The sequence below is a fragment of the Emydura macquarii genome, unplaced genomic scaffold (assembly GCF_026122565.2).
Source record: "Emydura macquarii macquarii isolate MOO-44397 ecotype Brisbane River unplaced genomic scaffold, CSIRO-AGI_Emac_v2 contig_3295, whole genome shotgun sequence".
Lineage (NCBI taxonomy): Eukaryota > Metazoa > Chordata > Testudines > Chelidae > Emydura > Emydura macquarii.
This window is the reverse complement of record NW_027133432.1, coordinates 7,011,902-7,083,990: the sequence shown is the minus strand read 5'-3', so window position 1 is coordinate 7,083,990 and position 72,089 is coordinate 7,011,902. Positions and strand designations below refer to the sequence as shown.

Here is a 72,089-nt window from a genome sequence, read left to right as displayed (position 1 = left end):
ATAGTGATTCACTGTTTTCCTTCTACTGTAATTCACTGATGAGTATTTCTGTGAGAAATGACAAAACTAATTTCAGCAGACAATTGTGGTACTTACTAAAACTAGATGAATCAAGACAAGCATATTTTTTTTCTTTTGCCAAAATTCTTGCACTTCTCATTTCTGTGGAGGTGAAAAAATGTTCACATTTTATAGTGGAAAAATAATTGAATAGATTGTTTGAATTAATTTGATAATTGTATTTAATTAACTTTCCACATATTATTGTGAACCTGCTGTATTGCACCTTGCTAGTTCAGGGCCATACCTGTTTATCTGGCTTATGGGAGCAGTTCTGTTAATTTCAGTAGGATTATTGTACGAATCAGGTGAGCAGGATTTTGTCCTTTGAGGAGTCAAATTCTATACTCACGTACACCTTGGCAATCTTATTGAAGTTAATAAGGTTTTCTGGGTATAAATGAGGGCAGTATTGGGTCCCATATCTATTTATCTTGTAACCACGATCACGTGCAGATTGAAATGTGATGGGGCAAACTCATTGTTCCAATACAAGAGCCATAAATCCCTTGTCTAGAACAGCTATGGAATCATTGAGTGAAAACAGGCTTTTCTGAACACTTTCACCCCTCTCTTATCTGCTCTAATAAAAAATCCACCAAGTTCAAAGTGCTTAAAGAAACAACCTCTGGTCTCATCTATGTCCTGCTGCTCTGCAGAGGGCTTTAGCACATGTAACATTTCCTGTTACAGCTGAACTGAATAGAATGAACCTATTGCACTACAACCTTTAAAGTGGCTGATAGGAAAACAAGGAGCAGTAAATGGCAGGAACAAAGAATAATTTAAACATAAAAACATCCCCTCTTTCCACCACACACAAACACACACAATCTTTGCTTCCTTAAAGCTAAGTGTTGTAATAGTTTGAGTGCCTGCCCTCCGCCACATACTGGTGTGTTTTTTTCATGTAGTATCTTCCAAAGACTGAACATAGAAATCCAGAATTGTTGTCTCATCATTGCTCACAGGTAAGGGGTATATTTAATTATACAATATAAATTAAAACAGTTTATCATTGCCAAGCAAAGTATATTATACCACAGTGAAATCCTCCAGTAATAATCTCCTGAGGCCTACATATCTATATCTAATACATAGCCCTCATTTATAGTTACCAAGATAAACACACACTAGCAGTCGAGTTCCTTACAGTTACATTGTGTGTTAATTACCTTTTTTATCTGAAGGATTAACTGAATTCTACTCTACCAAATTAGCTGAGAAATCCTCTCTTGTGCTCTGCTATTGGCTGTCTGAGCCCAAAATCATTTCCCAGTGTGAAGCTGCTGCTGATTACTTTCTCCAATAGACCACAAGTCTTTCCTTTCCTGAGCATGTATCATCTGCTTAATTTAAATCTTAATTGCTCACCATGGATTCAAGTATAGAAGACATAAAGTTTTTGACATTTGTTTTTCTTTTTCCAGACAAATATGATGGCTCTACTTCAAGTAGTAGCAAGCAAACCACAGAGTCTCAGATCTACTGACACAAAGTGGAGCAATAGTGATTTTTGTCCCTACTTTTTTAATAAGGCTCAGAAAGTTGAAAAACATATTGTAAATGTATGTAACCTAGGTTTCATCATAGTGTAGCCTTACCTTAGACCTCAAGCTAGTTATCATCTATGGTATATCTAATACTTCCATCACAGTTCTATCTATAAGGCTATAAGGTTATATCTATATTGTATCAGAGACTTAAGGAATTTTTTTTTTATTTTACCCACCTGTCTCCATAGAGAGAGCTCCTAGCAATGAGTGGGATGGGATGAAAGGGATTTATTATTATTATTTATGAAGTTCCTGGGGACTGACTAAGAACAAGGCCCATTGTGCTAGGCACTGTACAAATAGAGTAGTAGAAACTTTACACCCTAAATACACAGGGTAGGGGAAAAGGGTGCAACACACCAAAGAGAAAACAGAACAATGGACTGAAGATTTCATGTTAGTTCCATGATTTTTATTTATTTCTTTGAGTGAGGTTCCCTTGGGAGGAGATAAACCAAACAGAAGAAAAAAAACAAAAAAACAAAAACAGACAAAAGAAAGGGAGAGGAGGCATTGAAAGGAGAGGGCAGGAAGGGAAGGAAGGAAGGGAGCATGCAAGGCACATGGGGTTCAGCCACAACTAAGGCCATGCCAGAGGGGGTTGGAGTGGAGGAGCACTCACCCAGAAAGATTGTGCAAAATCTAACTCATTTTAACACATTTAAAATCCAAATGTACTGTGACTGTATGAAGCAAATAACGATGCCAAAACTTTTCACCTCAGGTGTCTGCAATAATGTAGTTATATTTTGCTTTGTTCATATCATTAATGTTATTTCACGTCAAATCTTTCCTCTTTTTCAGTCAGAAGTGCCTACTACACTACACTCGTTGATGTGTAGATGATTTAAATTTTTGTTAAGATTAATGAAAGTACCTTTCCACTGTGCCAACAATGCAGGTCTGATTGAAAATGGAGCTTTCTGGATGGCTGGAAAAGTGGTAAATGTTCATTGCTGTCTACTGGGAGGGCAAAGAACCTGACAAACAAAAGGAGAACTGAAAGGAAGTGTGATACAGCAGAGCGACCCCACTTTGGCAATGAGAAAGTTAATAGGAGATCATCTGCAATATACACTCCTTGTGGGCAAGCCCTGAATAGAAGGGCAGGGTCCTACTAAAGGTTTTTTGGGCAACCTTTTTTTGAGTTATGGTTTCTTTTTCCTTATTTCTTTTGGACCTTATCATTCCCGAAGGGGTAAGACTGGTACGTTCCTTGCCTGGAGGGCTAAAGCACCACTACGTTGGACCTCGCAAGTGACATGACCTATCAGCAGAGAACTGCAGCAGGGTGAGTCATGTCCTGACTGGCCATGAAGGGGTGCCGCAGAGGCACACCTAGCCATAGAAAGCCACCACCGAATGGAAAACGTCTATCGACGTATTCCTTCCAGTACGCAGGGTTGTTGTAGCCATGTCAGTCCCAGGATATTAGAGAGACAAGGTGAGTGAGATATTATCTTTTGTTGGACTAAATTTTTCTGGTGTGTGAGAGAGAGAGAGAGAGAGAAGTTTTCGAGTTGCACAGAGCTCTTCCTCAGATCTCTCACCAGCAGAAGTTGGTCCAATATAAGATATTACCTCAGCCTTACCTTACTTCTAAGACACTTTTATATTTAAAACAATACATAGGGTATTTTCTTCTTCAGTGTTCACAAGTCATGTAGTGGCAAGGTGGAGCATCCTTGAGCTGCATATCTAACTTTTTTATCTGGTTATTACAAACAGAGGTCATGCTTTCTTAACTTCCCATAATTGAAAGGACATAGTTTATTCTGTGGCTTTTAGGAGTGTGCACGCAAGAGAGCTTTCATTTATAGTTCAGTGCTATTAAGTACTGCGATAAAGTCAGGCCGGAGGGCTATAAAAAGGTTCTTGAGGGCAGATATGTCAGCTCTAGGATGCTAAAGGCTCTTTTCCCTGCAAGCTGGGAAGAGGTTACTGCAGGTTAATTAGAAACATCTGAACCCAAAGGCTACTCCAGGCCACTAGAGGGCTGGGGTGGGAGTGGTGCCAGGAGAAAGACACAAGCTTGTGGCAGCAGGAGGAGAGACTTCCCCATAATAGGAGATCATACCCCTCCCCAGAAGGGGAGCTGCAGAAGAAAAGACCCAGACACCAGCTTGGGAGGAAAAGGCTGATACCGCTTTGACCCCAGGGTGACACGGTCTGGTCTACAGCTGCAGTGGAGGAGCCAGAGAAAAGGTACTCCCTGGGGTCTGGGCGAGATAGACTGACTGACTGATTGACTCACCTTCTCCTGGGGAGATGGAGGGGCATTCCACAGGCCCAAGCCAAGGCTCTCCCCGCACATGCTAATGGGGAGGTACTGAGGGGAGAAGCCAAGGACATGTTCAGGGTGGAGTAGTTATACCCCAGGCCTGTTCCGCCAGAGGAGATGGCCATCACCTGGTGACTGGGGTGCTTTGCCACAATACTCAGGGTACGTTAGCTGTGCATCTCCATCCTATGTACAAAGTACAGCTCTACTAAAGTCATTCTATTCTAGCAGTTCTAGCTGTTTGATATTTTTAATTCCATCACAGTACCTTGGCACCATACATAGCTTTAAATAAATTAAAAACCCATCAGGTGAAAGGACCATTGTGTTTGTGTTTTTAGGCATTTTATTTTGTCACAGTCCTCACTGCAGTAGCTAATACTAGATTTACAAAGGTATTTAGGTGCCTAAGGATTCAAACTGGGGCCAATTTGGATTTACATAAGCACTTAAGGAGATTAGGGTCCGAACTCCCAGTGACGTCAGTAGGACTGCTGATGGCAGCATGTGTTCTACCTGACTTGGGTAACCAGGAACTGGAGTGTGGTGCATGAACTTGCCCATTAGTCACATACAATTCCTAGTACAGCCTTATGCAATTATGCTGCCCTGCAGTTTGTGCTAAATAACGAGACCCCTATTTACATCATCTTCTTCCTACTCCCTAATGCAGAGGAGAGGAGAGGATTGAGCATAAGGGCTTTCTATCAAAACATCCTAATGCAACATTCTATAGAGCAGAGTGTTTCACTGGGTCTCTGGAGGCCTGGGTTCTGTTCCCAGCTCTACTAGTGGTCTGCTGGGTGATCTTGGGTCTCCATGCCTCAGTTTCCCCTCTGGAAAATGAGGATAAGGATATTAGCCCCCTTGATAAAGAGCTTTGAAATCTACTGATGAAAAGCACTAGGTATTATTATATTATCTTGGCTCCAAATTTCCCTAAATCCTATTGTAATCATTTTCCTTTCTGAAAAGCAGGGCTGGAACTTTTTGGAATGAAAATGATATAGGCAGAGGATACACTTGCATTCTTGTTTGTCTAGAACAGGGGTTCTCAAATTGTGCGTCACGACCCCTCAGGAGGTCACAAGGTTATTATGGGGTGGGGGAGTCACAAACTGTCAGTCATTGGGTGGAGCTGACTGCCTGAGCCCTTCTGAGCTGGGTGGCCAGAGAGCAGTGGCTACCGGCTGGGTGCCCAGCTCTGAAGACAACGCCGCCTCCAGCAGCTGTGCAGAAGTAAGGGTGGCCTGGTATGGGGGAGTCATAACATTTTGGGGGGGGGTCGTCACAGCCTGAAATATTTTCAAAGGGGGTCCTAGCAAAAAAAGTTTGAGAACCCCTGGTCTAGAATATCATATTGAATACCACATTCAAATTTATTAAACGAAATTCCAACTATTTGAGTCAACATACGGGAGTCACCAAGAGGGGATGCGCTCTGCTCCATTTTAATGACTTCATACTTCAATTCCTCTACTATATACAGCATTGAGCTATATACAGCAATGGAAGCTTCCTTTTGTTTTGCTCTCTGCAGAAAAAAAGGCTTAAAGTAACATTTTTGGGATCCAGAAATGACACTCACTTTTTAAAAATCTGATTTTTATTATTGGCTGGTATAACTGGACGTTGCTTATACCTCTTAATCTGAACTCCTCTCCTTCCAGACCAAATATATGAAATTGCTCAGGAACAGCTGCTACTCAGGCTCTTGGAATTTTATAACATGTTATCAAACCCTCTGAACACAGCTGGAAAACAGATGCTCATCAGAGGATGCATGCCGGCAGCATCCTATTTGGCTCTATGTGGTGAAGAGGTAAGATGATCATTTGTGAAAAGTTTGCTAAAGCTGTACAGATTATGCACTAGCAAATTTTCATATTCAGAAGCCTTACATTTAGTGTACATGTGCTCAATAAAAGAGGCTCCAGCAAACCCGGATATTCAAGCTTTATACTAAAGCTGTAAAAAGACAATAGTAGAGATGAACCCAGCTACCTGCAAGGGATTTGCCTTGAACTATTCATCTTCAGCAATAAATCTTTCAAACAAAGTTTTAGTGAATATGTAGCATCATTTTCTCACTCAAGATTCAATGAAGGGGATATTTAGATAAGCACGGAGGCTTCATTGGATTATACAGAATATTTCAGAACCTGAACAGAGATTGCTGGAGATCTTAATCTGGTTCAATGTTTTGTACTGCTACCCACACCGTATAATATTTTGCTACCATGTAAAATAGAGGGGCAATAGTAAAGTCTCCAGTCATCTTCTTGGAGTCTCTGGATTTTCTCCCTTTAGGGTGAAGGGATGAGGCTGCTGCTCCTGTTACAAGCTCAAGGAGCAGGCAGCTTTACTCTGCCCTTGGAGCTTCTCTCCTGCTCATACAGCACAGTGAAGCTGTGGAAACTGTGGAAAAATGGAAACTGTTGGCAGCTCTGGGAAAATTCCTGAGCAGCCTGCATTATCTCATGAGAGCTGTCCCATATCACGGCATTTGCAGCATTGCATCTCTTGACAAAATGGCTCATTTGCAGCCATGTAGACGCTTTAGTTTTGAAGCATTTTTACTCTGTATGGGTTGGTTTTTTTACTCTGGATAACACCTGTGAAAAATCCCAAACTGCAATAAATGTGTTTCAGTAGGTCTGTGAAAATTGCTTAGACATGATTTCTCTCCATTTTGGTTCATCACCTTAGAAAATATGGTTAAGCACATATCTTTCAAGACAGGGAGTTTGGATTTCTGGACCAAAGTAAGTACTATTTGATGATAACTGTTCAGTAGGCTACATAGATCATCCAGTTCCCAGCTGATAGATAACCAGATCATTGTCCTTCATAGTGGCAAGTCGTAGTAGTTCATGATGATAATGAAAAATTATTGGGCCAAGGAAAGAAAGTGAGAGTGGCTATTTAGCCTGGTGGGTAAGGCTCCCCTAGAACATGGAACACCCAAGTACAAGTCCCTGCTCCTATGCCTAGTTAGAAAAAAATGAAGCAGCTTCAACAAGACAGATTAAAAAAGACCTACGTCAGTCTATCCCAGTGGTTCCCAAACCTTTCTCTGCCAGGGCACACCTTGATACCTTTCATTATTTTGAGGCACACCACCATATAGTCTCCAAATGAACTCATGAATATTCACGATCCAATTCAGAACTCTTCAAGTAGTTTTTTTTTTTTTTCCAAAAAATTCCACGGCACACCTGCTCAGGCCTGATGCCACAGCGGAGTGCCGCAGCACGTCGGTTGGAAAACACTGGTCTAGCCCATATTCCAGTGGTTAGGGCGTTCTCAGGCAATGTAGGAAACTTAACTTCGCATCCCTTCTCCACACCCAACCTATCTAACCCACCTCTTGCTCTCAGCCTCCTTGCCCAGTCATTCCAAGTCCCCCCCCCATTCTTCCTACTTCCACTGGCCTTCAGTACCCCCTTATATATGTTCCCTCTATCCTTCCTTGGGTTCTTTATCCAATCTCCTCCCCCAACTCTCTCGGGCTCTTTGTCTCTGTGTCTATATTCAGCTAGTCCCAGTTGTCCACAGTTCTGGCTTCTTCATCAGAGCCATTTCTTCTCACTCCCACCTCCTTCCTCCTGCCCCACTAGTTTTCAGTCTCCCGCATTGGCTCCTCATCCAATCTTAATCTGCCTCCCGCACCACCACCATCCGCTGGCTCCAAGTCCAAACCCAGCCACTGCCCTCTCCACTCCAACTCCCAGTCATCTTTGAGGTCATTTTAGATGATCTAATGGTCCCTTCTGTTCTTAAAATTTATGTATCTTCTGCCTGCTTCAGCTCCTAGTCGTCTTCTTCAGCAATCCCAACCACCCCTCAAATTTTAACTCCCAATCCCTATTTTCCTATCCACCCCCTGCCAACCTCCAGTCTAAGTCTTGTGTTTTTCTCAGCTCCCTGTCCCAATTTACTCCCCAGACCCCAGTCTGGCTTTTGTAGTGTCTATACTAGAATCAGGCAGGTTCTTCCTCCATGCTACTGCCAGCAGGGGGCACTGAGGACACAGGAGAGATGGGCTTCTCACTCCCGGATCTGGGGTCTGGTTTGGGCACTGCCCACAGCAGCCCAGAGCCGCAGTTTCAAATGAAGTCCTGCTTAACCCCAGACTGGAGCAGGCTCACTACAGATAGTATCTTCAGCATTTTTAGTTCTGAAGATCTAGCAAGTCTCCATGGACTACATGTGATCTGTGATTTTTCAGAGGCTTATAACATGGTCAAATTTGGGCAGATTTTCACAGAGATGGCAAAGATGCTCCTCTGACACAAAGACCACCCCTCTACCAAACTTCAAGTCTCTCTTTCATAACATAGTGGTAGTAAAGTTTTTCAAAACAAACAGACAAGCAAAAAAAGTCACCAGAATTTTTAACATGGACAAAACAATGTATTTTTTTTTTACTAGTCTCGTTTTCTGCACTGGCTGAACTGTTATGACTGAAACTTTCCAGTAAATATATAACTATATAAATTCAGCCTGAGACGTACACCCTGAATAGAAAATTTCAGTCCAAATGGTAAAATTTTGGCAAAGTTATAAGCAACTGAAGCCAGGATCTTTTAAGGGGAAGTGCAGGGCAACCTTAATAATGGGTGAGCTACCAGCAGTGCCTGTAATAAACACACACTGACTCTGCATTTTACTATGATCACAGAGTTTTCTGCAATTCATGAGTGAGTTCTTTTAAATGTGGCATGCATTTTAGGCTTATACATGTACGAAATCACTGGTTAACACCACTGAATCTTATTAGTAATCAAAGATCTAAAACATGGTTAGTGGCTCAGTTGTTAGAATGATGCATTCAATTTCCAGTGGAAAGGGGAGAAACTTACCAGTGAGCCTTGCCTTTATACTTTAAACCAATGGCACGATATTAAGGACAGGAAATGAAAGAAATTTCAGCTTCTCCTACCAGATCAAGCCAAGTTAGCAGAGGTGAAGAAAGAGTCTTCTTCTTGGTAAGTTTAGGTGAGCAATCATTGATTGCTGTGATGAATAGACAAGGAAAATTTACAATAAGCAGAATGAAATGTAAGAAACAGACAACGCCATCACCACTGGGGATAGTGGGAAGAAAACTGACACATCCAACAGCTTACAAAGAGAGAGAGAATACCAGTTAGATAATATATTATTTTGTTTATAATTTCTACAGCTCTTCCTACATGCAACCTAATACCCTCGTGTTGGGGAGGGGGGGGGAGAGGAAAGCCTGTATTTTCTTCTATATAAACATGAGTTGCTTATTGTTCTTATTAAACCCTATATTATACTATATTGTGAAGTCCTATCAAATTTCTCATCTAGCGTGTTGGGAAGAACCTGATCTCATTTACAGTAATGCAAATCATCAGCATTTTCAGAATCTAGTCTCTACTTTGCAGCTTGGCTGCCAAATTTAAGAAGCATGAGATGTGTTTAGTAATCATGCCTACTCTATATTAGAACAAATCTTTGGAAATAGATGAAACCCATATGGGCTATGTTTTTGCCAGTTTATGTCAGTGCAATCAAATAGGGCACGCAGCCAGTTCGATTTATTTATTTGGTTTAAAATGTCACTAAGAGCTACTGATTTATTGTTTTTGCATATGGAGAAAGCCTAGATGTATTCCAGGATTCCGTATGGTAAAATGCTCTTTTGTCAAATTAATTCTGCTATAAATGTGTAAAGCAAGTAATGTGCAAATCTCCTCTTCCTTGTTTGCCGTGTTACATAATCCTTATTTTCCTTTAAACCTGGTGTTTTAATCTGTTTTTCACTAGTGGATAAAAACAATTATTCCTGTTTGCCATGTCAAGCCCTTCAACTAACAAAACAATCGCTTAAATTCTACTTTGGTTTAATATAACTGTTGACACAAGCTGTAGCAATGATACAGCATTGGCAAAAGTCTCAGGGTTCATGGAAAGTACATATAAAGAGATAATTAAAAATTAATGTCTTATTAAAATCAGTGGCAGACAAAAGGTCACTATGAATGAGAGCATCTATATTTAATTTTTATTTTAATTTAATATTTAATTAGCCTTAATTTCACACCTTTAGTTGCTTCATCTTAAGTTTCTTGGGTGTCCCCATATAGACATGGCCTTATGACTTCAAAAGTAGCAGGAAAGACCAACATAATGGTTCCTCCAAACAATAATGAGCCAAAGTTTGCTGTTATATGTACACATCCCTTCCCTTAAAGTCAGTGGGGGTCATAAACAGGGCCCCCACATGGGTGGGGGGGAAGGATACACTTTACCGGGGCCCAGAGGCCCTGGGGGGCCCATTACCCCATTACAGGAGGGGGCCCATGTTAAAAGTTTGTACTGGGCCCGAAAAATTATGCTTGGGCCCTGGTCGTATATGTGCAAGGGCAGAATATGATTCACTTACCAACCGCATTAGAAATACACTGTAAGTACATACGGAGTGGCTGATAATTTAGTTAGTGAACACCGTTTTTGATGCACTAACCACAGCCAAATTCTCAGTTCTAGTTTATGTTTAAGGATATTCCTTGACTTATAAACTTTTCATTGTGGAAGGGCTTACACACCTTAAAACCTGTTCCTGCCCCATTCTTGGCAATGAGTGAAAGCCTGAAGTGTCCACAGAAAGAGGGAAGCCAAAACTGGAAGCATTTACCAAAGCTTCCATAAAATGGGACCTATCCCTGCTTTTGAATTGAAACAATGCCTGGTTTTGCCTAGGTCTGATCCCTAACTCTATTAGCAGTGCTAACTGGCAGTGATACAGAATAGAGCAAGCAACATTAGCAAGCAAGCTAATATTTTGTTGTTCCTGCTAGTCTTGGTAATGTGGCTATTTCACTGATTGCTTTTGCATTCCCTGCCATCTGTGAGCTATACCTGTTCTTGAACAGAAAGATTAAAGGAATTAGAACTCCATTTGCTGAGCACACTTTTATAGAGATCTGTGGTTTTTTGTTTTGTTTTAAAATGAAGAATTTTCCACGTTGATCCTAGCTTAAACATTTGGATCAAACAATTAAAAACACTTAAGACACTCTTATCAGCACAGTTCAACAATTTCCATTGAGGAAAAATGCCTATCTGACTGAGCTTGTGCATGCCATGCACAAGGCATTATAAATTGCTATAGTTAGAAACCTCGAAAAATACTGAAAGCAAAGAGTGCAAAGAAACTGCAACATCATGCTTCAGATGGTGATTGGGAAAGCTGTTTTCTTCAGATTACTTCAGAATTTCTGTAGTGTGTGTTTTTGGAATGCACAAGATGCATACAGATGTTATAAGGGATTTCTTATTCCTTTCCTATGCTACAGCAATGACACAAAGTCAAAGGACAAGTGCCTTTCATATTAAGGCTACAAATCTCATACTGTTGGTTGACAGCAAGGTAAGATTTGTTAACACCTTTAACAAATCATAGAGTCAGACAAGTTTCCTGATGACATTTGGAGTGGAGACAGGCCAAAGTTATCAGACTGGAACGTTACTCCATGTGCAGAGATTGTCACGTAATCCACTGTCAGACCACATATCCGTGATGATGTGAATTCTTTTGCCTCTTTGCGCTCCATAATCAGAGTAGACATAATTAAGAATAGTGGCTATCTAATGGAAAAAGCAGATTTCTGTCTGTTTATTGTTTACTGCCAGTCCATCTGGCAAGTTTTCACGTGCCTGGTTTTCAGTTTCAATGAAAGAAGAATATACACAGATAAGTGTCTGCCAATGGGCTGTTTTGTTCATGAGCATATTTTGACTTTTGAGATCCCTGGTAGGTTGTGCAGAGGGTAGTAATGAGTAAAAGAGGTTAAAAACCAATTGTTTGTTATGGAGATGAGTTGTTTGTTTGTGGGCCCAGCAAAAACTGAAGCTTGGAAGAACTTTTGGAATTGTTTTGGGAGGCTGTTGGCCACTTAAGATTGTCTCTAGCAAAGGAAAATCAGCTTAGCACTGTAATAATTTGGGGGCACTGAACTGTATTTGGGAGAGGGAAAGAATCCTAACACCTTGTCACTAAGGTCCAAGTAGACATGATGCATAACTGTTGATAGTTGGGGGGAAACAATTTAAAGGTTCTGGTGTGAACCCTGGCAGTGGAGGCAATGCGTGGGGGGCAAGCCATGTGGCCTCACAGTCAATCGCTGCACCTTCTTCAGTGCAATGCAAAGCAGCTTCCCAGCACCTCCTAGCTCGCAGCCAGCTCCCAGTCCCGTAACCAGCCCCACCTTTGGCTGAAGACTCCCAGCCCCCCAGGCTTTATTCCTGGCTCTATAATGAACTTAGTGAGCTTGGACAAGGCAGCTGGGCCCAGTTCTCTGGGCTGCAGGTGCAGTCCCTGCACACACACAAATCCCCGCACAGCTGCCTGCGGTTAAATGCAATGCCTCTCCATCTCCATAATGGGTGATCCCCACCTCCCTCCCAGTGGTGCACCGCTGCTTGTAAAGAGCTCTCAGACCCTCGGGGAGACGCTGCTGGAGCAGGGCAAGCTGATTGCTGCTCTATGGAGACGCATCCTGTGAGCCAGCCTTGGAGACCAGCCACACTGCACTTAGACCTCCCAGGTTTCTGCGTGCCTGGGGGTAGCTCTGAACACCCTTTGCTCCTCAGGTAGTGCCCCTCCATTCCTCTCCCACCTTTGGCATGTAGCTTGAACTGTCCGGAGAGGGCTGAGCCCAGTGCCTCCGCTGTGCCCCTCAGCCCCCATGGCCAGGGGCATGTGCAGGAGGCCACCCTACCAGGCTGCTGCTGCTGCTGCCGTCTGTGTGGAAGGACAGGTAATGGTAGGAGGCATCTCCAGGCCAGGATGGCCTCAATGCCATTGGCAGGGAAAGAAAGGAACCAGGCTGCACTTGACCTCTGACCATACTTTCTCTGTGCTGGGGTTCGGTGTCACTCCCCCTCCTCCTCCTCCTCCTCTCTACCAGATCCCAACCACCCCTGCAGATTTCCGAGGGCCTCGGTGCACAATACCTCCTTAACACAGGAGGGAGGAGAGGGGAAGGGATGAGCTTTGCAAAGACACAGGTCAGAGCAGGTCCTTGGCAAGGCACAGAGAATGATCTGACATTCTGGTGTGAACCCTGCAGAAATTGGGTGGGGGGGAAGCTCTTCAGTGTTTAGGCCCTAGGGGCAACAGTGAGAAAGGTGCAACCATGAACTGGTCATTTGAATTGTGCCTATAAAGTTACTCAGGTAGGGAAAGGGTTTACATGGCACCTGGCAGAGACCACAGTTTAGGCTGTAAAAGCAGCAGCTTCATTGCACCAGGCTAACGAGGCACTTATAAAAAGATGTGGTTAATTGCTGGATGCCATTAACAATTGCAGTTTAATAGGTTCACTCATAATCCCCAAAGTCCTGCACAATTATTTCAAGATAATATGAATATTCCATGGACTTGGTCCAGTTTTAGAGCGAGGTGCCCTAGTCCTATGCTTCTAATGTGGGAAAAGATGGTCAAAGGATGCTTGGGATGGTGCAAGCTTCCTGAGCTATCTAATCAATTTCATGCAATGGCAAGGTTTTTTTTTAATTGTCTGGTCGGAGGGACTAGTGACACTTACAAGTACAGTATCTTTATGAACCATGTAGGATAATCACAGAATCATAGAATATTAGAGTTTGAAGGGACCTCAGGAGGTCATCTAGTCCAACCCCATGCTCAAAGCAGGACTAATTTCAGCTAAATCATCCCAGCCAGGGCTTTGTAAAGCCACAGCTTAAAAACCTCTAAGGATGGAGATTCCACCACCTCCCTAGGTAACCCATTCCAGTGCTTCACCACCCTCCTAGTGAAAATTCTTTCCCTAATATCCAACCTAGACCTCTCCCACTGCAACTTGAGACCATTGCTCCTTGTTTTCTCATCTACTACCATTGAGAACAGCCTAGCTCCATCCTCCCTGGAACCCCTTTTCAGGTACTTAAAGGCTGCTATCAAATCTCCTCTCATTCTTCTTTTTTGTAGACTAAACAAGCCTAGTTCCATCAGCCTCTCCTCTAAGTCTTGTGCTCCAGCCCTCTAATCATTTTTGTTGCCCTCCGCTGGACTCTCTCCAACTTGTCCACATCCTTTTTGTAGTGGGGGGCCCAAAACTGGACACAATACTCCAAACGTGGCCTCACCAATGCTGAATAGAGGGGAATAATCACTTCCCGCGATCTGCTGCCAATGCTCCTACTAATGCAGCACAATATGCTATTAGCCTTCTTGGCAACCAGGGCACACTGCTGACTCGTATCCAGCTTCTTATCCACTGTAACCCCCAGGTCCTTTTCTGCAGAACTGCTGCTTAGCTCGTTGGTCCCCAGTCTGTAGCTGTGCATCCATCCTAAGTGGAGGACTCTGCACTTGTCCTTGTTGAACCTCGTCATATTTCTTTTGGCCCACTCCTCCAATTTATCTAGGTCACTCTGTATCCTATCCCTACCTTCCAGGGTATCTACCACTCCCCCTAGCTTAGTGTCATCTGCAAACTTGCTGATAATACCTAATTGTATAGACCAGTGGAAAGATGGGAATCTCCACTTTCCAGCTGTATACAACAGCTGTTTCCAGGTTTGGTGTAGTCTTCAAAATCACATTATTCAGATGATACTTTTGCATGTTCTCTATGTGCTGGTAGAGTAGCATTTGGCATGTGACCTAACCTGAAGCTGAAGGATAAATGGTACAATGAAGGTAAGCTTAAGCAAGCAGGCAAGAGTGATTGACCAGATGGATTAGCAAAAGCAGAAAAGTCCATCAGGCTAGCCATAATTTTCCACAGGCTTTTATTTTTCATGGTGCTTAGAATGCAAAATTTCCAGCAAACAAAATAAAAAAAGACAAAGGGGTGTCACAATGGGGTGGGAGAGTCTGAGCCGTCCCCTAATCCTTCTCATAACATTGCATGGAGATCTCCTTACTCCAGCACATCCTTTCCTTCTGCCTCCCTACCAGCCACACTTACAAAGTTTTATGCCATTCTGACAGAAAATTCTGTGGGCATGAACTCTCCATTATGAGCCCTGCCTCATTACCGTGCCTTGAGCACCTATGTGATGGGGTGGGAACGCTGAGCTAGAGTTAACCTCCTATTGTCCACACACCCCCTCATAACGACATTCCTGGAGCAGTTTTCCAAAGAATCTGGCAGTCAGGCTAGTGGTATGATTAATAATATGTTTAAGATTATGGGTGGTTCCCAAGATGTTCCATGTAGATCCACCCACCGATTCCCACGCAGTCACCCCTCTGTAGCAGCCCAGGGGGAACACCCCTGGAACTCACTCCAGTGTGCAAGCTTTTAGACCTCTGGGTGAACTCCTAGCATCTTGCCCTCTCCTCCTTCTGTCTGCTGTGACCCTCTGTGGCTCCATAAGAGGGGAAAGGATTTGTCCCTTAGTACAGGACTCTGCTCTGTTAGGAAGAACATTTGTAGTCTTTTTAATTTGTTTTCCAAGTTTGTATTGCTCTGTATGCCTCTCCTCACTTAGTGACCCAAGTCAAAGCCCACTGAAGTTAATGGAAAGATTTGGCTTGGCTTCTGGGGTTTTGGATGAGGTGCTTTGAGATCATTGGATGAAAAGCATTAAATAAGTGCAATATGTCCTTTTCACTGATGAGCTAACTTTTCAAGACTGGGATTTTAGTACCAACAAGAGACAGAAGTTCCCTATTTTCAAGAGTGGAGTTATATTTGAATAGTAAAAGACACACTCAATCTGGCAGGGAAGCAGATGATCTAAGGCTCCAATCCTACATGCGTATCCGCTAGCATAGACCCCTGTTTCAGTGAATAGCCCCATTTGCTTCAGGAGGTTGTTCTACCAGTTGGAGAGCTATGGAGAGCTAGGGCCTCAGTTTGGAAAAAGCTGAACAGTTTGAGACCAGCCCATTCCATCTTTTCCAAGGTTGTCATTTTTGCTAATGGAAAACAAGTAGTACTTTTTAATCAAAAAGGTTCCTCTAAATGTTGGCGTGGACAATGGGTGATGGCTCAAAACTGGAAGCCTGGTAAACAAATAATTTTGCCATAAAATATTTTAGCACTGAGTATTTCTGTTTTCTTGAAACACATTCTATGGATTATTTTCTCTCTCTTAAATATATAGTAGAACCTCAGAGTTATGAAAGCCTTGGGAATGGAGGCTGTTCATAACTCTGGAATGGTCATATTTCTGAACAAAACATTACGGTGTCCTTTCAAAAGTTTACAACTGAACATTGACTTAATACAGCTTTGAAACTTTACTATGCAGAAGAAGAATGATGCTTTCCCTTTATTTTTGTAGTACTTTACGTTTAACACAGTACTATATTGTATTCCCCCCCTCCCCGTTTTTTTGTCTCTATTGCTGCCTGATTGCATACTTGCAGTTCCAAAGCAGGTGTGTGGTTGACTGGTTAGTTAACTCTGGTGTTCATAACTTTGAGGTTCTACTGTAATCGAATTGCTGGTGCTTTGCAATTTTACATCATAGTTCCAATTTGGTATGGAAAAAAATAGATTTTTTTAATAATGTGGGAGGAGATTATTTATTTAAAAAAAATACTTTAGGACATTGTACAAACTTATCCCAAGCAGCAGCAGAATAAAACTGAAATCAGGATAAAAATGTGCTGGGCTGAATTTGAAACTACCAAGTAGAGTTAGTACAAAATTACAGCAGTTCTGAAGAATTGTTGTGGGTTTTTTTTTTTCTCTTTAAGCAACTCCCTCCAAAAATGGCTCCAGAGTTTGGCAAACTAGGATAGTTACTCATTAAAAATATTGTTTATACAATTGGCTCATCTTGTTTCATGATTTGTTAATCCCCTTGGAGCCAGGGATTAGGATTTACTAGCAATCACCTCATCACTTTGTCTTCAACAAAACCTGAGTTAAAGGTATACAAGCCACTCATTTTTGCTGCTGCTTCTCCTACTGATGTTAGGAATGGCCAGTGTCACTCTCCTTTAAATTAACATTTCTTAGGGCCTGATGTAAAGCCCATTGAAGTCAAAGGAAAGGTTCATATTGACTTCACTGGACTCTGAACCATATGCTTATGAATAGCGTAGTGCAGTGGGTCTGCTGGTTTATTACTCTTCCCAGGCTGTCCTCTGCCACTCCCTGTGACTAACCCATAAGGTGCCCATATTTGGTCAGTGGTATAGGGCGTAAGCTGTCTGTCAAGATGAGAAAACAGTGTTCAAGTGATTTTCAGTCTGTGACAGTTCCTTTTGCTAACCCCGGTCTTTGAACTGATTGTTGAGCTCACTTGGGAAAGGCCTGTGGTTACCCAAGAATTGTCTGACTGTAGAATACAGGAGTGGAGTAAACAGTTTATAGAACTTAAAGTTGGGATCAGAGACTCCACCTTCTTCTATCTTCTACATTACCAAGCACGCTGGCATTACACCAAACATAATAGAGGTGGTCAAAATGTTTTGAAAAACTGAAATTTCAATATTTTTTCATGACTTTTTAAAAAATTTTTGTCAATGCATATTTTTACATGTGCTCATAATTTTTCACTATTGTGGAAAGTACATCACAAAGTACTTGGGTTTATTTTCAAATAAAATACTTGTTTTCAAGCACACGTGAAACAGAAGCCAATATTTAAAAGTTTATAATTTTCTGACTGAAAAAAATTCACAGATAAACCTTACTATTTGGAAAGCACAAACCTGTTGCACTGGTTTTCCACTTTTTGAGCAGGGTTGATTAGATTAGATTAGATTGACTGCTCTGACGCATGTAACTATTCTAGCTTCTGGGTTGGTTGAGTTTACCCTTGATGTCAGATGAATTAACAGAAGTCATTTAGTCTAATTTTCACTGAGATCATGTTAGTAATGGGGAAAAATGTCTTGAATCATTGTAAATACACCCACAGATAACTGACAAGGACTTTCTACTAGAGCTGAATGAAACATTTTTTTCCAGAGAAAAATGCTGGTTTGATGACTCCAAAATCTTTTACAAATTTGTGTCAGTTTCACCAAATTATTTGTCTCAAACCCTTCTGCCCCTACAAATCCAAAAAAATCAAAATGTTTCATTTCAACATTTTCCGGATGGAATAGTTCAATTTTTCAGTTCAGTTTTCTGTTTAGAAATTTATTTCAATTTTTTTAATTGATGATAAAAAGAAATTTTTCAACCGGAAACCTTTAAAACAAACAAACAAACAAACAAACACCTTTTTAATTTGTTGAAAAGTTCCAAACATATCATTTTTGGATTGACCCAAAACAACCTTCTTTTTGATTTTTTGGAATTGCCAAAGACCTGACAAATCTGTTAGTCATACAGATCTACTTTCTTCTCATTTACCACTCACTTTGTATATCTCTGATGAATGAACTATTTAAGTCTTGCTAGCATTTGTATCTAACCTGTGAAAAACTAAGCAGACAAACTGGGATTGACTTATCAATTTGTAGGCATACAAACCCTTTGTGCGAATCCAGGGTTGCTGGTATTTAGCTGATCCCTCCCTATTTAAAATGTTTAAGTGGAGATGATTTGACTTAGTTTTGCCAAATGCAGCTATTTCAGAATGTAAGTGGAGTCCCATGAGTAGTTTATTATGTTATACTCATGCTTTGCTATTCTGGATGCTGTCATGATATTTTCTGTCATACTTTAAAGTACCATTATTCCTATTCCCACATTCCAAAGTGGTACTTTGGGAATAATATTATGGTGTCATACCTGGAAGATGCAACACAGACACTTTCAAGAAAGAGGGCAAAACATGGCATTCCCAGAACACTTGGAGACTTTTTGAGCCTTCATCAAAAAGTGGAACACTCTCCATTACCACAGGATGAGACTAGAACCTCTGGGCAGGATCCTCACCTGGTGTAAATCATCTTCATTCCATTGACATCCATGGAGTTAAACTGAGTTATACCAGCTCAGGAGCTGGCTCTTATTTCAGAAGCTATTGACTTTTCCCTACAGTGAACAGTACAGTTGGAATATTTTGGGGGGTAGGTGTGGACATCATCAGGACCAGTGCTAAGATTTTTGGTTGCCCATACAAGTTTTGTCTTGCAGTTCATCAAACCTAAGTAATTGCTATTTGGACATTTATGTCATCACATATTGATGCAGTGCAATGACACTTAAAATAAATCTTGGCCATTTTATTTTTGCAGGATGTGAGATACAAAGACCTGTGAGAATCAGGACTGTCTCAAATTCCAAAAGAGATGATCAACCCAACCAGTTATTTGGGACCACAACATTGAGGCCTTCCTGTTATCAAGGGTATTGCAGTGGTACATTCCTCTAGTGTAGAAAAGTGACATGATAAGTCATACACAAAGGGACAATAGGTTAGTGATCTGCAAACTGTCAAAAGGTTTCAAAAACTGTCAAAATACTAACAGCTGCTGAGTATCTGCTGTTCCCAGTTAAATCAATTTGGTCTCCACCCAGCACCACTGAAGTCAATGTGAGTTTTGCAGTTTGCTTCATTGGGAGCTGGACTAGGGCTGTAGCCCTTTACCTGCAACTAAAACAATGTGAACTACGTTCTGCACACTCTGTCTCTCACAACAAGGACAAGCTTAGACAGCACAGATCTGTAGCACTGAATGTCCGTGACCACACTGAACAGTTTTATTCGAGGTGTCTAAGTGCTCAACAGGGTTATTACTGACCTGGTGCTGCCAGGTTAATCACAGGTGATTGCAAGACTATCACCATCCATGACTGGGCCATGTCCCCTCCTGACTTCAAGTCCAATCTTCAGAGCATGATGTGCAGGGATTTTGTCTCTATAGTGGGCAACGTGACCAAAATGGGCCAGCTGCCAGTGGCCACTGATGACTTCAGACCTCTCAAGGCTAGTTCCTAATGATACATCCCTATTTCTGGTAAAAATCAAACTATCTTGTACCCAGTAATTGCCACTGGCAATGCGTATGAAATACCTCCAGCTTCTTGATGTCTTGTTTAAATAATATCCATGTTTCAGATCCATATAAGAGGATCAGAAGTATGTAGGTCTGATAAATCCATACTTTCCTAAATAGTTTCACCTTCTTTTCGCTCCAGACCCCATGCAGGTCCTTCCTGGCTGAGGCTGCTAAATGAATTCTCCTTAGGAAGTCTGGCTGACTGTGCCAGTTTGATGAGAATTTACTGCCTAGATAGATGAAGTCATTCACTACTTCCATAGTTTGTCCGGAAGCACAGATGTCTTGTGTCAAACTTTTGCATCAACACGGTGGATTTTTGTTTTTGCCCAATAAATCCTTAGCCCAAGAGCAGCTACTTCATGCTGGAAGCTCTCTAGGGCATCTCTTTCACAGGGTAATTGATTATAGAGCCTCTAGAAACAGATCAGCCCTTCCTTCCATGTTATAGATGGATGTATGAAGTCATAGACATTTGTTGGCAGAAAATACTTTGAAATGCTCTTCAAGTTACTATGTGGAATCCAGTATTTTTACATTCTACCAAGGGGACTGCACATTCTAAGCTGGATTTATGACAAAAGTCAAAGTGACCAATAATGATTTTAAAACAGTGCGTTTATAGTAAAAGGAAATGTATAGTGAAGTTATTAAGGGGGAAAAGCAGAAAATCAAAATTAAACAACATCCTTTTGCAATGAAGAACTGGATAGAGTTTAATTTTCTTTTAGATGAATTCTTCTGCCACAGGAGATGAGTAACTATCATTGACTTTAAAGGGCATTACTCTTATAAAATGGTGGGAGAGTAGATCTCTTTTGTTTGTTCTATTGTCCATATTAATGGACAAAAACAGTAATGTAGGGTTGTTTTTGTTCTACAGGTGCACTTAATATCTTGAAGTTCTACCAGAGTTTCTTATTATCTGCGGGTAAGGTAACTTTGCAACAAAGCATCTTACATGTAGCATTAACTTTAGAAGAAGGAAGAAAATGCCTTTTATTGTTTCACCTGCTCTATATATACTGGAAAGTGTTGGGCAACCTTAGCTATAGATATTGAAATCTGTCCTACGTATAATTAAAGCACTAGATATTTCCCCTCTAAAATAGCGTGTTGCTTTGTAGATTTTTTTATATTTGTTTTTCAATATTGTAAATAAGAGTGTTCTTTACTGGAAAACTTCTATCTTTTACAATCAGAATATTAGCCATTAGAGAAATGCATGTATTCCCTGGAATTATAGATGAAAAACCCCTTGCTGCACTAACAGTGGAGCTTTGTATGTAGGATACATTCTAGATCCTAGTTTACTGGCATATGGTCATACTATTTTTATTTTAATCTATTCAGAGCATGTAGGGTAAATATTTATTCTCAAACTTAATTTTTTTAGCTTTATTTTAATATAATATGGTTTTGAAGCCATTTTAGAAACTGTGAAAAATGCATGTAATTAGTATATGTGATTATCATTATGCAAGGAGTAATGTCCAGCACCTTCATTTTAAGCAAACGCCATGAAGATTGGAAGCTGTCTGGGAGTAAAGGAGTGATTTTGCTTAACTTCTCTAAGAAAAAATTAAATTTAAAAAAGTGTCAAGATTATATTCAAACTTCAGACAGGGAAAATGAAAAATCTTGAATCATCTGCCATTTCACTCTTCATCTCTCATTTAGGCCCACAAAAATATATTACACAGAATTAAAGAGGGGGAAAAAAACAAGACTTTGTGCCAAACTGAGTTTGAAGTTCTTTCATGTCTGTGTAATAAAATAAACTGTTAGTTTCCATGAGAGGTGGACCCAGGAGGATGGATTTGGATTAGGAAAATCTCATTGCAAGACTAAATCTTGATCAAAAGCAAACTAAAACCGGATCTGGTTAGGAATGGATTCTGTTTACTCTGAATCAGAGTTTGGGAGTAGCTAGGTCATATGATAAAAGGATTTGCTCAACAGACAAACTCTGAAAGTTTTGGTTTGCAAAGCCAAAATTAAGGGCAGTTCAGCTCTGGGGAAAAATTTCAGTCCCAATGAAATCAATGCAGGACTGTAATTGACTTCAATAGAGCCATGATTTCAACTCAGTTCCATTTTATCATGAGGGTTTGTGGCACTTCAGATAAAAGTTTTGGGCCCATCTCACCTTATAGAAGTATTCTAAAGTATATGAGAGTGACAAAGTGGATGTGAATGTTTGTTTCTGTGATTGCGACTGACTGTGAAGTGAAGTCTACAGGGATTTTTGTAGAGCAATCCAATTCCTTGGTAACCAACTCCTGAAGCAACTTTTTGCTGAAGTGGTGCATATTTTGAAGCTTGTCTGGGGCTGAAGCAAGAAAGGAAAATAAGTGAATCTAAAATGAAAAATAGATCTGAACTAAATTAGCTATGCATGGGAAGATGTATTTAGGCTCTCTTCTGCCCATCAGATCTGTACAATGACTTGTTAAATTTATGGAGTTAACTAATCAAGCATTGCTCTGAACCGGGCAATTTTGCAGATTATTTATAAGGGTTTGTCATTATCCTGTCTTCACAAACATCTGAACCCATTTTATTTATTGCTGTGTCTCATTGTTCAACAAATTTATTACTAACAAAGAAATGAATTAATTAATCTAATTTTTTTTTTAATAGCAAGTTCTGATCTCATTTAAGTAGTGCAGTTATGTCGCAAATTCGGCATACAACTAGTACACTTAATCTTTATAAATTCATGTTTACAGCTTTAATTAATCATAATGTAGCTTTAAAATGTGTACTTTTTGCATTGTGGACAACAATACATTTGTTAGATGAAACTACTTGGAATATGAGTAAAACCTGAACAACTTCTGTGTTATTTGCCAGAACATTAGAAATAAGTGAATCTATTTGAACAAAACAAGATTCAATCTTAATGTTGGTCCAAACTCAATCAGAAACAAAACAAAAACATGTTGTAGGGGAAGAGTCGGATTCAAAAACTTCAGACAACTATTCTCCATATTTATTTCATCATCACAATCTTCTGCACCTTTTCCAGCACATTCAAGAACCAGGACTGCTGAAAGCGGTTGAACTTGGGACACTCACTAGCTCTGTTTGGAAGCAAGAAGCATGAGAAATTTACACCTGCTCCCCTGAGATTTCAAGGCCAGTTTTACAAATTCAGAAGCTTGAGACAGTTTGGGTAAACAGCCACACTTTTAGGTGCTTTCTTACCATTGCTAGCAATTGACATGTTTTACTCAACTTTGAAATCTGATGAGAAATCAGATTTTTTTTTTTCAAAGACACAAATAAAAGACTGACTAATACAGGTCAAGACTTACTTCCAAAACCAGTTGCTAAAAGGAAATGTCATGGATGTCACTAGTGTAATTATTGGTAACCTATAAAAATTAGTTAAATAATAGAAGGAGTGACCCAGGATTATTAACATGGAGTAAGAAGGTAACTATATTTGATTTTCCCACAAAGCAGTGTCTCAAGATAATGTTTTAAAACTTTACTATGGCTCAAGGTTGCAATTCGCCCCTCTGCAGAGAAGTAGCAATGCTGATACTCAAAGAATGCATAGAAAGACATTGGGAAGTCCATGTTGTTTTTTCACAATGCTTTTACAAACTGTTTTGCATATATCTTAAGCGCCATTTAACTTTCTATAAATAGTTATAAAAACTGTCTTACATTCACATCTCTCATTAAATACCCAATATGTTAGCTTGGCTATATGCATTAGAGAACTCTCTCTAGCATGTTATTGAATTACGTGTATAGGAAAAATCACAAGTTTAGTGTCATTTAAAAAAAACACATTTAAAGTGAGCTTGTCAATACGATAGCTCTGGGAGTTGCTGCTCGTTACAGTGTAAAAAACACCCCAAAGGATCCCAGGCGGGGCGGAGGGCTAGAGACTAAAAAAGACCCTGAGAAAGGCTGAAAGCTACAAGGCCCTGAGAAGGAAGGTTGTGGGACTCCTGAACCACTGAGATGAAGGGCAGGCACTGTAGGGCCAAAGAATGAATAAATAAGATCCCAGGAAAGGGAGTCTTATTCTCAGGAGTCTGGTCTTTGTGTCAATTATTGCAAAGAACCCAAGAGGGAAGTTAGGACAGGATGCCTGCAGGACCATCCAAGGCCATGAGGAGGAGCTGTGGATGGCATCCATCCAAAGGGTGGAATTTTTCCAAAGCACTCAGCACTGGTTTAACTATACTCATTAACCATTAGACAGCAGCATTGAGCCTGACAACTTGTGTCAAGTTTCAACCTGAAAAGTCTCACCCTGATAATAAATAATAAATATATTAATAATAATAAATCATAAATAATAATATATAAAATAACATGCCTAGTTTTTCATCTTAAAGGATCTCACAGCACTTAACAAATTAGACTTAACACAATTACTCATGTGAGTAGGGAGATCAGGATTTGACTGTATGTTTTATACAATCTCTTCACTCAGCAATGCGTTTTGAGTAGCATTCAAAAACTAATCCTTACCTACTGTGGCAATCCTGAATTGGTTGGATAAGCACTAAACACAGTATGGTATGGGACACCTACCGTTAGCTGGTGGAGCACAAGGAACACAGGAGGAAGAGAAGCTAGACTCTTCCATATAAAATAGGAATATTTTATGGACTGTGTTTTTTTCTACATTAAAAAACCCCCTCTGGGATGTTATGTATATCAAAGTCATACTGAAGTTTCCCTTTGCATTTATTGGCTGTTGTGGCTTTTACCTCTATTCATTATTTTATTCTGACATAGTATTTTTGCCATAAGGAATTTCCTCACTTTTTAAACAGCCTTGAGATTAATTTAATAGGAATCTTGGTGAGAGTATTTTGTTTCCAAGCATATGTTTTTAATAGCAGTATATTTATTTGCTTTTTCCTGAGTGTATTTCAGTGTGGACATAGCCTGTTGCTGGGTTGCTAACAATTCCATCCTCTTTTTTTAAATAAAGCAACATTTGTTTGCCTGTTGAACCCAGATCAGGCAGAGCAACCCCAAACTTAAAAGAAAAATTCTTTAAAGGGTGGATCTCATTTTAAAAAAAACCAAAAACTCTGATAGATGTTCGTAGCACACTATTTCAAATAAACAAATTTGATCCTAACTTTAGAAAAATAAATTAAAACAAGTTGCAATGTTTTAGACTGTAAGATCTATTTTCTGCATGCGTGACATACTCAAAATATAGCAGTACCCACACTTTAAATAGGTGGCACATGTGTCTACCGATAGCATATGTTTTGGCATCAACAACCGCTGACACTTGGTTTGGGAAATTGTTGCGATGTGGGCTAACACATTTGCTATTCTCCCCCGGGAACATGGATTCAAACCTGGACATGGTCACAAGAGCACATGATTGTGGTGGTCTAGACCATCACAGCCAACTTCTCTCCAGTGAGCTTTATGCATGGCCCATAATCACTTTTAATGTAGTGTGTGTTGTCTTAGAAGAAGCCCAGCACTAGTTGCGAGCCAAATGCCTAAGTGGGTACAGTAGCGCAGGGGCTTGCAAATGGGAGGTGGCTACAAAATGCCTGAATTTAGAGATTGTCCTCTAATCACTTTCATGAACAGGAAAAAGCATTCTAACCAATCACAAAGAAAATATACCTTTTGAAGATGATAATATTTATGTTCATGTATTATATGTGAAAAGGAAGTTATGGATGTATTTGATATTTCTGTATGTCAGTTTGGGCTGGCTGGGAAATACCCCAGACAGAGAGGTGGCAGAACAATAGCCTACTTAATAGCCCATTAAGACACTCACAGATGCAATGGGCTCAGGAAGAAACTAAAAGCATACCTGAAGAGTTACCAGGATTGGCCCATGTGACTCTGGACTCCATTTTAGTTCTTGTAATATTCCACAAGACAGCATGGACAGGGCCAAAGGGTATATAAGGCCAAGCCACAGAATCCATTTTGTCTTTTGTTCCTGTTCAGATACAGACACATACCTGCCTCTGGATCAATTCATTTGCAACTGAACCAAAGGACTAAGACCCATCCAGATACTAGATGTATGCCAGAGGAACTATACAAGCCTGCAACTCCACAATTCTCCTAGAAACCTGATATATGTGGACTTTCAAATGATTTGTATGTATCTGATTTGCTTTGACCCTTAAACATTTCTCTCATAGTTTGTTTCCTTTGTTTTATAATAAACCTATAGTTTTAGTTACTAAAGGATTGGCTGGCAGTGTGGTATTTTGGGTAAGATCTAAACTTATATTGATCTGGTACTGTGGCTGACCCTTTGGGGTCAGGAGAAACCTTTTTGGTAAAGAGCATAGAGTTTTAAATAACTGGTCTCTTTACTGGAACTAGTAGCTAACTGGGAGCCAGAGACTGGAATGCAGTAAAGGGGGCTGCGGGTATTTGTGTACTGACTTCTTGATAACTGGTTTGGAGGAATCAGAAGCACAGTTTGTGGCTGGTTGGGAAGTCTGACTTCAGTGTCACCCACCAGTACTGGGAGAATCTGCTCTCCTTTTGCAGCCTGCCCTGACCTTGGCATTTTCAGGTGGCTACCCTGGGCACGGAAGTGTCACAAGTACATATATGAAGATAACACTGGTCAGTGACTTTGATAGAATAGCACCAGAGTTAAGAGAGAGGGTACTCTGAACAGTCTTGAAAATCTGGTTCTTCTTTAGGCACCTAATTGGAGCTGAAATCTTGAGAATTTGGTCCCACGTAACTTCTTGTTTCAATTTTGTGATTTACCATTTGCAGCTCACCATGTAGTAATACCATATGAACAAATGGAAAATGAGTATAATAAAGTAAATTCATGAGGCTAGCAGATCTGTTTCACCCTATGAGTTTGGCTGTAAACAAGACTTTGCCTTGGGTCCATTAACCATTGTATTTTACTCTTAGCTGTGGAAGACTTATGACACTGAAACCCAGCTATTATTTATTTCTATAGCTGTAGTGCCTAGAGGTCCCACTAAGGTATTGGGACAACATCGTATTGTGTAGACAAATGGGAATACTATGGATGACAAGGTAAGATTAAAGAAGGGGATGTTCACAAGTCTCATTGACCTTCATAGGCACCGTGCATTACCAACACAGCACAGCTCTCCTATTTTTTTTAAAGATGCAGTTTACTTTCTGGTAAAATTCCCTGATTTACAATTAAATGTTAAAATGCTTGGCAGGGACTGCTGAGGATAAAGTCAGAGTTTGGCCATTATTTCTGGCTAAGAGGTTCTTTCCCCACTCACACCAGCCACATTTGCCAGAAATAACATCTTTAAGAGGAACTGTGTTCAGCATACTCATTATGGCATCTGGGCAATATTTCAAAAGTTTAGGGGTACCTTTCCAAGATGGCACATGGGAAGTGCAGACACCAAACACCAGTAATTGTTATTAACAGGATTTTCTTTTTGTGCTCATGTCATTTTCAAGCTATCCTGTTAGTGCATTTACTGTTTTCCAGCTATGTTTAGCTTGTGTTCCTGCACCCATGCTGAGTTTCAATCTAAACACATCCCTCAGTAGTCTCTGTTATGAATCACTGTGGTACATCCCAGGGAAACATCAACTGAAAGGAGTAAAAGCTACTGCTTTTATTCCCATGCCCTTGTTAGATTTACTCAACAAGCACCTGATTGAAAAGGTTGCTGGAAATTAGCAACTGGGGTCAAAGTAATCATTTTAATTTGTGTTTGTGCACAGAAGAAAAACAAGTTAGCATTCACAGATCTCCAGTGAACAACTAAACACATTAATAGAAAAGTTGACTATTATGAAATGATGAAATCTTTACCAAACAATTGTCAGGCGTGATCACCTGTAGGTACCTAAAGGCCATTTTTGCCATGACTTACAGCAGATCTGAAGAGAACAGAATTATTGAAAATCTACAGTATATCTGGGAGCAGAATTGGGATCCAATGTTCAGACACCAGAATTAATATTGATCCCCTCAGCTGATTTGTAGACAACAGTGAAAGAACAAGAATCCTGACTCTCCACTGCCTTATGTAGTGGTTACACCTGTGCAAAGTGGATGCTAAATATTACTGGTCCGACTTGTGAGAAGTGTACACCTAGTTTGCATTTACTTTGCAAAGGTGCAAACAGCAGCCCAAGGTGTAAGGCAACGAAGAATCAGGCACTAGTGCTTTATCTGCTGAAACTCCAAGTTCCTCATACACTATAAATCCATTCGATGAAGGTTTGTGAACAATTTCCAGATACTATCAATACCATGCACTGTCTTAAATAACTGTAGGGCAATCAAAGGGAAAAAAGCAAATTATATTATGTAAAAAAAAAAAACTTACTTCATTCCTACATTACAAACATGGTAATAAAAGCATTGTTATGGCTAGGAATTAAAGCATGATTGTCTCACCAGTGTAATACCTGAGCATAATACATTGTTGATTGTTAACATTCTCCAGCACCTGCATTCTTGATCCACAATACTGTTTGTTGCATATGAGTGAATTTTAAACCATTTTGATGGTATGCAAATGAAGATACCTTATTCAGCTCACCTGCACTCATTAACTTTGATGTTTTTACACAGTCTGGGTTAAATCAACATTCATTAGTAAATGTCTTTCCCTATCTATTTTATTATATTAATTTTTATTTTATCATTAGTGCTCATTTGCAATTAGTTTGCCTTCTTTCTGGCTGCCTGTTTGAAAACCTCAGCAGGCTGGAAGTATTTCTTTATATATGGCTGCAAACAGAAGATGTAGCCAGGATGTGTGGCCTCCCTCTGAGATTGACACAGAGGGAGAGCCAAACCCACCCCAGGGGGGTTGGAACCCAGAGAGACAACATCTGACCGGAAGCAAGTAGGCAGGGCTAGGCCTTTAAAACCCAGGCCTGCTCACTCAGTCAGGTGCCAGCGGCCGAGGGAGAAGGACGCCTCTCCCTTGGTTCTTGAGCCTAGGGCCTTACCCAACGTCCACCCAGTGGGGCCCTGCGGATCCGGAGGAGCTGCCTGAACCGTATGACCTGGAGGAACGCCTGCCCGAGCTGCCTACTGCCTGAGACCCGGAGGACCTGCCCGAGGTGCCTGGGGGCTTGAGGACTTAGAGGAACTGCCCTCTGCAGAGGACCCCGCACAGTTTCCAGACCTGCCACCGATTGACAGTGAGGGACTCGTGGGACTCCCGCACGCCTTCTACCCCAACGACCCAGAGGGAGACGACTAACCCCAGGTACTCTAGGGAGCAAGTGGGAGGAAGAAGCCCAGGGAAGCCAACTACGGTGCGGCTGAGCTGACACTCTCTGTGAGTCAGCGTATTTCGGCCGGAGCCCCACTGACCCAGTGACGGGACACCCCGTCACTGACAGGGCCCTGGGCTGGGATGCAGTGGAGACAAGTGGGCCTGCGCCCCCTCCCCTTCCTTCACACCGACCTGGGGTGAATGCCGACTGAGCGCCAGAACCTGTCCCTTACTGCCTGCCCTGCCTAAGGGCTGGGCCAGAGACTGCTGCTCACCCTGCTAAGGGCTCGAGCCTGTGTGTGTTCGTCTGCCTGTCCTACAGAAGGGCCAGGCCATTGACAGCTGCTCGCCCTACCAAGGGCTCGAGCCTGTGTGTGTTTGCCTGCCTGCCCTACAGAAGGGCCGAGCCAGAGACTGCTCACTCGCTTTGTCTAGGGTGCGAGACTGTGTTTTCTTGCCTGCCTCCCGAGGGGCTAGGCGAGAGACTGCTTCCTCGCCTGCCCGGGCTCGAGACTGTTCGCTGGCCTGCCCTTCAGGGAGGCTAGGCTATAGACTGCTTCCTCGCCTGGCTGAGGGCTGTTTCCCACTGCTGACCCGCCCCTGGCTGAGGGCCGAACCATAGACTGCTGGCACGCCCCGTGGGGCAAGAGATTATTCCCCCAAAGGAGCGGCCTGAACCAAGGCTCGCCCTACTGAGGGCCAGAGGAAGCCCCTTAATTCGGACTCCCCGAAGGGCGTAGGTGCCAGGAGGTGTGGCCTCCTTCTGAAATTGATGCAGCGGGAGAGCCACTGGCACCGCCCCCCTACAGGGGATCTTCTACAGAAGAAAATTGAAATATTCTTCTAATCAGTTTGTTTTCTGAAGAGTACTCAGAAGGATATTTTTCGGCTATTATTGTCAGCAATCTAACTGTTCTATAATGTGCTCTTACTCAATTTCATGCTGATAATACACGGCTATCACAGAACTAAAATAAAGCTGGTGGGGTGCTCTTCCTTTCACCAGTTAGTATTCCATGAAAGAAATATTAATTCCAGTGAACTGAGGCAGATTAATTTTCTGAGAACACCGCAATAGAGAGGATTTTGTAAAAGACTGTGTAAATGTACACCGCATATACAGTATGTTTTTGATCACAGAGAAAAAGAAATTCTCCATAGGGAAAATGATGAGATAAGCGAATGAATCAGAAATCTAAAGGTCTTTTTTGTTTTGATTTTGTTTTATTATTCACAAATTCTGACTTCTCAAGGAAACTTTTTGCAGTTTAGTGAAATTTACTGAACTTTGAATATCACAGGGGAAATACTGGCTTTAATATCCCCTCTTTAAGATGCTGGTTGGGGAAGAGATACATTCTTTAATTTTTTTTAATTGCAACAGTGTGGAGATTGTTGTCTTTGATTACAGTATGGAAGATGCAAACCAGACCTGTAGTGTACTTCCTCTAAACATGCTGCTTTTTAATCTTCTGCACTTTCAGTCTATCTTTAGCACATCCCTTCTTCTGTTGCTTTCAGACAGTATTTCCTTAGTTCTCAGTAAAGAATATGAACATCTTTCCCCTAATGTATGGCTAGAGAGAGCACTGATATGCAAGATCATCATTTGATGTGGAACATACGGTGTGGCACTAAAATTAGAATTAGACCATAGAATGAGGAAGTAATATTGCCTCCTGAGTCGTGTCTGGAATACCAGAATATTCTTGTTCATATTCTTGCCTACATTTTTGATGAACTTTTCTTCTATGTAGTCACTGCCAATCAGCACTTTAAGCACAAATATACTTAAGATACCGCCCCCCCCAACATACAGGAAATAGACTTTGGCAGTCATACTGGGGCAAGAAGGGAATGGATGTAGCACAGACCTTTTATGCTAAGAAGCATTACAAATTCCCTTGAATGAGCTTTCTTGTTTTTTTTCCTCAAGAGCAGATGTCAACCATACTTGGAACTTGGAACACTTTGCTTTTTAAAAGAAAAAAAAAAAAACATAATATTGTACACAAGCTAAAAAACAGAATTAATAAACTCCAAAGCAGTTAGCTAGCAGAGCAATACCTTATGCATACAGATAAGCAAACAACATTGTGAAACAGTTTACAAGATCTTAAAACACACTATAAAGTATGTGATAGGAAATCAAATTTCAAAAGATCAAATGCTCAGTGCAACTATTTGGTTTTGAATAGGCATTGTTTAATTTAGTATTCTTGCTTCTTCACAGATTGTAAACATATAGGGCTTTATTCCAATCTAGGATCCTTCCATGCACGGATGATTTCCTATTGCATACGTAGGTTGTTCTGTCTTCTGCAGAAAGTTATCTATTCTAATAATAAGAGCACCTCATAATATAAGATGCTGAATGATTTAACAGCAATGTTATCGGTTCCTATTAACTCTGAGTCACTACAATCAAGTCTTCATCCTTTTCCCAACAAGTTTGTAATTTTTTTGGCAATGCAGAGGACTGGTCTTAGATAGTCCCAGCTAATGTTACCTACTGTATTGTGATTTAGTCCCTAAGAATTATGGAAAAGAGCAAAGAAATTTTTGTGAGGATTTATTCCAATTTAAAAATGAATTCCCTGGAGTTGAACTCCTTTGGCGCTCTCTTTTAATAAATGTTTGGGTAACTGAGTTTTATTCACATTAGTGTTTGAAGATATTGCTTGCTTATGTAAGCGGGAATAGTGAATTTTAAACTTGTGCATATGAATGTTTGAACCAGAAAAGTTATAGGTTATATGGGATGAGGTACACCTTGACACAGGAAGGGAACATAGTTCCTAAAATCCCTGAGCAGGGCCCTGGCAAACAAACAATTAAATGCAAAACCCTAGCCATACCCTTCACAAGTAGGTCTGGGCATGCACACCAAATTACTTTGTCTGAATGTAACAACAACAACCCAAAAAAAAAAAAAAAAAAAAAAACCAACCAAAACACATTTACACTCTGCTTCTAGCCAATATGTCATATAGGAACCTCCTTTTATGAGAATGATGCCCCCGGAAAGGCTCATGTTGCAAAGAAAGGAAAATGGTCAAAACTTCCAAACATTTTAAAATCCTGCTAATCTCTGACCCTAAACTGACCCTTGAACTTGACAGAGTCATAGCTCCGGGGCCTTCTTCAAAGCATCCTCCAGAGTATCATGTTCATTGACTCTGGGAACAGAAATAATGCTATGTGACTATCATATAACATATTTAATATACTGAGAATTAAATTCTTGCAGTGAACTGTTGACCAATCCACAGAGTAAATAAAAAAAACCTTGCAAAACACACCATAGATTGGAATCAAGCAATAAATAAATGTGAGAAAATTGCTATGTGTTCAGATATACTGTGAGCAGGAAAAATGGCAACATCAGTTAATTACTTGCAATGAATTGTTCACTCAGCTCTAGAGCTGGATAAAAAATGTTGAATTCCAATCAACTTTAAGAAAAAAGAGGCAATTCTTTGTGAAAAATTTTGTGAAGAGTTTTCCCATTTTTTAACTAGCTCTACTCGATATTTGCTCAGGTCTGCAGTATACTATTGGAAGTCAATGTGTGCAAGGGAGAGAAAAAGAGTGGTTCTCTCAGACTTTTAAAATGTCCAGCTCACTGGAGGGTTTGTACAAGGCTGTCAATTATATTGGGGAAACTGAGCTTCCTTTCTACAGACCAAATCCTCCCAGGGTACATGGCCAAAGCTGTAACTAGACCTTTCGAGATTTGCCTGGCAAATATGAAGATTGTCTGACTGGCAACTGCTGTCAGGAAACGCCGAATGCCAAATCATCCCCAAGAGCAACCTTGCGCTAGAGATTGTGGAAAGCCAGAGAAAGAGAGGAAATAATCACAGAAAGAAAAAGGAAAAGGCCAGGCTTAATCTCAGAGAGAGAGGGGGGCAATCCAGAGTCAAAGAGGAAGCGCAAAGAGTAGAAAGCCACATCATAGATTTATAGAAAGTCTCATGAACATGAGGCAGAACAATCCTTTTAATGGGCTTGTGGGCTCAGATATTATACCCAACTGTCCCCCATAAAAGTTTAAAGTTAGACAGCATGGACTTTTTCAGTATTAGTAAGTGATTCTGAAGCTGTAAATGTGGAAAGGCTCTTAAACATTAACATTATAGGTCTCACTATACCAGCAAATGCTGTGGATTCCTCTGTCACTTCCAGCCTATTGCAATAAAGTGCTTTCTTCCATTCCAAAACATGGGCCTCTCTGGCAGCTTTATTCTTGTCTGCACCACACCATGAGAATAGGATTATGGACCTGACCTTCATCTAACTAGTAATAAGTCATCTCACCCACTCGTTTTATACAGTCTATTGCAACCTGGACACAAATCTGTATTTAATAAAAGTCTGATCCAAGGCCCAGTGAAGTCAATGAAGATCTTTCAATGGGTTTGGATTAGGCCCTAAATGGTCACACTTGAGATGAACTACCTGGATTCTACCTGGGTACACAATATAAGATACCATTTTTTTCTATACATCACCATTTTGTAGTTAAAGGGTTAAAAAAAAGCCCCCAAATTTAAGAATAATCTTTTAAACCTAGAAAAAAGCAAGTTAACTGGTTAAGCCATTTTAAAAAAACAACATTACATCTAAGAAGAGAAAATGTGAGCCAACTTCCATCCCGATATAAATTGAATTATCTGAGTTATGCACCCATAAAAACAGGGTTTAAAATATAAACATCAGTATCAACTATCGTGGTTTTGCCAGATTCAGACTGCTGAAATCATAACTCCACAAAGAAAGCCAAAGAAATATTTAAGGAGATCATCAAACCGAAAATGTATTCTGAAAGAAAGAGGAGTCTGTTGCCTTCTCCTTCTCCAGACAAGTTGATGGGTTTCTATAAAATTAGGTTTACTAATGTACTACATGATTGCAGACTAATGCCAGAGAAAGTTAATTAGACCTCATGAGTGGCTGACAGTCATTCAGAAATGGACCAAAGAAGAGTAAGACCAAGAATGATTGCTCAACATATAATGTATTGCGCTAAATGTGATGTTTGGTTTCATCAAGTCATCTACACTCTTTGTTTTCAGTTCAGATTAAAGAAAGATATGCAGACTGTGGGTTATGCTGAATGATTTTGATTTCTCTGGTTTTATTTCTAGAGCTTATTGAATTTGTCTCTTTATGTTTTCTGTTATTTTATTTGCATTCTCCTGTACTGAAAATTGCCCTCCAATTTTGTGTTGAACAATTTTGCAGGCACATGTAACTGAAGACATCTTATATCACTTTATATTTACTGTAAATGATCATGCTAGCAAATGACATAGTTAGACATCCAAGTGCTTTAAAATGTCCCCATGATTTTATGCACCAGTAACTGGCTGTACCTGCAAAATTGCAAGTACAAAATCAGAAGTTATACTGATGTCCTTTTAACAATCAGAGCCTAAATATTTGATTAGTCCAGATTTCAGTGTATGTGCATCCTCCCGAATGGCTGGAGAGTAATAGTTTTTTCTACTTTTTTCTTGGTTTACATTTTAGAAGCCAAATCCCGGGGTTCTTACTCAGACAAAAGTTTCATAGAAGTCAGTGGGATTTTAAAGTAAGAACTATAGGCCCTAATCCTGAATATAAATAAAATCTGAACAAGCCAAACATTCACATATACCACACTCCAGAACATAATGATCCCAGATTCTGTCATGAGGTATGCATTTTATGCCAGAACATATAGGGTTAATGAGGGCCTGAGAGGCCAATTAAGTTATCTGGTATTACCTGAGAGGGCCAGGGTTACTTAAGAGTGAAACCCTGCTGGGGAAGAGCTGGGACAGCTCTATAACACCAGGAGGCTGACAACAGAAGAAGGCTACAGGGAAAGATGGTAATAGTCACTCTCTGGAGTGATGGAAGGTGGCAGGGACAAGGAGGAAATCTAGCAGGAGAGTAAGCCCTGAGATCCTTCCCTGGAGCACGGAGTCTAGCAAGAGGTGAGGAGGAGGTGAAGTAGCTACAGGAAGTAGAGCTGGCTCCTCTGGGTAGGAAAAAGCCCAGGGAAACAAAACCAGGGATGGGGCTTAAGCAGGCCTGGATTGCTGATTTTAGGGTCCCTGGGCTGGAGCCTGGTGTATCGGGCAGGCCCGAGTTCCCCTGCCAGCCACTGTTCAGCTGGAGGTGGGCTCTCACCTGGTAAAAGACAGGTTTCATCACAATTTCTGGGTGAAACTAGCAGGGGAAAATAAACTACACCTGGAGCTTTAGTGGATGTTTCAGGGCCTGTGTGAATTAGAACCTTAATGGCTCTAACCATTAATTTTCCCTTTTGGGAATTCACCTTTGTTTTCATTATAAGATGTCATCCTGATTGAGATTTACTTGGGGCTGTTAGCTCTTGGCAGTGTGCTAGAGAACTGAGACACAAAGGAAGTGTGGAAAATTACAACCTAATCAGGCCATGTTGGGTGATGTGTGATGCTGTGATGAAAGGAAATTCCTGCCTTAAGACCCCTAAATAGTGTATGGATGCATTCAGGAAATGCTAGTGTACTATGCTGGGCTCCCACTCAGGCTGAGCCCATGAAGAGGAACTCAAGCATATAGCTCTCCACCACATGCAGAGGCAGATGATGATGCATTCCGTTTCCTAAAAACAGTTCCCGTTTGCCCATTTGCGGCTCCTACTCTCCCCCCTCCCTCCTTCAGTCCCCACAATGGGTCTCTTATCCCCACCTCCCTCTGAACTCCTACCCCTGGTCCCACCCATCCTTCGTCTGTTTCCTAGCCCTCTAGTCCCCTGTTCCTCACTCCTCTACATTTAAGTCATGCAGCTTCCGCTTCCTTCTCGAAATGGCCTGGGCATCAGCTGGGGGAGCACTGAAAGCCCAGAAAAGTTTCCCTGCTCTCAGTTCTGATGTTTGGCCCTGCAGCAGCCAGGAGCAGCGACTGCAGGGATAGTTCTGCTCATCTCCTGATGCACTGGGCTAGAGTCATGCTCTGCCAAGATGGAGAATTTAACTGCCAAAATAGGTCTCTTCTGAGCATGTGTGAACTGTCATTTCTCAGAGGCGTATCACTGTGCTGAAATGGGAGAGGGGGTGTTCAGGAAAAATATCACATCCCTGCCTGAAATCACAGTGGTGCAAGTTTTACTTTAAAAAAAATTGTAAGTTTTTTTTTTATTTTATTGTTATTAGCACGAGCAAAACAATGTATGTTCCCTTAATCATACTCCTGGAAATGGCTGCACCATTTTTGCCAAAACTTTCATAATAAATAAATAAGCTCAACCTGGGCAGACACCTGAGATGGAAAAAATTCAGCCCAAATGGTTAAAGTTTGGCAAATGATAAGTATGGCAAGTTATAAGCAACTGAAAACAGAGTATCTGAAACTAAAATGTCAGAATATGAAGGTTGGCAATTATAACATTGCTGGAGACTCTGTAACTTTTGCAATTTCTTACCTTTTGAGTTCTTGAGCTTGCCAACTTAAAATGTTAAAGCTGATATTTTTCATGGTGTTTCTGTATCTATAACATTCTATTTCTGTATAATTTTTATGTTTATAAGAGCTATGTTTGTAATCCTTTTAAATGGTGATTTCTGGTTACAGTTTTTAGTACTGAGTGTAATGCTAAGGGAAGGAATCATCTGAGCCTCTGAGATAGGAGGAACAGTCACTAGCTCATTCTAAAGATTCTGAAATCTGTGCTTATGAATCAGTGATTTCATATAATTTTTATTTAAACACACAGAATGAGCTGATGCTCCTTATGATTTTAGTAGCTCAGCAGGCCCTCTCTCTTAAAGTAGTTTTAAATTGTCTAGTTAGTGCAATTGGTTATACATCTTTTTAAGACTCTCATTTTGATGGAATTTTAGCATGTGCTTAAGTGTTTTGCCAAATCAAGGTCCTGGTGGGAATACAGTGAGATAAAGCTTAGGTCATGAATATCATGGTGGCTTGGTCATCTTCCAGAAAAACAGAAATGCATCAGCTACCTGTATTAGGTTAACAGATTCATAGGACTGTTGTGTCTCATTGATTTTTACATGGAACACAATGTTGAATTATGCTTCTAAATGACTGGCCTGATATGAACCATAGATGTTAGGATCCTATGACGCCCTTGGGGTGTAGTCTGACCCCTGATCACTACCGATCAGTGGGAGGGTTTCTATTTTTAAGCTGTTAAAAGCAACACAGTTACAAAGAGTGGAAACAATGTGATGTGATGAAAAAGTTGTGGTTTGTGCAAGAAATTTTCATATGCTAGCAAACTGTGTATCTGCAAGGATTGCCTTCCAAACATCTGGCCAGTATGTCAGATGTTTATGATAGGTCTATCAGCATTTAATTAAGAAATTCCTTTGTTACTTGTCACAAAAATCACTTGGAAAATCAGACTCCCGATACACTAGGTTAACTGGCACCTGAGTAGCATCGGACAAATCATTCCTCTGTTAAAAATACGTTTCTATTCCAAATCTGATCTCTTTTTGCTTCTTTTCTTTGCTGCTTTATGAATGATGACACAGCTAATTAATTGCATGATGGGCAAAGTCCTACATCCCTATCTGGAGATTGTCCCATGACAGTATGGGGTTTTGTATTTTTAGTGAAAATGCTTATTTTAATTAGTTATTGCTTATTTTAACTTGCAAGTATTTCAAACATTGAATTGCTCTATAGTTGACATTCAGACTAAACAAATTTGTGTAAACATAATGGGCCATCTACCAAAGTCCTTAGTCAGGGGGCAAAAACTCATTGAAATCAATTTGTCCAAGCGATGACTACAGGGTTTGACCCAATACGAATAAGAGCTGCTTAGCAATCATAGTGTCCAAAATACCTGCTCAGGATGTGAATAACAATCACCTGCCAGCTGGAGTTGTGAGATTGGAATCTAAGTGTAAAACCCACAGAAATGAGATGGAAGGAAAGAAAAATGCTCCTAGAGAATCATATAAAATAGTGATAGGGAAAAAAAACTACTAGGGCATAGTCCTTAGTGTCACTTTCTATTAGTCAAGTAGTGTAAAGTGGCTTTAAACCCAGCAAATCTGACCCCTAAGTGATCTCCCCTGCACATGTGGAACTTCAGGTGTTAGAAAGCCAGGGAAGGAGTTCTACCAGTCTCCCCTGAGTCAGACAATTCCCAGCTGCCACTGCCAGATGATGTGGGTGCGAGTAGTCTTTATTTCACCGATCAGGTATGGGGAGTATTGTGCAATGGATAGGGAGTGTACAGTTCTCCATCTACTTGGGGTAAGAGGGTTGCCACTTCTTTGCTCTTATGGGTTGGAGGGAATGGTTTGGAGGGAAAAGGGGGAAGGGGAGGTCAAGCTACTGCTGGGGAAAGAGTACAATTTAGTCTATTGACTCATAGCTCTATGGTTCATAACACTGACCATATTTATCTCCATTCTCAGTGATCTGGTAGCAGCACAATGGTATAGGAAGCCTTAAAGCAGCCCAGAACTGAAGCAATCCTTCTAACATGCTGTTACAGAAGTCCTGTATAAAGCAAGTATCTGTATATAAATAGTTACAATATAAAATGCCAGTCAATGGCCAGATCCTCAGCTGGTGTAAATTGCCATAGCTGCACTGACTTTTCTGAAACTATACCAATTTACACCACTTAAGGATCAGCCCTTAGGGATATATACATATAAAATATCAGACTTAAACAATCATAGACATAGAAGGAAATAACCTTTTTTCAGCTATTCAAAACTGTTCTCTAACAGATTCCTTTTGGGCTGAGAATTTCAATGCTTACTTTCAGCTCAAGGGGACTGTCTTTTAAAAGTTTTGAGCATAATCTGTTAAACCATTTTTGCACTTGAATTTTTAGATGATATTTGAGTCAGATATTTTGTGCTCAGATAAATTGACAAGGAGAAACTTTCAACTTAAATAAAGGGCCACAGGTATCAAAGAGCCTTCTTATTCTGCCACTGCACTCCACATTGCCAACTCTTAGACTCATTAACTTTAAGGCCCGAAGGGACCATCGTGATCATCTAGTCTGACCTCCTGCACATCACCAGGTCACAGAACCTGTAATAGATCCAAAACCTCTGTCTGAGTTACTGAAGACCTCAAATCATGATTTAAAGACTTCAAGTTACAAAGAATCCACCATTTACTCTAGTTTAAACCAGCAATTGACCTGTGCCCCTTGTTACAGAGGAAGGCAAAAAAAACCCAAAAAACCAGGGTCTCTGCCAATCTGACTGAGAAGAAAACTTATTCCTGACTCCAGATATGGCAATTAGTTGAACACTGAGCATGTTGGCAAGACCCACCAGTCAGACACCTGGGAAAGAATTCTCTGTAGTGCATCAGAGCACTCCCCACGTAGTGCCCTGTCTCCAGCTGTTGGAGATTTTTGCTATTAGCAGTCACAGATAAGCCACATGCCATTGTAGGCAAACTCACTATGCCGTTTTCTCCATAAATTTATCAGGCTCAGTCTTGAAGCCAGTTAGGCTTTTTGCCTCCACTGGTCCCCTTGGAAGGCTGTTCCAGAATTTCACTCCTCTGATGGTTAGAAACCATTGTCTAATTTCAAGCCTAAATTTGTTGATTGCCAGTTTATTGTTCTTATGTCCACATTTGTGCTTAGCTAAATAACTCCTCTCCCTCCCTGGTTTTTATCCCTCTGATTAATTTATAGAGAACAATCATATCTCCCCTCAGTCATCTTTTGGTTAGGCTAAACAAGCTCTTTGAATCTCCTCTCATGAGGTAGGTTTTTCATTCCTCTGCTCATCCTAGTAGCCTTTATCTGCACCTGTTCCAGTTTCAGTTCAGCTTTCTTAAACATTGAAGACCAGAATTGCACACAGTTGTCAATGTAAAATGAATTAGTGATTTCAGTCTGCTCTTTAGTCCATATCACAGATGGCATGAAGAGGCACCTTTTTCACAGTCTCAGTAGCGAGGTCAAGTACTGATGGTCATAGAGACTGACCTCTGTAGCTACAGTATAATAGTTGCTGGCAGCACAAAATGTGGAAAGAAAATATTGTACAGAGGATACATTTTTTTCCAGAATATGTGAAATACTGCTTCTTCTGATTTTGGGATGTGATATGGAACTACCAGGGGATGGATAAAGTGACAGATCATGTTCAAATGTTCCATGGATTTGTGGGTCATGTCTATAGAATCAAAGAAATTTGAGCTGCAAAGACCTTTGAAGTCATCTAATCTTCTTTCCACTTGTGAAGAATATATTTTCTAGGATCTTTCCCAGTATAGTTTTAAATATCTCCAGTGATTGGTTTTTCACCACTTTCTTAGAAGACTATCCCACAGAAAGTTTTTCCTAATATTTATCCTGAATTTTACTTAATGTCATCCCATTGGTTCTAGTTATAAAACTGTCGTCCACAGCTAATAGTTCCACCTCATTCTCTTCCCCCTTTGGTGCATACAAGAGCTGAGTTAATAATTTGCAATAAATAATTTAATCTATAAAATTTAGTCTCTATGCTTGCAGAATACTTTGAAGTAGATGGCTATTTCGTTGAATTTGTCTTATAAATTTAGTCAGTGATCAACTTTTTCTTTACTGATTAACTATGAATAGTTCATTGAAAGTGCTTGCACTTGATTTAGGATTAGAAATTCAAGTTCTGCTGTTTGTTAGGATTAATCAGATATGTCTAGTATTGCTGTCAATTCCTCAAGTGGACAAAAACAAAATCACTTCTTTGTTTGTTCTTTTACAACAAAATAGTCGTGTGCAAATTTAAAATTCACCTCCCACAACTGCACTTTGAAATTTGTATTCCATGATCGTTAGTGCCAGCAAAATGTGATCATCCCAATGCAAAAATCAATATGAAAGAGTGTGAACATGGGAGTAGCTATTGTATTTATTTTTTACCCAATACAAGCTTCTCATGTTTGTATCCTTTGAATATTTGTCCATTTTCATCATACCTTAATCACCACTTAACCAAACTACAACCACATTTAGATATATTATGCCTTCTTCTGAAGACAACTCCATCAGCCCTTAAATAGTTTTTATTGTTCTTCTCTGAACTTTTTCCAGTTTGGTTTTTGCTCATGGAATGGCTGAAGAGAAAGCCAAAGTGAGGATGGGGTAAGTAAGGCCAGAGCACTGCTCCAGTACATGTTGTTTAGGGAATCAGGAAAGTTAAGCCAAATAAACTAAAGGTGTGAATTTAAAGTGGATTAATTAAACCACAATAAACGTGTGTGGAAACTCTCAATTAAAGTGCCCTGTGATGGGGTTTATACCTATACTGGCACTAGAAGGGTTAACTGGAGCTAGAGAGCTCAATTAAAGCATTAGCTGTATCTGGGTGGAGTGGGAGGGGGGTCAGGTTGGATTTGTTATTAGACCAGCTGAGAGGAACTGGTCCTTTTTTAAGACAAGGAGGGAATGAAAACTAGAAAGAAGACCCAGGGGAGGGACCTTTGACAAAAGCCCAAGAGAAAGGAACTAGGGAGTTTCTCCTATTTGGAAGCAGCTTGGAGAAGGCCAACTTAAGATGGCCACAGGGACAAAATTAATACCTGTGTTGGACCCTGGAAAGGAGGCAGGGCAGAGAAAGACAGTCATGAGGGGTTGGTGTTCCAGTAAAAAAAGTAGCTGAGAGCACCTAGGGAGAAGCCAGAGGCCTGAGAATAAGAAGAAAGGCTGAGTTAAGTGCAGGCTCCAGGGAAGTTGCACAAAGGGCTCAGTTGAAGGAGCAGAGAGAGAACTAGGCTAGTTCCCAGGCTAGAACTCAAGCAGAGGATGGGATGGGGTTCCATGACTAGCTGTGAGGAAGGGATGTATAGTCCTGATGTAAGGACTGATGAGCCCAGGGTTCAGTTGAAGATTGAGTCTCAAGGACTGGCTGAGGTATAGCTCAGGTGGGGACAGAAGAATTTCTTAGTTGGGATGATTCTGAACTTTTAGTTGTGCTTTACTTACCCCAGAAAGGGTGGAACTAAATTGTGATTTGGTCGGAGGGCTGAGTCATGAGATGAGCAGACCACTATGGGTCTGGTGTGACTGTTGGCAGGAGACACCAGAGAAGAGAGTCTGCCACGCCATGCCCAGCTATGAAGGGGCACCCCAGTGGTGAGTCAACTCTCTGGCACACCCTTAATTCAGTTTAGTTTAATTCTCTTCCAAAGTAAATTAAACTAAAGTGAATTAAGGCCACTTGAATTCTGAATGTGTGTCCACAGAAGGGTTTAATGCAGTTAAACGAATCAACTGGAAGTTTGAATTTAAAGAAATTCAGATTAAGTATTCTGAGTTTCACCATATATGCAATCCCTTAGCCCTTATTGCTTAGTCTTTGACTCTCCTATCTGAAAGCAAAACTGGACTAAGTTGGAATAGTGTTATCAAAGATTGCCCAAGAAAAGTTCACATCTTCACTGCAGGAGGACTTGCTGGATATCAAAGCTGTGCATTAGTCTTGCTACTTGTAGCTGCCATCCTGATCTGTCCCCGACCATGTCCCCACCTCACCTTCCAACATAGTAGGAAGCTTATAACAACATAAAAATATCCCACAGAATGCATGGGTCAGGGCTACAGAAATTACCCTAGCAAAATTTATTATTTTCTTTTAATGAATATGTTTTTAAAACACATATACTTAGTTGGGATTTTTTTTTTTTTTTTTTTTTGCGCAGCATTTGCCAGTAACGATGCCAGTGCATCAAGTGTTGCCAAGATAACATCGCAATGAAACCACAGCTGTGATGGCTGAACCGTGAAATGATTATTTATTCATGGGAATAAGAGATGTAAAATCAAATCCTTGTGTCATGTCATAAACAAATTAGCCTACACCCCAACCCCATGCAGCCTCAAATACAGTTCTGAAGAGAGAGAGAGAGAATGACCTCTTAGCCAACAGGATCGTAACCTTACTCATGCAATTTCTGCAAACAGTTTATTCTGTCCTGAAGAATTAACTGTCTCTGTTTTGCTGTACTAGCAAAGGCATTTGTGAATGTGTGGGAGGAGATGAGCTCCTTGTTCCATTCCAAGAGAAAAGGGAAAGAGCTACATACTGTTAATTCTTCTCTGCAAAAAACTTCTGTGTCCGCCGCCTCCTGCATCCTCCTCTTAACCCTTCAATGCAGGTAGGATCCTCTTTCAGGCTGAATGGTAATAGGCTCCATCATCCATTTTATGTGTGCTGCTGTGAACTTAGGTTCTGAGTGGAGGTCAGTGGAGGAAGTGAGACTAGAGATCTAAAACACATTTCTAGGCTAAGCAGCTGGCCAGCAGTGGTGGCACACCAACTATGTCACTCAGTCATCCCCTTTCTAAATGTATACATCCAGGAACAAAAACTTTAGGCCATACTTATAGGATGCATACTTATAGGACTCTTTCCTGGGAGCTGTCATTCTGATAAAGATTTGGGGGTCATGGTAGATAATCAGCTGAACATAAACTCCTAGTGCTATGGAACGATTTACCACAGGGTTGTGGTGGACTTCCCATCACTGACAATTTTAAAATCAAGACTGGATGTTTTTCCAAAAGATCTGCTCTAGGAATTATTTTGGAGAAGTTCTATGGCCTGTGTTATCAGACTAGCTGATCACAAAAGTCCTGCTGGCCTTGGAATCTATTAATCTACTGTTTGTGAATAGCTCAATTTAATTGGTTGGCTTTCTACCTCCAGTACTCTGCTCCTTGCTTTGGTACCAGGCAGTACATTGAACAGAGTGCCAGTCAGAGACTATGAGGGTATGCACAGTTGTTGGGGTGTGTATGTATAACAGGCACTGGCCTCATTGGAAGTGTAGAATGAGAGAATGGAGAAAGAAGGCAGAATCAAACACAAATGCCTTCAGGAACTGAAGGAGGAGAGCAGGTAGAGGACAAAGGAGGATACAAGCTATGCAGGCGAGGAGAAGTTAAGAAAAACGGACGGAAGTGGGAAAAATGGAAAAAGACATGGTGGTAAATAAGAAAGTGACGCATAAAAACAAAAGAGAAGAAGGGAGGCAAATGCAGGAGAAAGAAAAGATGCAGGAAATCCATCACATCAGGAAAAAATGGGATAGATCCTCTAACGCAGTCTTTCTCAACCTTTTTGATACCAGGGAACAGCTTGCTGCTTTCCTAAACTGTGTCAAGGAGATAGATCTCTGCCTGATGGCGTTCCACAGACTGGTCACTGAGAAGGACTGCCCTAGAGGCAAAGACGGCCTCTGATGCTGAAGGTAGCCAGAATCAGGGCTACTCTAACCTGGTAATAGTCCCCTAATAGCCATTATGCTGCTTGGGATACCTGGAGTTGATGGGGCTCTGGGCCTTCAACGACCTCTAACACTCCCCTTACTCCTTGTGGGTGTGAGTGCAAACAGGCTGGGGTGGAGGGTTATAAGAAACTGCCATATTAGTCAAGTTTCCAGGCCAACACAAACGGGGCAGAGCATTTGTCCCAGTGTCTCTTGGCAGTCAGGCAGATAGAAAGTACTGCCTCAAAAAAGTTAGTTGTGACTGCAATGAAAGATTGGGAAAACTGAAAAGCAACTTTACATTAAAAGATGCAAGAGGGAGAGAAGTATCATGTTTCTTGTGATACCAAAATGTATCCAGTTTATAACACATCGGTTTTTCAAAATAAGCGTCTTTTAGGCTCCTTGGCAGCTAAAATAGTGTGAGCAGAAACACACACACCATTAGTTAATTGTTTGTGATAATGACTCTAGGAGGTGATGGAGAACAGAAAATGGAAGATGTGCTTTGAAATAAATGTACTAGGGATATATTGTGGCTGAAATTATATATTATATTGCTGTGCACAGGATAGACACTAACATGTTGTGCTGAACAATATATCACAGGGGAACTATATTCCCAACCCCCCTGTCAAAATCCCTGGTATTAATGCAGTTAACTAAATGAAATGGCCAAACAGAGGTGCTGTTTGGTTTTGACAATAATTGTGGTGACTGTGATGGATGTCAGATGTGGAAGATAAATGCATATTTTAAATACACAATTTCACACACAGTGAGATGGGAGAGGTGCTCAGTATAACCACATGAGAACTATGTTTCCTAAATTTCAAGCTAGAGTTCTATTCTATTCCAGCTCTCATCACTCTAGTATTTGAGCACCAGTAGCATGTTAAGCAACGTGACCACAAATATATACACACTGCAGTCGGGATGCACAGACATATCTGATTACCTAAGCTAGCTTTGACCTAGCTAACGCACTAAAAAGCAGGGAAGCTGCAGAAGATCAGGTGCCACTGGACTATGTACAAAGGGTCCTGGGTTGGCCTTGTACTTGGACAGCTAACCTGTGCCATGCTTCTGCAGCTTCATTGCTATTTTTAGTGATGTAGTTAATCAAAGCTAGCTCCAGGAGGCCTATGAGAGCTAAAGTCACACCTCCCAATTGCAGCATAGGTATACCCTCCCATCAGTCACATGTGGTTCATTCTTTCATCACCTCACTAGGGGAAAATTGAGTGTGCAGTGTAATGATTTTGTTTCAGTAGGGTTTTTTGTTTTTGGTCTTTTTGTTTGTTGTTTGCTTCGTTATTGGTATATACCTGTTGCTGTGTGTTTCTGTTAAAGAAGGCCATGAAGAACTGAACTTTGCCTTTTTAGTTTTGTGCAGTTTCTGATGGTCCTTAGTTCCTGTGGGAGTTCAATTGACAGTCTGTGATTGGCTCTTGAGAAACCTCTGACTTCTACACAGACTAACTTTATCCTTATGGTAAAAAGTTCCATCATGCCTGTAGTGTTCATCCCAGCGCTATAGGCAATCTTTTAGATATGCAGGGCCCAGTCCAGTTAGCACCATGAAGATAAAAACCAAGACCTTGAACTTGACTGTATATTCTATGGAAGCCAGTACAGAAAGCACAGGATATGTCTGATACGTTTGCATATCCCATGTTGCTGAGGATACCTGCTGCAGATCTTTTTAATAATTGGAGTTCCTTAATGTCTGATGGCTTCATGCCCAGGTATGCTGGGCCTTTCTGAAGTCCAGATAGAAGGAGGTGAAGGCATGTATAACTGAGGCCAGGTCATTGCCCACCAGGATGGGACGAGTCTCCTAGCCAAACAGATGGTGGAAAGAATTACTTGTGGATGCTGTTATGTACAAGCTTAGCATCAATGAGGAATCCAGGAGCATTCCTAAACTACAGATTGAATTACTCAACTGTGGGGTGTGTCTTCAACCAAAGGAGACTTCACCATGACTATGAACTCCTCTAAGCGCTTTCTTCTTCCCACCAGCAAAACTCAATCTTGCTTGGACTCAGCCTTAACCAGCTGCTCTTTGTCCACGAGATGGTCTTGTTCAAGCCTGGGCCATTTTGGTGGTAGTGGTGTGGTCATATGTAGTGAAAGTTAAGCAGAGCTGTGTGTTATATGCATATTGCTGGCATTTGAGTCAATATCATCTGACTGGTTCACTTAATGGCTGCATGTAGATGTTAAATAGGTCTGGAGAGAGCGCTCTGGCTCTTATGCAATTAAATGACACAGATGGGGATATGTGATCTCATCCTTTGCAGCTAGGAGAAAGAATGCAGACAGACCAGTATATGTAATGCTCTTTATGGGCTAGATTCTTATTTACACTAAGACCCCTACAGGTGCCCTACATGGGAGCACATTATATCATTTTACAGTGGAAAGGGGCCTTAGTGTAAGTGAGAATCTGATCCTAAATATTTTGACCCTGGTTCAAAAGAACATCCCTGGAGCATATGATTAATGTTAAGTACATGCTTAATTGCTTTCTTGAATTGGAGCCTTTATTTGGCCCATGCATAAAGAATAGATTCATTAAAATGTTCTCCAAACTCCGTGAGAGAGCCTTAGCACAGAGGCTCTTCTTAGGTTCTGATTGCACTCAGAAAGAGGGTTGAACATACACATGCACACGCAGTAACTGTATGTGAATGTGCCAAGAGAAAATTATATGTAACATCTACTATAAGTCGCAATAAATATGACAGTAACCTAAATTTTCTAGGAATGATGCCCAAGGCAAGGCCTATGGCCCAGAAATCAAAAGATATAAAATTGCTTAAAATTAAATTTTCTAGGCTGTGTTTTACTACTAACTATCCCTAAAGCATTCCCACCCCCTTCCTGAGAAAATCAAGGTTTTCAAAAGTCATTTACATGTAATTTCAGATTGCTCAAATTTTGGGTGACCAGCTGAGACACCTTACTTGGGTCTAATTTTCATAAAGTTCTGAGCACCTACCTTCTGAAGAACAGGCTCCTTTTAAAGTGTCTGAGGTTGGGTATCCAAAAACTGAGACAACAAACATTATTAGCCATTGTTGAAAATTTTGGTTCAAAGCCTCAGGGACTTTCGTAGGCCCTCACTCTGTTTATAAAAGCTACAATCGGTAACCACCGAACAGAAACCATACAGGCAGTCGTGGAAGCCCAATCACACTGCCAGGATAACAAATTCCACATATTAAGGGGTAGATTGATACATTTGCTCATCCTAAGTAGCACCTTACATAATAAATAGCCTCACAGACTTCTCTGGGATAATTTGTGGAGTAAGGTATTGTTAAATTTGAGGAAGTGTATCACAATCTCCCTCTTTGTGGGTAATCCAGAGGTTGAAATATGTTCACACAAAATAAACTAGAATAAATTGGAATGAACAAACCTGTTCAGGCTCTTCATGGACACTCTACTAACAGAACACTATGCTAAATTCAATGGATGCATTATAGTTCTTTTAATGGCTCACACAGCTCTGCTGTTTTCTTGGATAGTCTGATTTGTTTATATTCCAAAAGCACCATTTTGCATTATTTTAATTCTAGGGAAAGAATTTTAATATTGCCTTTATACTTCCATCTGTTTAATCCTTGAAACATTAATTAAGACTAAAAATAATGCTGTGAGGGAAGTAATTTTAGTAGTATAATACCCAAATAACTAAAGTGAAGCAAAGAGTGGTTAAAAGTCTCTGAAGTCATACAGATCTCACCTTTTATAGTGATTCTAATGTGCTTGTATCATTAGCAGAGTAGTATTTTCTTTAAACTGATGCTTTTGATACTAGTTATATCATTCCCTTTTTTCCCCACCTTCACTACACCAATAAAGAAAAAATGAGCTGAAATTAAAAGATAAAAGGGAAAAAATGTTGGATAATATTTTTAAACAGTTTTACTTTGATATAAACTTTGAGCCATTGAATATGTCAGCAAAGTGGTGGTTTGTTGATTTATATGTAATTGTCTAGGGAGGAAAGCTTTTAAAAATTAATCACAACTTCTTAGCAAGTTTTATTGGATTTATGCCAACATGAAGGATTTGGTAATGAACTGCTAATCTGACTTTGCACACTACCTACTCAAGGCACTTAAAGTGTGGCTCTGTCTCAATGTCAGCTGCAATTAAGTGTTAGAACCAAGTACATCTTAGAAACTGAGTGACTAGTCAAGTAGATTTTCTTGATTATTTATACTTACAGCCCTTTTCATGTTTAAATCACTCTCAGCCACTGCATGTAAGCATTTCCTCGTAAAAAATATAGTGGGAAATAGCACAGACATTTCCTTGTCACTTTATTTATAGGAGAAATGAGATGAAATGAAGAAAGGAAAAATGTAGTATGGAAAAATGTCCTGGTAATAAGACCTGTTAGACTGAGGAAGAGATGCCTAAAGACAGCGGTAAAAGTCTCATTGCCTGGGACATGTAAAATTAGGCCTGACAAAATTCCTGAAAATGTGCTGTAGGAAAAAATCTTGCACTGAAAGTGAAATGGACATAAAAGATATTTTCCATGACTAATTTCTATTATTTTTTGAGCTGTTTTCCAGGCATAGATTTCAGTTCTCTTCCAAATCATGTCAGACAGGGTGGTTCCCTTGCCTCATTGAAGCTAAGACAAAGACTGTTTTAATGGTGAGATTAGAATTGCTACCCAGAATGGAAATGAGCTTGATGGCAATTCAGTCTAGAACCACTTCAGTGTTAATTTAGAACCCACTGATGATGATCTAGGCAGCAAACAGGACCGTCCTCAGACTATCTGCTGATCTGTGTAATGGTCATATCCATTCTGTGAATAATAGAAAGAGCTCCAGGAAATGGTTGTAAGAGCCTTCTCATCATGAAGACTCCTTGGAATATCTATTCACACTATTAATGCTGATGCTTTTGCTTTCTGGGACAATTCTTAAGGAAAATAACCTTGCTAACCCAACTGTCCACAGCTAAGTGAATAAAAAGGGTCGTGAATAGCAGCAATCCAAATTGGTGAGTTTAAGTGATGGGCATATTAACAATTTTATTTTCTGTATTCACCCAGAAAGAACTAGCTGTGAGGTTGATAGATAAGGTCTTGTGTTGGAGGCTGAGATGAGAAGATGTGTAACTGAGCTTTATTGTACTTTAAAAGCAATTCTTCTCTGTTTGTTTGTTTGTTTTTTTTTCCATCCACAGTTTGGGCCATGGTTGGAACCATTTCTCATTTTAGCCAAACTGCTTTGCCCAACCCTAACTTTAGCTTTCTGAAATATGCTTGTAGACAAATTTCAACTTTGTTAAATACAAAACCAATTGTAATACTAATTACATTTATACTGTCATACCTTTTGAATTTTTTCACCTTTTTTCCAGCTGCAAAACACAGAAAAAATGTTTTCCCCCTACTTTCTCTCTTTTTTAACCCTCTACCTCCTCTCTTTAATCTGAGGAAAAAAGAAAAATTTTAAAACTGAGAGAAGGGAATTATTCTCCCGTCCCCCCTTAAAATGAATACTTTTAAAACAATTAAATATATATGTATATTTCTACATGTATTTTGAAATGAAAATTAAATCTTTATTTTTTCTAAAAATTTTCACAAGAATGTTTTTACCATCCTAATAACTTATTTCTTGTTAGATTTTTAGCTGAGATTTCCAGAGTCAAGAGTTTCAATGAGCATTTGGATGCTTGTATGATTATTTAAAACTAGAGAAGCTGCCCTCAAAGATCTGATGACTCTTAAACATAATAGCAATTGCTCCTAAGGAGCAGTTAGCTATTTTTCTATTTGCCTGTTACTTATTTTTAGTGGTGAGCCATATTCTTTACATGTAGAGAGAGTTCTGGATCAGAAGATCACATTATTAGATTGTAAGTTCCTTGGGGCAGGGCCCATCTTTTTGCTCTGTGTTTGTACAGTGCCTGGCACAAGGGGCCCTGGTCCATGACTGGGGCTCCAAGGTTCTATACACACCTTATCTATATCAAATGTGCTTTTATATTAGTGCATGTGTGTTATAATATATATAAAATATGAACGCATTTGGTACTGCTGTATTTCACATCTCCACTTAATTTCACCCATAGTTCAGGTAACTGAGCTCAAATATATCTGTGTTAGGGTGATGAATGTAAGATCTGTCCCCAACAAGTTAATTAAAGTCAATGTTGGTTTATTTATTGCTATTAATGACACTTGCAAAGAGGATTTCCATAATGAAATGCACTCTTAAGGTTCTCTCCTAGTCTACAGGACTAGAGCACATTATCCTTCCAAAATTGTTTGCTGCATACACCTTTCTTTTCATAGCCTGTTCCAACACCCCCAAGAAAGAATAAGGAAGAGTTCGCTTATATCAATCAGACACCTACAGACAAACATGAAGTAAAACGAGGAGAGCCATTTAATTCATATTAATAGCTTTCATTAATGCCACAGTTCTTACCTGCTAGATAAGCTTCAGCAGATTTACTCCCCACCAAGGCAGGCCCTCAGAGAATCAATTTATACTTTTCTAACATTTATGTATTTTAGCAACACCACAGAACCAGGACATTGGAAAATGTCTCTCACACCTTAAAATGATGTCTCCCTCTAGAAACTGCTTAGGAAAATGAGACCTTTCATGTAGATTCACAAATTGTTTATACGTCTAATAATAATTACATCATCCCTTGCCCAACATGTAATAGGTTGCTACTCATCTTCACGCCTGTACAAAGGAGCTCCATTTCATACATGAGATTTACAAGGTGTAGAGCATATTCTTCTACTAGATACAGATTAAAGGTTGTCCAGTTTTTTAAGTAGTCTGGCCAATGTGTGTGTATATAAGTGATGTACTATATAGTGGATAAGCAGTAGTAGGCCTGTATATAACCATGGTATTCTCCATCCTGCTCCTAACATAACAAAAAAAGGATATTATCCAAATTCTACTCCTTTCCTAAAGTTTGCCCTTATTCATTCTTAAAATAATAAAGCCCTAAGCCAGGACTGGATTTAAAACAAAAGCCTGAGTCCCCAAAGGCTCTCCTGAGATGTCGGATTGGGATACCTACTTGCTGGACCTCTATCCTCCTATCTAGATCTCTCTTGCCTCAGTGAGAATCTCAGTTTTTTACATTCCAGATTGCAGCTAATGAACCCTATCTGGACTCAGAGCAGTGTTAAATAAGTGGAGTAGCTCCGCACTTCTATAGAGTTCTTCAACCTGATCACCCTCCCTAGAGCTAAATATTACTCTGCCTTTTACACTGATGCAGCTTCCATTGATTCTAACTTGTTGTTGGACTGGATTTGTGACTGGATTAGGCAGAGGTGTATTGAGTTTTAAAAAAATAAAAAAACCTCTTTCAAATCAGTCCCATTCTCTCACATGTAAGTTAGAAAACCAACTGTATAATCTATACAGCTATTTCTAGATATATCTTTTTTTAAAACTACACTTAGCAGGTCCGTTCTGCCTCTGTCAAGTCCATTAGCAGCACTGACAATGAGAGCTGACATGGTGAGAGAATTTCGTAACAAATCTGCTTTTAAGTGTTGCCACTAGAACTTCTGTGATCTCAAAGTGCTGAATTAAAAAATTCAATAAAAAGAAAGAAATATAAACATGCCATTTGATTTCTGGGATCTGAAAACTGGAACTTCCCAGCACTTGGCTTAACAATAATGTTTAACAGTTCCACATTTACATTTTGTTTTTAAATTTAATTTACCAAATTGTATCTCCTGGGGGAGAGGGTGTCACCTGAGATCCAGACTTTTGGTATCTGGATTCAGATGCTGCAATCTCAAGATTTTTTCCAAAGGCTTTGTTTTAATTTACTTTTTTTTTTTTTTTTTAATTAAGCCAAGGTAAAATGCTCAACCTGCCCTACCTTTTTGTCCAAGAATGATTATAAAAGCCAACCCTCTTACGCTAATATGCAAAAGTGTATCACTGTGAAATTAAAACTAAATAAAACAAAAATACCTTCACACTGAATTTATCCAGCTTATTTCCGTCCACCAACTTTGTGTCACTGAGGTGTCATGCTAGAAAAAATTGGCCTTTTCATTTAAACTGGGTCTGTTCCATCAGACAAGGTAGGAATAGAAATATTTATTGAAGGCAAAAAGTTCCAGAGTTAAACACTGGGTAGAAGAAGCAAATTCCTGAATAGCAATTACTGTTTAATTATACCATATTTGGGGTTTTTTTTTCTTGTTTTCTTTAAAGCCCAAATATTTCTGGGCTGATATGAAAGCTGAAGTCATGCTGCTACATTGGTATTTTTGGAAGTTTTATTTTTAGGTTTTGTTATTTGTGGACCAGACCATACAGCATTTATATGACTATTTTATTTTTCAACCCTAACAGTTTAAAGGTTTGAAAGTTTAAATACCTCATTATCCTAGGATGAGTTAATGCAGTGTTGAATGGTATTCAGACATTGATCTAATAGTTACAGTGATGTGCATATACTAGAGTCTAGGGTGCTATAAAAGAAAAAAGTATATTAGACAGCCCTGTGAAATATCACTTGAGATACTGATTTATCTGTACAGCTGCTCATTAGATCTAGGAAACCACCTATTTGCTTTTTAATAAGTAGCATGTAAATTCCTGAGGTTCTAAGTCTCAATAAAAAGGGTGATTGGGGCCTATGCGGGAAGGGAAGGGAAACAATAACAAATTAAGAAAAAAGCACCGAAATCAAGTATCCCTTCTGCCAGGTGGAGTTCGCAGCAAAAATGGCTGGGTTCAATTTCTCTTAACAACAAAAGGAGTTTCTCTTAACAACAGAAAATAGAGTTCCCATCCAGTAATCTGGGCACCTCTTAGAGGCAATACTTCCCCACTTATAAGCACGTAGTCTGTGTGTAACAAAATCAAACTTTTTTATTAGAAGAGGGGGAAAAGGAGACCTAGCATGGATTGATTTGGGAAAACACCACAATTCAAAAGCATGTGACCATAGGCGAACACCCACACCACAGTGTGTTGGGCGATGTCCTTTGCCTCAGTTTCTCACCTTGCATTGTGAAAATTGGACAGATAAATGTCTCATAACACACCACTCCCCTCTCCCTCCACTGTACCCCACTCATATTTGGTGGTCCTTGGTTAGCGAAGACCCAGAACTCAGAGGTGTGTTCCCATGGCTTGCCGGGAGAGTTGGGGCAAGCATTGAGAAGTGCCTCTGCTGCTGCTGGCCATCTCTATCTTTGTGTCCCTGTTCCTCTGCCCTGTCACATTCTGAGATTCCTCTGCATAACCTAGTTCTTAGTGATTTCAGCAGGTGGTAGGGAATCCCACAGCCAGTATAGTTTCTGTGTTGTCTTTTGCTGTAACACAGTCCCCACACAATGTCTAAGGCTTAGCCCCTAGACCTGCTCAGCAGTGATGTTAACTCCAGGCATCACCCACCAGAAACAAGAACTCTCAGTTGAATGTAATCAGCTCTGCCTCTAAACACTGGAGAGGAGCTGATCAAATGGTATCTAGGACACTTTAGGGAGAGTCCAAAACACTAGGTAGGAACACCTTTCTTCACCCACTCTCCTCTTCACTGAGCTTTGGCATCCCTATTCCCTGCTTAGCAAATGAAGATCATTTTAGGGTGATTCCCCTCTACCAGGACATTCTAAGCACATTTTTCTGTCCTTTTTTTGTAAAATAAGGATAACAACATTTTATTACTCCTGCTTTCAAATACAAAAGTGATTTGTGATCCAAAGCAGTCAAAATTGTTCATTTTGGCAAAGCAGCTCTATGTGCTGCACACCAAGTAGAGTAGTCATGTCTATTCAAACATGGTCTGCTCCTGAATTCTTTTCCCCAGATCATCATTAAATGTCAGAGGAGAGCTCATTCAGACCCTGCTTACATGATATAACAGGACAATTAACAGTAAGTACAGGGGACTGTGGAAATGGAGCAAGGTCTAATGCACATTTACTATTTTTAAGAACTGCCACAGAAAAGCTCATCTGTTTATGGAGTGTAGTAATTAGTAAGTTCCACTCAGTGATCTATCCTCTCTGTTATTTACCAATCCCTCAAACATTGTGACATCTGCAAACTTTATCAGTGATGATGTTATGTTTTGTTTTAGGGCATTGATAAAAATGTTAAACAGTGTGTATAGTCAAGAAGTGATCCCTGCTGGACCCAACTAAAACACATCCATGGAATGATGATTCTAAGTTTACCATTACATTTTGAGACTTATCCATTAGCCACCTTTGAATCTATTTAATGTGTACCATGCTAATTTTATATTCTAGTATTTTAATCACAATGTTGTGTGGGATGGGATAGTTATTTGGATAACTTGTCAACAGCACATCAGTTACAAGACATCCCATTAATGCCTCTTGTTCAAATAGATGGGCATGAGTGACCAGTGATGCAGGGAACGCCATGACTTTGAGAGCAACAGCTATGCAACCAGAGGAAGAAGAGGATAATAAAAGAAATGTGGTGAGTCTCCTTTATCAAAACCCTGCTGTTGTTGCTTACCTTCAAAAGCCCATACAGCCAGAGTTCACCCTTGGCCTTCCTTAGATGCCATACATACTTGAGAGGGAAAAAAGCCAATGTACAAAAGTCTCTCAATTTGAGTGAAGTCTCCAAGAAGAAAAAAAAATTGCTATTCTTGTCACATCCCAGCTTGTGGAGAGGAATAAGATAGAGCAGAAAGAGAGGGAAAATTTGGTCCTCTGGAAGATTATGTGCACATGAGAATACTCAACAGAGCATTCCTCAGACTCTCCATTTTCCAGCCAATGTTTTCCCCCTGTGTGACCTCAGGCAGGTTAGAAGAGGTGCCAACAGTCAGAGAAGGGGAGTGTAGCAGATTTCTGGCTGTCCCAGTGCTGAAGAGTTTGCTCAGGTTGCTGACATATGTTGTGGAGACAGATTTCCATAGTATGCAGACTAGGATGCATAATCTGAATAACGCGATGAGCCAAACTTCAACACTTCCCCGATGTTTAAAATGCTCTGGTCTTTTGAAATGCACCAATCAGCCCTGCAGTGATTCCTCCCATTTAGAGGGAACCAGACACACAAATGCTGTCATAACACATGGGTCACTTTAACTTCCTCCCCTTTCCTTTTAACAGGAGAGACAGGTCAGTCTACTTTTCCTGGTTCATATCCTGGAATGAATCACTCGAGACAAACAGCTCCAACACAGACACTGCTTAGAGGCCCATATCGCAGGAGGGCAGGAGCTATCTACTGTTGACTATGTGCAGAATGCCAGATCCCATGTAGAGACAGGAATAGGAAAACAGGGTGATTTGCATGTCCCTTTATGGCAGTGTTTTGTTTTGAGACACTTTTTTTTTTTTAAACTAAATTATTAGTATTCTTGCTAGTCTGGAAAAATCACTCCTTCAGAAAATCTCTTCCCTTCACTCATTCTTTTAGCTTTCACTCATTCTCTGCTGCTTTAGAAATAATTTTGGAGAGGTTCAAGTGTTGGAGCACTCCTGTTCATCTTAGCCTTTTTTCATTTTGTACATGACAATCCCTTCCATCACTCTCTCTTTAGAAAAGATGGACATTGCACAGTACAACAAACTGATATGTCTTCCCAGCAGGTAGTGTAAATACCCCTCAATAGACCTATTCAGGCATTTTGAAGCATAATTTTAAATTTAATTTTAAATGCCCAAAAGGGCATTTAAAGACAGTTTCAGTGATGTGACGCATTTCATTGTGCTCTCTTTTCCTGCTAAAGATGGGGGAGACAGGAATAAAATGTCTTCCATGATTGAGTGAATTCTAGAGTTAGTTGGGAACTTTTTAATGAAGCATTATTTTGTCAGAAAATGTTCATTTGTCAAAAAGTTTTCTCAGGTTCAGAATGAAATTTCTGGATGGGGAGAAAGAAAATGATCCCAGAATAGCCTAGGATAAGACATACATCTGGAATATGGGAGTCTAGGTTCAAGTCCCTGGTAGGCCTGATACTGTCTTCTGCCTTCTGGATGGATGTCCTCATTGCTAATCTAAGACTTGCTTTCTCTCAAAATTTGTAAATGTCTTGGTTCATCTTGCATCAGAATGGAACCAAATGTCAAGGGTTTTTTTTTTGCTAAACAGAATTCTTGTTTTCCAGCCAGCCCTAGATAAAACTAGTGCAACTACCTGTCCCAGTTTCCCCAGAACCGGCCCTTAGTAAAACAGTACTGCACTGTGTTAAGCGGGAGCTGATGCAGATTGGATCTTATAAAATTAACTCATGTGTTTGAAGATATGTCTACACTGCCCTTTCATTTTGTGGCATGTAGAATATATGCACTACACTTCCCCCTTGCAAAGGTATCAGTGTAGACAGTAAGGCATTGCTTATGCAAGTAGAGAAGAAAATTCCTTAGAATATATACCTGAGTATGTATCCTACATGGATCTCTACACACTCAAACAGTGCCTCCCACATCTACAATGCTATTTTTAGTAGTCTAGTGTTTGAAATTACCCTTGAGGATATTGTAGTGAGGGGGTGTGGCCTCCCTCTAAGACTGACAGGGAGGAACTACCACCCGACCTCTGGAAGGCAGAGCCAGGATGGCCACACCCACACGTTTGGAAGCAGAGGGGCAGGACAGGAAGTATAGTAAAAGGCAGGCCCTGTCGCTAAGTTGGACTGCTAGAGCAGGAACTTGAAGGAGACTCCGATGGCATGGAAGGCTCACTGGGATCACCAGAGCTGCCAGCCGACCAGGACACTGAAGAGCTGCTGGGACTGCCTCTTGCGGTGTACCCCGGGGAGACGGAGGATGACCCTGTGATATAGGTACACCCTGAGGGGAGTGAAGGAAGTAGCCCAGGGAATCCAGATGATTGTCCAGTTGTGTTGTTGCCTGAAACCAGGTCAGCGTTTTTCAGCTGGATCCCTGCTGACTTAGTGGTGGAACCATCCACCACTGTTAAGGCCCTGGGCTGGGACCCAGTGAAGCAGAGTGGGCCCGGGTTTCCCTACCCCTGCTGCCAACCCTACCCCTGGAGTGGCAGTCTCCCTGCCTTAGGCCAGGAGGCCTGTGGTTGGCCTGCCAGCTGCTAGAACCAGGATGACAGACAGTTTGGGCATTCCACCCTGCCTGAGGGCCTTAGCCCCTAGATATTTTGGATGCTCTATCTAGCCTGAGGGCTTGAGCCCCTGAGACTACTTATCACTCCGCTCCACTCAGAGGCCCAGCACCGGAGATGGCTTATCACTTGGGTCTGCTCAGAGGGTCTGGTCTCCAGAGATGTCTAATTCCCCCCCATTGCAGATTGCCTTTATAAGTATTTGTCAGCAAGGAGGCGTGGTCTCCCTATGAGACTGACAGGAAGGGATGGCCATGCACCCCTACAGACATCAAGAATCCATGCCACAAGACTCTTCCACTAATCACAAGAAGGAGAGAACTGCTAGAGTCCCAGGGTGAAAACACTATAGTAATGCTGCATTCCTTCTTTTGTATTGAAGACAGAAATTTTGTTCATAGGTTGCTATGATGAAATATACTATATGCTAACTAACAGTGAAAAAACCTGCACAATGTATCTAAGACTAAAAATACTGCATTCTCCTCCAGCTGCCCCAGGTCCACTGCCTCTGGGGATAGGAAAAATGAAGCTTTTTCCTATCAACTATAGGCAGTCTAATGTCTTGCCTACACAGGAAAGTTTTACCAGTTATGGCAGTATAGTTAAACAGGTATAGTTATACTGGTAAAACCTTCCAGATGTACGCCCTTCTGTACTGGAATGTGTGTTTTTTGTTTTGTTTTTTTGTGTCAGTTTAGCTTAAATCTCTTCCCAACCACCATAAATTAAACTGAAAAAAAGGCATCCTCATGGGGATAATTATATCAGTTTAAAGTCATACTTTGGGTTATACAGAAAAAAATTTCCTAGGAAAAGGACACCTAAGATACTGACACTGATATTGTAAACAGACAAATCTTTAAGAAGTCCAACCCAGGAACCTATCCCTGCAACAAACCCCATTGTCAGCTCTGCCCACACATCGACTCTAGTGACAACATCACTGATGCTAACCACATCAATCACACCATAAGGGGCACATTCACATGTACATCCACTAATGTTATATATGCCATCACGTGCCAGCAATGCCCCTCTGCAATTTACATTGGCCAAATTGGACTATCATTACGCAAAAGGATAAATGGACACAAATCAGATATAAAAAATAATAACATCCATAAACCAGTGGGAGAACATTTTAATCTCCCAGGGCACACTGTCACTGACCTGAAAGTCACCATACTTCTACAAAAAAACTCCAGAAACAGACTTCAAAGAGAAACTGCTGAGTTAGAAATGTTCTGCAAACTTGACACATTCAAACTGGGTTTAAACAGAGATTTGGAATGGCTCTCTCATTACAAGAGGTAAATTGCTTTGCTCACCCATTCTCACCTCCAACTCAATGACTGTCATTAGCCCTCAAGCACCCGGCTTTCATCCACCTCTCCCATTGTTCTCTATGCACTTGTATATCTATGTTTCCTATTAACTGTATCATTCTACCTCTGCATCTGACGAAGTGAGCTGAGTCTCACGAAAACTTATGCCTACAAAAATTAAATTTGTTAGTCTTTAAAGTGCCACAGAACTCTCGTTGTTTTTGCTGTATACAGACTAACATGGCTACCCCTCTGGAAGCATTAAAAAGACTGGGATTCTTCAGCCTGGAAAAGAGACAACAAAAGAAGGATATGATAGAGGTCTACAAAATCATGAATGATATGGAGAAAGTGAATAGAGCAGCATTATTTACCGCTTCACAGAACACAAAAACGAGAGGTGACCCAATGATTAATAGGCAGCAGGTTTAAAACAAACAAAAGGAAGTACTTCTTCACACAACACACAGTCAACCTGTGGAACTCATTGCCAGGAGATGTTGTGAAGGCCAAAAGTATAACAGAGTTAAAGAATCAGATAAATTCATGGAGGATTGGTCCGGCAGTGGACAAGATGGTCAGGGATGCAATTGTATGACTTGGGTGTCCCTAGCCTCTGACAGCCAGAAGGTGAGAGAGCAGATAACAGGGGATGGATCACTCCATGATTGCCTGTTATAGTCATTCCCTCTGAAGCACCTGGCATTGGCCACAATCAGAAGACAGGATAATGGAGCTAGATGGACCATTTGTCTGACCCAGTGTAGCCATTCTTATGTAAAAACATATCACTCCTAAGGCTCTGTAAGGTATTGTAAAGGAATAGACAGTGTTTAAAAATAAGAGGGTACAGTGGGGAAGCACAGCTCCTGCTCTCCTAAAAGCAGAGGGAGAGCATCATCTTTTCTTCCTGGTTTGGTTGAGATGGGCTCCCCTAGAGCTTCTCCCCTTCCTAGTCTGGTCCAATGAGAGCTTCCTCTCTTCTGTTTCAGTCTACTTTAACCACTGGGTAGATCTTCTCATTAGGAAGGTGCAGAAGCACGTTGGCCTATTAGTTGCTTTAGAAACTCCAATTCATTTTAAATTACTAAAAGAGGTCAGAGATAGTGTTAGAAGGTGACGTCACCTGCTGTATGTGCTACCATATTTTGGAGTGAAGCTGGTCAAAAAATAGGAAAATGTTATTGTGAAATTTTATTCCCACATTTTTTCATCAAAATTTGATCAAAGCTTTCATTCACATTTTGACCAACTGTCCTTTGAAGCACCATAGAGTAGATTAAGGTTGGAGTAGAAAGCATTTACTTTGTATTTCCTTGCTTTGACATAACAATAATTTGCATTATATATATTTTGGGCCTTTCAAAATGTACTTTTTTTTCTACTTCTCTTGCGTATTGGTCCAAAAGTACAGTCAAAAGTAAAGAAAACATGAAAACACAATTCCACAGCATGAGTAAGTCCAGTCCCTGATGTCATCCCATTTTCTGCCTACATCCCTAGTTTCATACACATGTATACCATCATCCTGTAAAGTGACAAACTTGCAGGACAGTGCTGAGTTTGGGCCTCTAGCTATGAGGGAAAAGCCGGAAAAGGATGCCAAATAGCAGTTGTGTGAGTTACGGCAAAAGCCTAGCACTGGACAAAACTGTCAGCCCTTAAATAATAATTTTAATAATCATTTTATACTTTTCCAATTTCTTATTCACCTTACTGATTTCCCCATAGACTTGTATGGCTTCAGTGGAATAGGTTCAATAGTCATTTTCTTGGCTCAAGGGAGATCATGTGTGAGCAGTAGCAGCCTGTTTGGAATTGCCTTGGCTGTCCCACAGTGAATGTTTCATTTGTAAGACAGTCCCTCAGATGGGGCCTCATCCAGAATCCACTGAAGTCAATGGAAAAACTCTCAATTACTTCTGTGGGTAGGGAACTAATTACAATGCAAATACTAGTCAGAATCCTTTTTCAGGATTCTCAATAGGGTTCCCTTGCAATAAATTAACGGCAGTATTTGGGATTCTTGTACATGGGCACTTAGATTTTCTTCCACAAGAAAAATATCTTCTTCCTCTTCACTAAAGATAAGCTTGCATTTGTTCTTGGGATCTCAACAGATGTTGACAACAGATCAGGACCAGATGATATGAAAGCAACATTATGTCCCTGAGCAACAGAAAAGTAGCAGGTGCAGAATAAGCAGATGCCAGATTCACAGCAGCAGAAGCAGCAATATCAGGGGACTCTCTGGGACTGCACATTGGGTGAATGTGCCAGTTTTCTCCTAACATCAAAGAATATTTATAAGCTATTGTATAAAGGCCAGGAAATAATGTATGTATGAATCTACAAACAATTTCATGAAATAAATGCACAAAAATTGCAAGTCTATTCAGGCAAAAATATAATTGAGACAGAGTTGCAGTTGAGAATATGCATGCCATAATTATAAAGGCCTTAATTTAACTATTATAGTTTATAAAAAGAAATTGAAAGTCAGAAAAAAAACCTGCCAAGAAACAAAACCTTAACTCTGACCCTATCCTCGCATCCAGCCCAATAATATATAAAACTAATTTGAGAAGTTTAGATCAAGGCATTTCTGAGATATCATTCAAACAAAGGAACACAACTTTTCAGTAATTGAAAACTAACTTTTTAAAAAGAAAGCTCTATAGTTCAGACAGCTACAGTTCAATGTAATGTACAGGACAGTTTGTTAAATTATTTTTTTTATTTTGCAATGTCCAAAGACATCTTCTGGCCTACGTTTAAGAATGAGATGTTTCAGGTAGAAATGAGCTTTTCCCTCCCACGAAGCAAAAAGGTTAGTGTGTGTTCTGTGTGCACATTTTATTGTGTATTTAAAATAGTCTTATTATTTCAGCCATGAAAACAATTGTTGAAAATAACTAATTTAACAAATGTAAGCCTTATTTCTAGTCATGAATTGTCCATAGGCATCTTATGATTTTCTCAGATTTGTTTGCTATTCAGAATTATTTTTTTTCAATATTTTCAGCAAATAGTTTTCAGTATATTAGCTCAATCATAAACAGATCATTGTGAATAATCAGTGTTCACAAGTTGAAACTGGAGAAGAGTTGGTTGCTTATAACTGGACACTTAAATCACATAGCATTCTTTCTTTTCCTTGACTGGACGACTGTAACATCAAAAATTAATTTTCTGGTGCTAATACTTGATTTACAGTATAAACGTTCCACTTTCCAAATATGCATAAAATTAGCTGTTTTTGTTAGCGTTCCCATCAGTAAATGAATCATAGATTCATAGAAGATTAGGACTGGAAGGGACCTCAGGAAGTCATCTAGTCCAACCCCCTGCTAAAAGCAGGACCAACCCCAACTAAATCATCAGCCCCCACTAAATCAGGGCCTCCTCCTGAAGGATGGAGGCCTTCATTTATTATTTTTGCAAACTGAGAGGAACAGCTTCAGTAGGAAAATGCACTGTCCCTGCCTATAGCCTCATGGTTAAAGCACTCAGCTAGGTGAGGGTAGCCCTGGGTTTAACTCCTTGTTCTCTAGTAGGGATTCAAATCCAGGTCTCCCCCATCTGAGGTGAGTGGCCTAACCACTGGGCTAAACGTTATAAAGTGGGTAGGCACCTCCTCCAGATGTTTTGTGAATCTAGTCCCCCTTCCTCATTTATGGACAAAACTATTTAGCAAATTCATGTCAAATTCACAAACACTTCCAGGCTGGTAGAAAGCACAGTTTTCTGCAAATAAACTATTTGTCCAAAAAAAAAAAAAAATCTTTGCCCAGCACTAATCAAGAGATAGGAACTCATCTCAGTGTATAAGTAGTACTACTGACCCATGCTCAGAATGTCTCCTTATTTTGGAGGTAACACATTTTATAGGCACATAAATCTTTGTGAAGTTACCCACAGCACAGATGTTAGAAAAAGGCCCAGTGTTCTATGAATGGCACTGCCATGTTGATATGTTAAATTCTTGGATAAACCACACTAGAAGAGATTTACAATTCCTTTTAAGTGGATTGTCCATTCAATAGGAAATGAATGAATTTATTATTCCAGATGAACTACAGGAATTTCCTGAAGCCTAGGGGAATTAAGAATTCTTGGGAAGAACTGGACTAGCTCTTAGTTTGTTAGGAAATCTATTTTCTTTTAGGTGCCTTTCCAGAAATGTTTATCGTTTACATAGCCATGCACGAAAAGCTAATCAGAAATGGTAACTGCTGCTAATTTTTTTCTAACTGAAGGGATGAGTTCTCCAGGAGAGATTTCATCTTCTCTGAAGAATGTTTAAGACTGTAATATTGGAAAACCACAGATTGTGAGGCCGTGCCTTGGAAATATGCATTATTATTAATTTTTGAGATATATGGATCCTAGGTGGGAAATCAGTATCTCATAATAATATTTGTGATTCAGAAATCAGTATCATATAATAATATTTATAATTCAATAATTATTCACAATCATAACATTTAATGATTCCTCATTTATAAGTTCACTGAAATTTCTTGTTTCCTAAGGAAATTGGCCACTTTCCAAATGTACACATTTTATTATCTAAAATAAACTCTGTGATAGCTGACAATGATTCCCAAGGAACTGGCTGCTAGCTGGAAATAGCCAGAGTGCCACTCCCCCCCTCTGCATTCCACCCTGCATCAGTAGCTGTGGGAAGGGAGGTGCGGGAGCCAGCTATGCCAGCTCTGGGCTCATTGGGTTCCCTTTATGAGGGGAAACCCCAGCTGGGGACTTGCAGTTGGGTACTGCTCACTTTGTATTGCCTGCCCTAAGTCATGTTAATGAAGCAGAACAGGGAAGAGACTCTGCCCTTAAGTGTTGGTTGTGCCGCCTTTCAGAAAAGGACTCTCAGATTGCAAAGGTTGGATACCACTGAACTAAAAGTTAATATCGTTGTGATTTTTACTTATCAATGTGGAGGAGGAGCTTAACTACTGATGAAGTTGATCATCTCCTCAAAGTCTTCTCAACAGCATTCATGTGCTTTCAGAGGCTGTCTTTGCTCAGTTTAACTTGTCACAGTTTCTTTAGCAGAAAAATATATTTCATAACTCAAAGTAGCTAGTGTTATTGCAACTCTGCTCAGCTAGCTTTCTAAACGAGCTGCTTGAAATGCCTAAAGTATTAAAAGGGAGATTTTCAAAGGCATAAATAGGAGGTAGGCACCTAACTCCATTTGTGTCTTGGAAAACCTTCCTGTAAATGTTTTTGTTTTTATTCATGAACCTGCCTCAATAATGTACCACAGCTGCTGTGCTGCTAGGGTGTAGGTATAAAATAATGGCAGTTCAGAAAAGTACAAGAATAAAGGTTTGTAAAGGGTTTTAATATTCTCATTCATGTTGGTATCTTTGTTGATTGATTTTGTTCTTGATTTTTATCCTTTGGTCTTTCTCTGGTGTGTTTCTGTAGTCTGTCAACAGGAGACATAAGTGAAGTGCTTTGGAAATTTAAAATCTAATGCTTATAGTATTTTATTATTCCAGTCAAAAGGACCTCTTTTTAATCCTATAAAAACGAGGATTTCATAAAAGCAATTTTTTCTGTTTCTCAGTATGAATCACAATTGCACCAAGGATTAAGATACTTAAACAGTAAAGAAGTTACACAGCAGAGTTCCATCTGTAGTGTAAATACTATTTAATAAAACTTTTTTTTAAAAGACATCATCCTGGAAAAGTCATTATGCTTATTTGTTTGCCAGAAACTATAGGAATAAAGACAAATCCTTTACATGTCATTTATACTTGTCACTTTCATAGGTTAGGGATTTATAAACAGCTTTAAGTATTTTGCAATAGCAACACTTCTTTTATTGAATGTTCGACTCGCTACTTTTCTAAAATACAATATCTATTTTTAACTGCTACAATTTTTCAGCCTACTTTCAATGTAGTTGAGATGAGTTGCCTTCATATTTTATAACTGTGAATGCCTACTTGGTTTTTATGGCCACATATTAATGCTTTTAATTTTGCCTATTGTGTATATAAATCCAAGCTAGCATGTCTGTTAGTCAGAAAATGTCTTTTACTACCATGGCTAGTAGTAGGTGGCTTCCAAGTCACATAAAGTTAGTTAAGAGTTTTTGCCATAATCTTTTACAACCACTGAAAACATCCCATAAATATATAGTGTATCTCATCAACTTTAATGACATGTAATCCATAGTATATTTTAAGTTTAAGTTATTGATAGGTTCCTTATGTCTCCAAGTTTGTGTTCATTTGATTAAAAATGGAGCGCCATCTGAGAACTCCTTTAAAAATATATAGTAACAAGTTTCATCCACACAAGTTTTTGACAACCATCTTTGTCCATAAGCCTTTCCTTTTTGCTAGGGTAACAAAGGACTTCCATTGCTATATAACCCTCTTGCACTATAGTATGAGTAAATTTACCATACTTTAAAAGTGTCAGTAACATTTCTATAGGACCCAGTCTCAACCAAGAACTTTGATTTAAGAACCAGATCCAGCAAAGTATTCAAATGTGTGTGAAAACTTCAATTGACTTCAGTGCGACTATTCATGTGCTTGAACTTAAGTATGTGCCTCTGATCTGCTAGTTTGGTGTCTGGGTTTTCACCTTTTGGAAAGGGAAATGTGGCATCACAGTTACACATAGCAAAAACAGAAAAAAACGAAAACCAAACCAAAACCCACTATCAAGAGACAGTAACATTGTGATCAAAACAGCAAAGTTTAAAACAATGTAATTGAAAAGAGAAGGCAGACACATCACCACCAATACACTGGAATAATACCTGACCTCTTTGTGATATATAAAATATATAATCCTAAAAATTAGCTGAGTCACCATTCACTTCTAACACACTTCCAATTTGCACACACAGTATTAGAAGATGGGCATTAGATATACCATGGAAGGTTAACATAACTAAAGAATTATCATACTCCAAAAGCCCAAGGAAGATAGCTGCCATGAAATCCAAACTTCTGACCTGATTATCTCCAAAAAGGAACATATTCTGTGGCAAACGGTCAATGATTATCATACACAGAACTTATGACAATACGTGTCTGCCCTGGACAAAAATCAAATAAAAAGAAAATGTGAAGGAACATAAAGCTGGAGCTCATATAACCTAAAACCTGGATAATATAAAGGAGAAATGGAGGGATGATGATAATTTTAAAACACCAGAACTCTCTTGAACAGATTAAAAAATCTTCCAAGCATGACTTCTCTAGAGATTTGTGTAAGGACAACATGTTAGTCCAATATTAAAAGCAGAACAATGTTTGCTATGTTTTTTGTGTCATCCATACTTCCCACAGAAAATATAAAATTTACAGGGGGTGTAACTAGTTCAATATGTAGGCCAGATCGGCCAAATATATTAGATATATTTCATCCAAAACAATAAATATATGTATATATTTGGCTCCAGCTCAGTACCAAAAGTATTAATTCTTCCTATGTGTACAATGAACAGACATCTCCAAATACAATTCCAAACTAGTAAGACTCATTTGCCTTAAACATCAGTTGTACAATAATTTGCATCAGTAAATCCCATGTGGTGGACTTCACTTTCAATGCTTCAACATGTGGAAAAACAGGGTTTACACAGTATTTTAGGAGCAGTTTCTCTGTCAGGCTCATCCTTATACCTCCATTTCCTTCCTGCTTTCCCTGCTGGGTATTCTGTCCTTCTCATCCTTCATTATCTTTCAAAACTCTGCTTTTACCATGAGGAGAAACTTACAGGTCAGCACCTAAGCTATCCTGGAGACTAACCCACACCAGAGATGAGGGTAAACTCATTTAGATCACTTGGAGGCCTATGCTGAATGTACAGGTGCCACGGCATATTATGCTGATAACGTGCTACTACCAAGGAAATTTTGTGTCTAGCATCTGTGGCCTAAACACTTATCCCTTGTCTAAACAAGGAGTTTAATTCACACAGTTTTTTCACCCAAACTGGTATATATTAGATTGTCCACAATAACTGCATACACATAGTCAGCTGATTCCTGTTTCAATCCAAGCCACCACATTCTTATCAACAATTTTCATGGCACAAAAACCTCCAGGAAGTTGAATCGTTTTGCAGTCCTCAACAATATGTGTCATGGTTTGTGGCTGACCACATTGACATAGTGGACTCTTTCTAAAACGCCACCAAAATTCCGCAGCAACACAAATTCAGAGTCCGGTATGAAACTGGTTCCGAAGACTCCACTGCCTTCATGGTAAATCAAATCAGGCTAGTGGGGTCCGAGACAAGATAATTATTTGTCACTTTCTCTACAGACCATGAAGCTTGCCACGCATTCTCTATAATAAATCCCTCACCCACTTTTCCACAGTGGGCAACATGAGGGCAGAAAAACATGTGCTGCATAATGAGGGATACATAGAGGAATCCAGATGGAAGCTACTGGAATTCTGGAACTTGGGGTCAAAATTAAAAATTCCCTGATTCCTCTCTTGCCATCATGATTTCTCTCTGTCTCTGGCAAGCAAGCAGCATTCTTAGAGCTAGCACCATTGGCAAATTGCTGTTATCCAGCATGGATGGAAAAATGCTCCTTCCAACAATGCGAATACACAGAGGCTGGTGGAGGTTAATTTGAGACTTTGGCTCCAGGTGGCTTTAGCTTTGTATGTCAGCCACCACACTGCTGAGCAGTTTTGGCAGCTCCAACAGCAGCTTTACCAGCAACAATTGCAGCAGGGGGAAGAGGAAGCAGAGAAGAAGGAGGAAATTATTGAGAAGCTGCTTGTGGATGAGCTTTTCTTGAAACAGCTGCACACTGTGAAGTGTCATTTCTGGGCTCCGGAAACCAGCAATGAGTGGTGGAAAAGGATCATTCTGCAGACCTGGAATGACCAGCAGTGGCTGCAGAGTTTTAGAATGACAAAGAGCATTTTCCCCGGGACTGCGCTGAGCTCACCAACATGAGAGTTCCACTGAGCATTCAGAAGCGTGTGGTAACCATGATGTGGAAGCTTGCCACCCCCGATTGCTACTGGTCAGTAGCTTATTTAGGGTGGGCAGATCTACTGTTGGGACTGTTGTAATGGAGATGTGCGCTCATGTACAGAAGATATTGATGGTGCAGGTCATAAAGCGTGGCAACGCTCAGGAGATTAATGATGGCTTTGTACTTGGGGTTCCCGAATTGTGTTTGGGCAATAGATGGGATTTATACCTATTATTTGCCCCCTGCACCAGGCCATAGTATTCCCAAGTAGTAAGGGTTATTTCTCAATAGTGCTCCAAGGGCTGGGTGATATAACTTTCATATGGAGTGGTCTGAAAAAGTCTATGATGCTAGGATCTTTAGAAACTCAAGTCTGTTTTCAGTAATGAAAAATGGAATATTTGCCTCCAGGATTGCTATTGACATTAATGGTGGTGAGATTCTTCCAGTCATTCTGGGAGAATGCAGTTTATCTTCTGCTTCACTGGCTGATGAAGCCATTTACAGGAGATGGGATAATAGAAAGGAACAGTTTCAATATCACCTGAGTAGTTGAAGGATGACAGTGAAGTATGTAGATTGAAGGGTAGATGACAAGATTAGAGGCGGCTGAGTAATACCTCCCTCCTGTTATAACTCCTTGCTGCAGTTTGCACAATATCTGTATGTGCAAGGGAGAGATCCTCAGTGACTGGTAAGAGACAGAGGGGCAGAGACTTTCAGAATACTATGAACAGCCAGAGAGGTTTTGCTCCATATAGTTGCAATTGCAACTATAATCCTTTATCAAGGATGCCTTATGCTATTATTTTGAGGCTAGGAGCTGTACACGTTTTGCTGTGCTTTCAATTTGAATTTGGGGATTTGCAATATAGGGGTTTCTTAAATCCCTTTTAAAAAGGCACTCTTCTATGTGGCCTGAATGAGCTGTCTTCTGCCAACTATTGATAAACTGGAGGAAAAGCCCTCATGAGCAGACCTTATTTGCATAGACACATTGACTTTGTCAAAGTGATCAATTTTTGCTGTTTTGAGGTGAAAATTAACTGAAGTCTTTGATGCAGGGGTAATGAAATGTTATCATCCTTATTGTACAACTAAAGGGAAGTAGAACTATATTTAACATGCTCTAATTGAGGGGACACCATAATGTTAACCTCTCTTGCCCAGAGTAGGTAGTGAGCCAAATCCAAGTGAAAGAAAAACAAGTGTGGGAATAGATTTTCTTACATGTTGATGAAAATTCTGTTTAAATGTATTTAAATAATATTTGACCTTTTCTCTCCAGTTTTTTAAGAGGAAAGTTGATTAGATTTTATTGAGAGTCTTTATTTTTTCCTAACACTTTCTGGAACTGAAATCACTGATAAACTCGTTCAGGGGATAGAGTCTTAGAGCTAGTATGAGAACAGTGTTGTGGTAAAAGACAGTGCAGAAGCAAGGAGGTTGCCTGTTAACTAGTGAAATCATTAACAACTAAGCTAGATAGTGGAATTTCTAAACACAGCATCACAACTAAAGATATCATGATAAGAGATGCAGCAACCGCATTGAAGGTTCTCCTCCTCAGCAAACCCTAGAGCTATGTTTACTAGTAGTTGGGGTAGGTGGTCGTGGTGCTGTAGAACCAGACCAGACTAAGGACACAGCAGACAGAGCAGTGATAGCAGAAGCAGTGACAGAGGCAGCAGCAGCGGCAGCAGCAACAATGGGGAGAAGTGGCAGAGGTGGTACCAGGCGAGGCATTGCTTGCCCTCCTCCCTCCAGTCACCTGAATGCACCCCTGAATGCTGGACTTCACTGACCTCAAAAAACAAACCGTAAGTGGGGTACAGCGGAGGGAAAAGGGGAGTAGCATGTTAAAGGGCATTTGTCCATTGGACTGTCACATCACAAGATGGGAAACCATGACAAGGGATTCTGCCCAAAATACCGTTGGGCGGGTGTTTTACTTTTTGTCTGAATACGTTTGAGTCATTTGAGCTATGGTTTCCCGCATTAATGCTATGTTCCCTCTCCCTTAACAAAAGTTATAAGGTTTTGTTATACACAGCCTCAATGCTTGCCATTGGGGAAGTATTGCCTAACAGAGACACCCAAGAGGGTTTTTAGTTTGTCAGATTTCTGGGTGAGGGAGGCTGAGCTGGTTTCCTTTTGTAATTTTTTGGAGGAATCCCTAGATACTGAACTGGCCCTTGTTGGTGCCAACACCACCTGGCAGAAGGGCTACATACGAATGGAAAAATGCTTTTAAGACTATCTAATCACCTTTAAACAAACATGCACGTTGTTTTACAAATTATGCAAATAAAATCCTTCAGCAAACACAAGTGTGACGAATTACAAACATATAAAAAGCACGATAAGGCAAATTATGCAAAGTACCTTAAATGTGTAATGTGCACACAGATTACACAGACATCCATAGGTCTTTGACTTCATCTTGGTGACTTTGCCGTAGGATCTGGAGTGCCATGGGGAAAAACCCTCGTCTACATTTGAGAGTCCAAAGTGGTGTGCTCCCACACGCTGCTGTTCTCACCATCCTATGCTCTGATCTGGGGCAGGAATGGCCTCTGGTTAGAAGGCTGTGCAGGGATCTGCTGATGGCTCCAGTAATCAGTGTTGTCCATGGATATCATTGAATGGCTGGGATGCTGTACTGCTTGAGCCTGCTGAACTCAGTAGCAGCTCTGCAGCAGCATCCTCTCCAGCAGAGCATTATGTCTGTGCGTCATTTCCAGGACCTTCTTCTGCATGTCTCTGTCCTTTTCAGTACTGTCCTGGGTCAGGTTCTGGGTCTTTGTGATACTCTACTGGGACATGTCTCTCATCAGCTGCTTGTCTTTTTCCTCCACCAATAAATCAGTCCTCCATAGGTTTTATGTTTTTTGAGAGGCTGTCAGGAGATTAGCAAATATTTCTTCTTTTGTCCTCCTTTTCTGCCCCCTCAGACTGGCCAGCTGTTCGGACATTGATAGAGGCCATAGCCTTGAGGGTTGCACCATTCCAGGTGCAGAACCTGGGGCACCTGAGAAAAATCAAAAGTGGTTTATTGTTCTTATTACTTCAGTTAACATGGCATCAAAGCTTTTTTTTTTTAAATCATTATTTTGGAATGACGTTCCCTGAGTAAAGTCTCGTCTTGGGAGACGTCAGAGATGTTAAGTCCATTTCAGCCTTCGAACATAAGAACATAATAAGAGTGGCCACACTGGGTCAGGCCAATGGTCCAGCTAGACAGTGGCCAGTACTATATGCTTCAGAGGGAATAAACAGGACAGGACTATTTATCAAGTGATCCATCCTCTGTTGTCCAGTCCCAGCCTCTAGCACCCAGACCATAGGCTGACCATCTTAGCTAATAACCATTGACAGACATATCTATGAATTTATATCATTCTTTTTTTATCCCTGTTATACTTCTGGCCTTCACAACTTCCCCTGGCAATCCCGCCCACAGGATGACTATGTCTTGCGTGCAGAAGTACTTAAGAACTTAATAAGAGTAGGCATACTGGGTCAGACTAATGGTCCACCTAGCCCAGGACTCTGTGTTCTGACAGTGTCCAGCGTCAGCTGTCTCAGAGAGGATGAAGAGAAGAGGGGAATTTATCAAGTGATCTATCCCTTGTTGTTCAGTCCCAGCTTCTGGCAGTCAGAGATTTAGGGATACCCAGGGCTTGGGAGTTGTATCCCTGACCTCTTGGCTAATAGCTATTGATGGTCCAATCTTCCATGAATTTATCTAATATTTTTAACTCAGTTATGCTTTTGGCCTTCACAACATCCCCTGGAAATGAGTTCCACAGGATATCTGTGCGCTGTGTGAAGAAGTACTTTTTTATATTTGTTTTAAACCTAATGCCTACTGCTTTAATTCGGTGAGCCTTGGTTCTTGTGTCATGTGAAGAGGTAAATAAAACTTCCCTATACACTTTCTCCAAACCATTCATGAGTTTATCGATCTCTCTCATGCCCCCCCCCCCCCCCCCGGGGTCTCTTTCTAAACTGAATATTCCCAGTCTCTTTAATCTCTCCTCATATGGCAGGTGTTCCATACCTCTAATCATTTTTGTTGTACTTCTCTGTACCTTTTCTCATTCTAATATAACATTTTTTTTCATGGGGTGACCGGAACTGTATGCAGTATTCAAGATGTGGGCATACCATGGATTTAGATAGTGCCATTATGATATTTTCTGTTTTATTATCTATCCCCTTCCTAAAGGTTTCTAACATTCTGTTAGTTTTTTTGACCGCACTGCTCACTGAGCAGATGTTTTCAGAGAACTATCTGTGATGACTCCAAAATCTCTTTTTTTGTGTGGTAACAGCTAATTTAGAACTCATCATTT

The 72,089-nt window shown here is 40.3% G+C and overlaps 1 long non-coding RNA gene across 2 annotated transcripts; it reads left to right on the top strand.

The window, feature by feature from the left end:
- Positions 1-12,365: 12,365 nt before the first annotated feature.
- LOC137143071 (uncharacterized) lies at positions 12,366-61,093 on the top strand. 2 transcript variants are annotated; one of them, XR_010917099.1, is made up of 4 exons: positions 12,366-12,525; positions 20,703-20,750; positions 54,701-54,794; positions 60,862-61,093. It is a non-coding gene; the product is annotated as an uncharacterized lncRNA (long non-coding RNA). The 2 variants fall into 2 exon arrangements; XR_010917100.1 differs by lacking the exons at positions 54,701-54,794; positions 60,862-61,093 and adding an exon at positions 22,851-23,575.
- Positions 61,094-72,089: the final 10,996 nt, after the last annotated feature.